The 72089-nt window shown below is 32.8% G+C and overlaps 3 protein-coding genes and 3 long non-coding RNA genes across 7 annotated transcripts; 3 read left to right on the top strand and 3 right to left on the bottom strand.

The window, feature by feature from the left end:
* Positions 1–9508: 9508 nt before the first annotated feature.
* Positions 9509–10801, top strand: LOC138348303 (uncharacterized). The gene is made up of 2 exons (XR_011220736.1): positions 9509–9570; positions 10540–10801. It is a non-coding gene; the product is annotated as an uncharacterized lncRNA (long non-coding RNA).
* A 21523-nt stretch (positions 10802–32324) lies between these two features.
* On the top strand, positions 32325–39687 carry FKBP16-2 (peptidyl-prolyl cis-trans isomerase FKBP16-2, chloroplastic). The gene is made up of 7 exons (NR_158679.1): positions 32325–32677; positions 34953–35045; positions 36012–36072; positions 36171–36239; positions 36353–36468; positions 39301–39373; positions 39441–39687. It is a non-coding gene; the product is annotated as a peptidyl-prolyl cis-trans isomerase FKBP16-2, chloroplastic (long non-coding RNA).
* A 1350-nt stretch (positions 39688–41037) lies between these two features.
* On the top strand, positions 41038–46861 carry LOC101268675 (uncharacterized). Its single transcript, XM_004237374.5, has 5 exons — positions 41038–41315; positions 42740–42780; positions 46040–46108; positions 46191–46250; positions 46356–46861. Exons 1-5 carry the CDS (start codon positions 41198–41200, stop codon positions 46431–46433), a joined length of 366 nt encoding a protein of 121 aa, XP_004237422.1. The 5' UTR covers positions 41038–41197; the 3' UTR covers positions 46434–46861.
* Positions 46862–50287: 3426 nt separating this feature from the next.
* LOC101243699 (metal ion binding protein) lies at positions 50288–51542 on the bottom strand. Its single transcript, NM_001321275.1, has 2 exons — positions 51227–51542; positions 50288–50852 (listed from the first exon to the last, which is right to left on the bottom strand). Exons 1-2 carry the CDS (start codon positions 51381–51383, stop codon positions 50551–50553), a joined length of 459 nt encoding a protein of 152 aa, NP_001308204.1. The 5' UTR covers positions 51384–51542; the 3' UTR covers positions 50288–50550.
* Positions 51543–54523: 2981 nt separating this feature from the next.
* On the bottom strand, positions 54524–55952 carry LOC138347917 (uncharacterized). Its single transcript, XR_011220478.1, has 2 exons — positions 55577–55952; positions 54524–55004 (listed from the first exon to the last, which is right to left on the bottom strand). It is a non-coding gene; the product is annotated as an uncharacterized lncRNA (long non-coding RNA).
* Positions 55953–61899: 5947 nt separating this feature from the next.
* Positions 61900–70552, bottom strand: LOC101243983 (aspartic proteinase-like protein 1). 2 transcript variants are annotated; one of them, XM_069297198.1, is made up of 10 exons: positions 69944–70552; positions 68726–68864; positions 66569–66844; positions 66216–66443; positions 65899–66037; positions 65756–65826; positions 65576–65675; positions 65283–65343; positions 65039–65110; positions 61900–62490 (listed from the first exon to the last, which is right to left on the bottom strand). In XM_069297198.1, the coding sequence occupies exons 2-10, from the start codon at positions 68827–68829 to the stop codon at positions 62234–62236; spliced, it is 1308 nt and encodes a 435-aa protein (XP_069153299.1). In that variant the 5' UTR covers positions 68830–68864; positions 69944–70552; the 3' UTR covers positions 61900–62233. The 2 variants fall into 2 exon arrangements, with proteins under 2 accessions (XP_069153299.1, XP_004237424.2); XM_004237376.5 differs by having other exon boundaries at positions 66569–66810.
* Positions 70553–72089: the final 1537 nt, after the last annotated feature.

Raw genomic sequence — 72089 nt, 5'->3', positions numbered from 1 at the left:
CTAAACTAGTCATAATGTTTTACTCAAAAATTGAATTGACGCAAAATTGATGGTGTTGAAAAGTAGATTGAAATACCTTTAATTTGATAGGTTATGCTCTACGCAACTCTTTATATTCTAAGAGGTATGACCGCTTGAAGTTGACCTAAGTAGAATCTTACGTCAAAACTTAATCAATTTAGAAACTTCAAGAACACTTATCAAGAACTGATCAAGAAATTAAACATATTCGTAAAAGAAATTCATGATTGGCGTGTGAGTGAACAAATTCATCACTATAGAAGCTTAAATACCTCAAAGAACTAGGTTCTTGGCGAAATCTTGAATTTCTTGAACGGACATTTGAAACTTTGAACTTTTTCTCCTCATGAATTTTCTCTCTAAAACACTAAATGCTTTTGAGGATGAATGAAACAGATTCTAATCAGTTTTTGACCCTTAATTGGGTGAAATTTGTGTTTAGAATAGGTTTGGGGGGGGGGGTAATTAGGAAAAGGCTAAAATATCCCTCATATTTTTGGATAAATTTTCTTAAATGGATAAGCTGACTTCAAAAGGGCATATCTCGTTCATACAAGCTAAAAAATTAACAAACTCGGTGACTTTGGAAATAAGACTCAAAGATCTTTCATTTGATATCTTATGGGTGTCATAACTCATTAGTAGTGAAAATTATGATCGTTTGAAGTTGACCCAAAACTTAAAAGAACTAAGGAATGACTTGAGATGAATTCTCTTTAATTCTTTGTGAAACTCAAGGTGCTACATCTAGTGATATTAATACTTGAGAAATTTTAAATTCCTTGGTAAAATCCTATTCACAACGAAGGATGGTTCGAGTCTTTGGTCAAAAATTTTCTGGGTTGTTACAACTTCAACTTTCAACCCCGGCTAACTTTTAGGGCTTGATCTCCACTTTTCAACTCATGCATATTACTTTTAACGCATGAGTTCCACTCTCAATCCGCTTATAACATTTAACACATGACTCCAATATTATTAACCTTTGTACTTTAGCACACATGATTCCATTTATAACCCATATCACATTTTAATCGTGGTAAATAGCAGTGATATATGGAGATTGAGTGAAGAAAGCAAATCAATTATTGTCAAGAAAATTCAATCAAAATGGGAGAATTTTTAGAGTTTTACTCCTATTTTTCTTACCATATTCGAGTTTTACTTTTTCTTTGAAGGAAAGTAAAACATTACCATAATTGTTTTTAATTTTTTAGAAAAAAAATATATTCCACGTCCATATTTGGTTATTCTTTTCATAAAAAATTGAAACTCTACAAATTGAAGATGTCTTCTCGATCATAAGAAAAAAACACAATAGCATCCACAATGTAGTCATTAAAAAAAGTTTGTTTATGAGGAAATTTTCCCTACATACTATAAAAAACAGACTAATTTGCAGATGTTTATTTCTGGGGATTTTGAAAAACTCCACCATAAAATCATTCTGTAGCATTTATTTTAACCCCCGTGATACAATTTATTTTGTGACAGTTTTATAATGGAGGCTTATGATAACCTCCACAAATTGCACCAATTTGTGAGGTTTTATGAACGCCACAATTTATTATAATTTGTAGCGGTTTTATTGTGGAGGTTTGTGAAAATCTCTCAAATTACATCAAATTGTGAAGCTTTGTAAATGTCGCAATTCACTACAATTTATTACACTTGTACAAAATAGAAAATAAATAAAAAACTTGAAATATATATAGAAAACACTTAAGAAAAAAAGGTAATCACGTAAAGTAGAAATACAACTGATTATATGCATTGCATGTTTAATCATCATGAGAATAGCAAATTAAGTTGTAAACTGAATTGCGATATCAAAGTACAAACAATTTAGATATTTAGTTTCATTCTTCTTTCAATAGAATGAAATAATAGATGAAAAAGTTAATCCTATAGTATGTAATTGAATGGTTTAAATAAAAAATTTATTGAGGCCTTATGTGATATATATATATATATTATATATATATATATATAGACACACACACACACACTCATACACACACACAAAAGTAAAATATAATTTTATATGATGACAATTATATGATAATAAGTACTAGGTCAGTAAAGTTTAATATATTTCTAGAGATGAATATTTCAAAGAAGTGGATGTTGGATGGTGCAGTCATACAAGATTAGGTAAGAACAAAAAATAACAACCTTCACCATAAATAGTAGCACGTTGACTTTAAAATGAGTAATCATTTGAGATGATTTCTGTATCATTTATTTTTAATAAGATTAAGATGTTAAAATCTGAATATAATTAAGTTATTCATTTAAATTTTAATATTTGACTTTAAATGCATGTTTTAAATATTAGGACGTTCTATTAAGACCCAATTACTATATAGTTAAGATTATTTTTACATATGAATGTATAAATTTATCTTTATCTAAAATGAATGATTATAAACTTATTATAATGTGAAATTCATCTAATATTATATTAACAAAATATTATTATCTTATAAGAATATATGGTGTTGTGATGAAAGAAAATATGAAAGAAAAATAATAAACTCAAATCACTATAATTAAATTACTATATTATATTTTTTTTTTACAGTTTTTTTATGCGAAATCACTTGTTAAAGTTTTAAACTTTAAGTTATCAGATATAATTACTAATTGTGTCAATTTGTCATGAATTAAGATTTATGTTATTTTGTAACTTGAAAATTTTAAATGTAGTCTATATTATAAATGACAAAATTCAAGTTTCTTAATGACGAGAGAGAGTTATTTGGATGGCAAGTACCACTCACTTCCAACCCAAAGGTTGCAATTCTAAGGTTCCGCATGAGCTGTAATTCTAAGGTTGCGCATGACACCTTGATTCTTTTTAATTCGAACAATGATCACTCGTATGGTTGTGGTGAGAATTTGGCGTCTCTCTAAAAAACGACCCTTCCAATAGCTTTATTATATATATTCTTGGATTTTAAGATATAGAAGTTTGACCAAAGTCAATAAAATAGCTAAATTTCTAATTGAAATATGGAATTAAAGTTGACGATAGTCAATATTTGGAGTGTGTTTGGTACGAAGGAAAATATTTTCTGGAAAATGGTTTTCAATTTTCCCATGTTTGGCTGAGACAAAAATTTTGAAAAATGTTTTTCAAATCAACTTATTTTCCTCAAAATTAAGGAAAATGACTTTCTTTCAAATATTAAGAAAAACATTTTTCCAAAACTCTCCTCCAATTTCAAATTACATTTTTTTTAGAAAAAACATCAATTTTAAAATTTTATTTTTTCACTCGATCCCTGACCCCCCACACCCACCAGCCAGCCCCCCCCCCCCCAACCCCACCCCTTCCAAAAAATTAATTTTGCTTTATTGAAATATTTTTAACTTCAAATTTTATTTTTAAACTTCTACTCCCCCCCCCCCATCAGCACCCGACCCCACCCACCCCAACCCCCCAAAAAACTAATTTTGTTTTTTAAAAATACTATCAACTTCAAATTTTTATTTTTTCACTCCTACCCCCCACCCGCTACCCCCACCACCATCACCACCATCACCCAAAAAAATAATAACTTTGTTTTTAGAAAATATATTCAATTTCATAAATTATTTTTCACTCTAGTAAAAATAAAAGATGCCTCTCAAAAATATTTTTCGTTCATAAATCAAACACTAAAAATCATTTCCGGAAATATTTTCTACTCACCAACCAAACAGGAGAAAATAAGTCCAAAATCTACTTGTTTTCTAGGAAAACATTTTCTAAAAAATCATTTTCCATGGAAAACATTTTCCTTCATACCAAACACACCCTTGGCGAAGACGATATTGTGGATCATTGTGTTGAGCATTTCATCATGTTCATAGTGTGTTTAAACTATTATTCATTTGTATATATAATTAATGACCAAGGGGTACCAGGCATCGAAAATGTCAAAATGATCAAACTAATTTTTTTTCTATTCTTGTGCAACTCTATTTGGTCATCGCAATAATCAATTTTTTTAGCAGAGCTTTAAAATATAAAAAGTAAAGATATGAAAAAGTCAGAGAAAGAAAAAGTTGAATATCTACTAATTACTATATACACATAAAAAAATATATATTTTACAATACATAATTAAACATTGTAAATTTTTTATGCTGAAAAGAATTTGAATAAATCCCTTTAACTCTACCTAGCTCCAATCACGATTAATGTGTGGCTAAGAGTTACTCTATCTCTCTCTCTCTCTTAGAAATTAAAATGCCGAAATTCTTCGTTCTTTTTCTCTATTATTAATTTAGCAAATTTGGCATTTGGCACCAAATTGAATTGAGTACTCGTTACTTTTTGAAACTTTTCTGTAAATCACATGAAAACTTCTTCTCACTAATTTCTTTTTTTCTTTTTGACTTGATACATTTGAAAAAGATATGTTTGACGAAAAAGTGACATTATTTTATAATTTGGCATTTTGATTTCTTTAACTTTAGAATAATAACCGTCAATAAAAAACAAGTAATCTGAATTAATCATAAGAATTGTGATGGTATAAATAGAAATTAGAATCTCTCCATACTTTCCTAAAACTAACCCCCTAGGAAGCATTTTTCTTCTTATATGAATTTTATGCGGAATAATCTCACATCAATCAAGATCTACATACCAATATCAAATGCTTGATAGGAAATAAAATAAAAAATGGTTGGAAGAAAAGTTTACTATTTAGGAATAATTTATTTATCAATGGCCCAAAGTGGTGTTTGTGTTGCTAAATTTAAATGATAGGTACAATATGGTACTTGTCTTCTTAGTTGTCAATTAAGAAATTAGTTTATGTTCCAGATATTTAATTTCACAAGATCTAGTATTATTGACAAAATAAAATGTACATTAAAGTATATATATTTATTTGTTGATACTTATGTTATACTTAATTACTAAATTATTTAGGAATCTAGAAAGTGTTTCAGCTACTTAGAATTAGATAAATAAGGATCTCCCTATATGTTTCAATCCTTTTGATTTCTGAAGAAGTGAAAAAACCTCGTCTTTTATTTAAGAGGCAATATATTCAGATATTAACTACAACTTTATTCATTAATACATCAAATATTTTCCATTCTGTGTTTGGTACGAAGAATTTTTTTTTGGGAAATTAATTGACTCTCTTACTTTTCTTTTTTTTTTTAGTATTTGGTAAGTAAGCAAAAAATGTTATCTGGCAAAGCGTTATGTGAAGGCGGGTAGGGATGAGATTGGGGGTTTTGAGTTGGCGGGGAAGATTGGGTGGGTGCGATGAAACAATAAACTTGCAAAGTCATTTATACAACTTGTTTTCCCTACTTTCATTAAAAAAAAATCTTTTTCAAAATGTTTGGACCAAACATAGAAAACATGAAAAATGTATTAAACACATCCTATATATGCCTAATAACTATTTCAATTTCTCTTACTAAGATTTAAAATTTATTTCCATCCAAGATATTTAACTCTTTGTCCAAACACAATTTTAATTAAGTATACTTCGTTAAACTATTTTTTATATTATTAACACAAAAAAACTCACTTTAAAAAATTGTGTCAATTCACATGCAAATAGTGTCAAAGTCACATATTACATTTTTAGTTTGTTATAATTGATTGAATTGTATTTCACATGTAAATAGTGTAATTTTTATTTTGTTATAAATTGATTGAATATTCACATGCAAATAGTGTAATTTTCATTTTGTTATGGATTGATTGAATTCACATGCAAATAGTGTAGTTTTTGTTTTACTATAAATTGATTGAATAAAATTCACGTGAAAATAGTGTCAACTCAGAATGTTACACTTTTACTTTGTTATAAATTGATTGAATTGCTCATTCAAATTGTATTATAGTTTTTCAATTTTCCAACATTCTTAAAAGTCTTTCTATTTTTCTAATTTTCTAAAGTTTTAAAAAGCCTTTTCTTTATAAGGTGAGTTTAAATTTATTTTATTTTTAATTTATTTAATTAATTTTATACTTTTATATGATATTGTTGATGTATCCAATCTTTTGATACTCATATTAATGTTAATATTTTTTTTATTTTTGTGTATAGATATGCATCCATCAAATGTGTACGTACATCCTGGTCCAGTAGAGCATGATATATTAATAATTCAAGTTCATCAACGTTCCGAAGGAATTTGGAATGGTAGCATAAAAGAAGAGAGTCTTGCTTATATATGTGTCGTGGTGATATTGAATTTTGGCAACATATAAAATATCATCCATTACATTCTCGCATCCGTTAATATTTTGAAAATTGTAGATTTAAAGGAATTTTTGATGTAGGATGTGTGCGGTATGACTCCGGATTAATTTCTGCTTATTGAAAGGTGGCATCCAGAAACACATACTTTTCACATGCGAACTGACGAGGCTACCATAACTTTACAAGATATTGAAATTTTATTCAAAATGGTAGTAGATGATAGTCCTATAATTTTAAATGGAGTTGATTCTTTAGGGATTATAGGTAGACAAAAAATGATATTTGAATTAACAGGATGGTTACCCAATACTAGTTATATTTCTGGTGTTAGTAGATTGTTAACATATAAATTGATTGATTATATTGAAGGTTTGGATGGTATTAATGATCACTGAACTGAGCATGAAGTGCAACAAAGATTTAGATTATATTTATTATTGTTATGTTGTGGATCAATATTTTCGGATAAATCTAATAATAAGATTAATTTGAACATTTTGATTGACATGAGAAATTTAGATTTAATGTCACTCAAGCATGGGGAGCAGCCACATTATCATATTTGTATAATTGTTTATGCCGTGCATCAATGAAAAGTCAAATGAAGTTTGTGGATTTCTCTCTTTATGTAGGTATACATATTTTTTAATTAAATATTTTTTTTATACTAGTAATATGCACTTTTAAATTTAAGTGCATTATAAGTAATGGTGAATTTATTTATTGTAGATTTGGGCATGGGAAAGAATTATTCCCCTACAACCATGGCCAAATCCTTTAAGGACCAATCAACTTGAGGCTTTAACTGCGCTTACACGTAAAGGGACGCGATGTAGAAATCATTAAAATGAGGCACGAACTGTAATCGGTGTGGTTAGGGATGTACTAGATAATCTAACTGATGAACAGGTATTTAATATTATTAATATTTTAAACTATTTATATTTTATTTCATTTCAAATAAAAATATGTTTGGTAGATCTTTAAATGAGACACTTATGTTTCACTACCCAAGAAAATTATGTGAATAAAATGACATATACATAGATTCTAGTTAGGTCCTTAAAAGTAAAATATCTTATGACACAATGGTACAAAAAAATTATTTTGTAAGATTGTTCATTTTCACGTACATATTTTTTTTATTTTTCTACCAATGTTGTTTTTATAATTATCTTACTTAATTATTTTTTTATAGTTTATTTGGAAACCTTATTCGGAAGATGTTATTAATGGATTGCATGAGTGGTGTCGGTCGGGACAACGTGTCTGGATGGCACAGGTGTCACTTATTTATGGAATTTATCGTGAGTGGCACATGGTTGATCGTGGTGTGAGATAGTTTGGTTATTTACAACATATTCCTGGACTGTGTACCTAATTTTCCGAATATCATTTTAAGCGTGATAAACGATCCAAAATAAAACAAGAAGATATAGATGCATTTAACTACACACAATATTTATGGGAACAATGTCAAAATCGTATATTTTGACCTCCATTTGTAAGTGATCAAACAGATTACTTTCGTTGGTACATGAGGCATACCCACATGGTCATTGGAAATCCACAACATGTTGTACAAAGAGGGTATCAACACATGGCAGGACGATATGAGGCATTAGTATGTATATTAAGTAAATTTTAAATTATTATGTCAATCTTTAATAATTTTTTTGTTATTAATATTTGTTTATTCATTATAGGCTAGGGGTCATGAAGAGCTCGGATGATTGAAAATGATGAAAATCAATCTAATGAAATGAGACAATATGCAGAGGAAGTCGCTCGTATTTCAATGGAGTCAATGAATGTGGCCTTCCAGGGAAAGCGAATGAGCTTTGATCCTGATTACAATCCTCCCACTCGATACGATGAACCACCACCAGTACAAGTATCTCGACGATCACGATAAACAACACCGAGAGAGGGTGCACGTCGAGGTAGAAGGACCGCTGGTGAAACAGTTGATTTTTCTGCATGGCCCTCTAACACTAATGTGGAAACTTCCGAACCTTATTATCCCACGTTTGATTTTTCTACAGGGCCCTCAAACACCAATGTTAATTTTTCTAGTCAGCAATCAGTTGGTTTTTGTAACGACCCGCTTGGTCGTTTTGAGAACTAGGACTAGTTTGACTCCTTTTGGAAAATTAAGGGGGTATTTTTAAACTATTCGAAGACTAAGAGTATTTAGTTAATAAAAATTTTAGTGAAAAAATTAAAATAAGTAATGTAGATAATAGGTTAGTGGGGTTTCACGGTTAATATACTCTTGTTCAGAAAAAGAAGAAACAAGAACTCAGCGTGCAAAGTTGGTGGCGGCGTCATAGCGAAAGTCGACTCCTAGAGGTAAGAAAATCTTAATAAATTTTTCATTCATGTGGGTACACATTAAATTTCTTCGTATATGAATATTGCTATTATATTATTAGGTGGGGAATGTTGAATTAATGGTTTCATGGGTACAGTGCCGACATAGATGAGTGAGAATTATGAAATTATTTTCTTTGATTTGGACCGTTGATCCTTGTGAAAATTGGCAGTACAATCGTCGTAAATTATGAAAATTGGGGGTCATATTAGGGGGGGATCGCATTAATGAAGAAAAAAAATAACTGTGTTTCTAAGGGTTGTCACTGGTTAAATTCAAGTGCTAATGAATAAAACATAAAGTACAATAATGTAGAAATATGTATATTTATAAGTGGGGTTATACCAAATGTAGTAGAGATTTTCTTAAGATCAGAAAACGATTTGAATTTTGGGATGGTTGCATGGCTGGGACGTTCTGTTCCTAAAGTCATTAGGATAATGAGGGAGGGACTATAGTTGGATTGCCAATCATTAGGCAATCATATGCCAATGATTGGCAATTTTGGTAATATTTAAGGAAATATTGGCAAGTTGCAGAATAGCTTAAGAAAAAGAATGGCCACGTTCCAATATTTTATCGATGGGTGGGAATTAGTTTTTTATTGTATTCATTTACAAAAAATTAAGGTACTAGTTTTAATAGATTGAGATGGGTAATTAATTATTAGGTGTATATTATATGATTCAACCTTGTTGGAGGGATTAAAGTTAAATTCTTGACTTGAAATTTAGCAAATATGATAAATTTGGCATACAAATTTTATCAAGGTTTGAAGCTAGATTAGAAATATGAGTGATTTTTTTAGGGTCTATGATAGACATATAATGATTTGATACAAACTCGCTTACTTATGAATATTGCATCATTGGTAGATCGTGAACATTCCAAAACTTAACGAAAAGGGAAGGAACTATCTTGAGGATTCGTGACACGAGCTCGACACTTGAGGTATGTTAAGACTTTTTAGACTTGTTGAAGGACGTTTTCCTAATTAAAGATTAAAAATGAAAATAGACCAAGGGGTAAGGGCGAAAGATGGGGGTCTCGTATCAATGGTGTGACGGGCATTGGTACGAGTACCGGTGTTATAAAACGGAAAATTACTATTATAGAATGTGGATTTAAATTTGAGAATGCCAAAGCATATGGGCATTAGCTGATATATTATTGACTTGAATTCCTTGTGTGATTGTGTTGTATTTATTTCACCCGTATAGTTGAGATAATTGAGGTGGTTATGTATTATATTCATATTGATTGATTGAGATGCATCATCATCCCCTCTATTGAAACAATATTGTGCACATGCATAGAGATGAGACTGAGTATAAGTTGGGCACGTGGAGATCGTCCGTCCTGGGGATGGTAAGATGTTAAGATTGAAATTTTGGCACGTGGAGATCGTCCGTGCGAAAATTGTTTGATATTATGATAGTGCGTTGAGATCGTCCGCACAGACACGTGGAGATCGTCCATGTCGGTATATGGACCTCGCGAGTCCCCCATGGGTCATGAGCTCTCGATGTATTTCCGAGGAGTATCATGTATATACAGTTGAGTGAGTACTGGGTATTCTGAGACATATCATTACATGGTATCATATTGCATTGCATTTCATCCCATCATTCATTCTTGATGATTATATGTTCGTTTGGTGTTTGGGAAAATAATTAAATGTTGATTTCCTTTATTGATGAAACTTAAATAGTAAGTGTATTATATATATATATATATATATATATATATATATATATATATATATATATACACACACACACACACACACACTTATATAATTCAAGAATTTATTTTCTTATATAACTCTCGTCACTACTTCTTCGTTGTCGGTCAATGAGACATACTGGGTACACGTGGTTTCGTACTCATACTACGCTTGTTGCACTCTTTGTGGTGCAGATTCGATTCCGAGTAGGAGCACATCTCGTGGAGCAAATTGAGTCCGGCTTGAAGTTCTTGGAGTTGTGGTGAGCTGCTTGGCTGTTCCGTGGCCCACACCTCCCTCTATCTTTACGTATTCTGTTATTCAGTATTCAGACAGGATATCCCTTAAGTTAGATTTGTCATTTTAGTTTCAGACTTGCATCGTATTCTAGAAGCTCTTGTACTTAAGACACCAATTCTTGGGGTGATATATGTTATCTTCCGCATTTCGTACTTATAAGGAACTCAATGTTGGAGATTCTTGCTAAGCGTTTGTCTTTTTTTTACTCATTTGTTAGTTTAGTTGGGTTAATATGTTGGGTTGGCTTACCTATTGGTTGGAAACATAGGTGCCATCACGACTTGCAAAAATTTGGGTCGTCACAAATTTGGTATCAGAGCCAAAGGTTCATCGGTCTCAAGAGTAGAAGAGCAATGTCTAGTAGAGTCTTGCGGATCGGTATGAAGACGTCCATACCTATCTTCGAGAGGCTATAGGACATTTAGGAAATAATCTGTTCTTTTATTCATCATCGTGCACAATTGACCTTGTAGAAATTCTAATCTTGATATTTCATTTTCTCTCAAATGGCGAGGAATCGTACGTCGGTAAGTGGTGGTCAGGATCCTATTCCTGCGCCTGCTTCTGGGAACACTGTCCGAGGTAGAGGTAGGAGACGAGCTCGAGGTCGGGGTAGGGGCCGTGTTGCAGCACCTGTGGATGTTCAAATACCAGTAGCTACCCAGGGTCGTGATAGGGTTGTACCTCCTCATGCAGAGGTTATTCATGGGGATGTGCAAGATCGTGTCGAGGGGGATGGGCCAGCTCAGGCTCCAACCAGTACTATTGTCCCCCTAGTGCTTCAAGATACCTTGGCTCGTATGTTAGGAATCCTAGAGGGGATGGCCCAGGCAGGAGCTTTGCCTGTCACTTCTGATGGCTCACAGACCCGTGTTGGAGGTCAAACTCCAGATCCGATAGTTGCTCCAGATTCTCAGACTCCCAAGACTCAGTCAGCTGCCGCTGTAGCTCCTCGTTTGGATAGTATGGAGTTTCCAGATTTGACATCACATTTGGTGAACAGGCCTTCTATGACTATTGATGAGCAAAAGATGTTTGGGAGGTTCAGACTAATGAATCCTCCTACTTATACGGGTGACTTAGCTGAGGATGCATATGAATTCATAGTTAGTTGTCATGAGAGGTTGCATAATCTTGGATTAGTGGAGTCTCATAGAGTTGACTACACAGCGTTTCAGATGACTGGCTCTGCTAAGCAGTGGTGGAGGGATTATATTAGTAGTATGCCAGCTGGATCCCGTCCACTATCCTGGACTGAGTTTACTCAGGTATTTCTATCCAAATTTGTTCCACGCAATGAGAGAAAGCGTAAGAGGGCCGAGTTTGAGGGTTTGCAGCAAAATGGTATGTCAGTTGCAGAGTATGAGGGTAAATTTCATGCCTTGGCTAGGCATGCTTCGATGATACTTCCCACAGAGGCTGAGAGAGTAAGGAGGTTTGTTAAGGGGCTGATTATTCCGATCCGTCTAGGAGTTTCTCAGGTTGCTGCTTCTGGTGTTCCATTCCAGAAAGTGGTAGATGCTGCTAAGGAGTTGGAGATGATTTGGCGTGAGGGATTTGAGCAGCGAGAGGGCAAGAGGACTCGTTATTCAGGTGATTATGGTGGTGCTCCGCCTAGGAGTCGGGGTTACTTGGGCAGAGGTTATCACCCTCAGTCCAGCAGACCCATTCATGTTGCTATACCAGCGTCTGAGGCTGGTTACGCTGGACATAACTCTTCGAGCTCGGTGCATACTTCTCAAGGTTCATCTTCTAGACCTGTAGTTCGTGGAGGGCATTCTGGTCATTCAGGTTCCTCTCATCAGCCTGCGTCTCGTAGGGGCTGTTTTGAGTGTGGTGATATGGGACACTTTGTGAGAGACTGCCCTAGGACCAGACGTGGTGGCTTACATCAGGGTTCTCAGGCTTCGACCTCCAGGGCTGCACAACCACCAGCTAGGGGTGGTGCACAGAATGGTAGAGGTGGTTCTCCTTCTGGTCGAGGTGGTGGTCGTGGAGGTTCACAATCTGAGGGAGGTCATTCTCACTGTTATGCTTTTCCAGGTAGGCCAGAGGCTGAAGCCTCAGATGCTGTTATCACAGGTATTATTCCGGTTTTTCATCGACCAGCTACTGTATTATTTGATCCAGGCTCTACTTATTCTTATGTGTCCACATATTTTGCTCCTAGTCTGGATATATTGTGTGAGTCTCTTGATTTGCCGATACGTGTTTCTACTCCTGTCGGGGATTCTGTAGTTGTAGATCAAGTGTATCGTTTATGTACTGTTACTTTGATGGGGTATGACACTCATGCAAATTTAAAGGTCTTAGAAATGATAGATTTTGATGTGATTCTTGGTATGGATTGGTTATCTTCTTACCACGCAATTTTAAATTGTCATGCCAAGACCATCACTTTAGCTATGCCTGGAATTCCTGTAGTAGAATGGAGAGGTACTCTTAGTCATCCTTCTAAGGGTGTGATATCATTCCTTAAGGCTCGTCAGTTGGTACAGAGAGGATGTTTGGCGTACTTGGCCCATATTCGAGATACTAGTATTGGGACTCCTATTCTTAAGTCTATTCCAGTAGTGAGTGAATTTTCAGAAGTATTTTTGACCGATTTGCCAGGTCTTCCACCAGATCGTGATATTGATTTTTGTATTGATGTGGAGCCAGGCACTTGGCCTATTTCCATTCCTCCTTATCGTATGGCACCGGCTGAATTGAAGGAGTTGAAGGAGAAGTTGCAGGATTTGTTGAGCAAAGGTTTTATTAGACCAAGTGTATCTCCTTGGGGTGCTCCAGTGTTATTTGTGAAGAAGAAAGATGGATCTATGCGTATGTGTATTGCCTATCGGCAGTTGAACAAGGTAACCATCAGAAATAAGTATCCGATACCTCGTATTGATGATTTATTTGATCAGTTGCAGGGTGCTTCAGTTTTCTCCAAAATTGACTTGAGATCTGGCTATCATCAGCTGAAGGTTAGGGCGGAGGATATCCCTAAGACGGCTTTTCGAACACGTTATGGTCATTACGAGTTTTTGGTGATGTCTTTCGGACTGACTAATGCCCCAGCAGCTTTTATGGACTTGATGAATGGAGTGTTTAGACCGTATTTAGATTCCTTTGTTATTGTCTTCATAGATGATATATTGATATACTCACGCACTAAGGAGGAACATGAGCATCATTTGAGGATTGTTCTTGGAATTCTAAAGGAGAAAAAGCTTTATGCAAAGTTTTCAAAGTGTGAGTTTTGGCTTAGTTCGGTAGCATTCTTGGGACACGTAGTGTCCAAGGAGGGTATCATGGTGGATCCTAAGAAGATTGAGGCGGTTAGAGATTGGGTCATACCTACTTCAGTTACTGAGATTCGAAGTTTCTTGGGCCTTGCAGGTTATTATCGACGGTTTGTTGAGGGTTTCTCATCCATTGCATCTCCATTAACTAGATTGACACAGAAGGAGGTGACTTTTTAGTGGTCTGACGAATGTGAGGTTAGTTTCCAAAAGCTCAAGACTTTATTGACTACTGCTCCGATTTTGACCCTACCCGTGGAGGGAGAGGGTTTTGTCGTATATTGTGATGCTTCTCGGGTTGGTCTTGGTTGTGTGTTGATGCAGAAGGGAAGGGTGATAGCTTATGCTTCGAGGTAGTTAAAGGTTCATGAGAAGAACTACCCTATTCATGATTTAGAATTGGCGGTTGTGGTGTTTGCATTAAAGATTTGGAGGCATTATCTTTATGGTGTGCATTGTGAAGTGTTCACGGATCATCGTAGTCTCCAATATATATTCAATCAGAGAGATATGAATTTGAGGCAGCAGAGATGGTTGGAGTTGCTCAAGGACTACGACATGACTATTCTTTATCATCCAGGCAAGGCAAATATTGTAGCAGATGCCTTGAGTCGAAAGGGGTAAGTATGGGTAGTCTAGCCATGTTACAGGTCGACGAGCGTCATTTAGCTAGGGATGTCCAATCCTTGGCCAATAGCTTTGTGAGACTTGATATTTCAAAATCTGGTAAGGTGTTGGCTTATATGGAGGCTAGGTCATCCTTGTTGGAGCATATTCGGGCTCAACAGTTTGATGATGGTGATTTATGTAAGATAAGGGACAAGGTGTTAAAAGGAGAATCCAAGGCTGCAATTCTTGATAGTGAAGGAGTTTTGAGGATTAAAGGTCGTATCTGTGTTTCTCGTACAAGTGATTTGACTAGATTGATCATGGAGGAGGCTCATAGTTCGAGGTACTCTATTCATCGGGGGGCTACTAAGATGTATCGTGACTTGAAGCAACATTATTGGTGGTGTCGTATGAAGAGGGACATAGTAGATTTTGTATCCCAGTGTCTGAATTGTCAACAAGTGAAATATGAACACCAAAATCCTGGAGGTGTGACACAGAGGATGCCTATACCTGAGTGGAAGTGGGAGCGTATTGCTATGGACTTTGTGGTAGGATTGTCATGTACTTTGGGTAAGTTTGATGCTATATGGGTCATTGTGGATCGACTGACTAAGTCTGCACACTTTGTACCAGTTCAGACGACCTATAATTCAGAGAAATTAGCCAAAATCTATATTCGAGAGATAGTTCGTTTGCATGGGGTTCCTATTTCTATTATTTCAGATCGTGGCACTCAATTTACATCTCATTTTTGGCGGTCAATGCAGAAAGAGTTGGGCACTCGGGTGGATCTTAGTACAGCCTTTCACCCTTAGACTGATGGTCAGTCTGAGAGGACTATTCAGGTTCTTGAGGACATGTTGCGGGCGTGTGTGATTGACTTTGGTGGTCACTGGGATCAGTTCTTGCCATTAGCAGAGTTTGCTTACAATAATAGTTATCATTCGAGCATTGAGATGGCACCATTTGAGGCTTTGTATGGTAGGAGATGTCGATCTCCAATTGGTTGGTTTGACGCATTTGAGGTTAGACCATGGGGTACAGATTTGTTAAGGGAATCCTTGGACAAGGTCAAGTTGATCCAAGATAGACTTCTCATGGCTCAGAGCAGGCAAAAGAGTTACGCAGATAGGAAGGTTCGTGATTTAGAGTTTATGGTTGGAGAGAGGGTTTTATTGAAGGTTTCACCCATGAAGGGTGTGATGAGGTTTGGAAGGAAGGGCAAGTTGAGCCCGCGGTATATTGGTCCTTTCGAGATTGTTGAGTGTATTGGTGAGGTGGCGTATCAATTGGCTTTGCCACCTGGTTTGTCAGGTGTTCATCATGTATTTCATATTTCAATGCTTAAGAAGTATCATCAGGGTGGTGATCATGTGATTCAATGGGATTCTGTGTTACTTGATCAAAATTTTACTTTTGAGGAAGAGTCGATCACCATTTTGGATAGGCAAGTTCGGAAGCTAAGGTCCAAGGAGATTGCTTCAGTAAAGGTTCAGTGGAAGCATTGTCCAGTGGAGGAGGCTACATGGGAGACAGAGTCAGACATGAGGAGTAAATATCCTCATCTTTTTGATCATTCAGGTTAGCTCTTTTATTTTCCCGTTCGAGGACGAACGTTTGTTTAAGTGGTAGGTGATGTAACGACCCGCTAGGTCGTTTTGAGAACTAGGACTAGTTTGACTCCTTTTGGAAAATTAAAGGGGTATTTTTAAACTATTCGAAGACTAAGAATATTTAGTTGATAAAAATTTTAGTGAAAAAATTAAAATAAGTAATGTAGATAATAGGTTAGTGGGGTTTCACGGTTAATATACTCTTGTTCAGAAAAAGAAGAAACAAGAACTCAGCGTTCAAAGTTGGTGGCGGCGTCATAGCGAAAGTCGACTCCTAGAGGTAAGAAAATCTTAATAAATTTTTCATTCATGTGGGTACACATGAAATTTCTTCGTATATGAATATTGCTATTATATTATTAGGTGGGGAATGTTGAATTAATGGTTTCATGGGTACAGTGCCGACATAGATGAGTGAGAATTATGAAATTATTTTCTTTGATTTGGACCGTTGATCCTTGTGAAAATTGGCAGTACAATCGTCGTAAATTATGAAAATTGGGGGTCATATTAGGGGGGGATCGCATTAATGAAGAAAAAAAATAATTGTGTTTCTAAGGGTTGTCACTGGTGTGACGGGCATTGGTACGAGTACCGGTGTTATAAAACGGAAAATTACTATTATAGAATGTGGATTTAAATTTGAGAATGCCAAAGCATATGGGCATTAGCTGATATATTATTGACTTGAATTCCTTGTGTGATTGTGTTGTATTTATTTCACCCGTATAGTTGAGATAATTGAGGTGGTTATGTATTATATTCATATTGATTGATTGAGATGCATCATCATCCCCTCTATTGAAACAATATTGTGCACATGCATAGAGATGAGACTGAGTATAAGTTGGGCACGTGGAGATCGTCCGTCCTGGGGATGGTGAGATGTTAAGATTGATATTTTGGCACGTGGAGATCGTCCGTGCGAAAATTGTTTGATATTATGATAGTGCGTTGAGATCGTCCGCACAGACACGTGGAGATCGTCCGTGTCGGTATATGGACCTCGCGAGTCCCCCATGGGTCATGAGCTCTCGATGTATTTCCGAGGAGTATCATGTATATACAGTTGAGTGAGTACTGGGTATTCTGAGACATATCATTACATGGTATCATATTGCATTGCATTTCATCCCATCATTCATTCTTGATGATTATATGTTCGTTTGGTGTTTGGGAAAATAATTAAATGTTGATTTCCTTTATTGATGAAACTTAAATAGTAAGTGTATTATATATATATATATATATATATATATATATATACACACTTGTATAATTCAAGAATTTATTTTCTTATATAACTCTCGTCACTACTTCTTCGTTGTCGGTCAATGAGACATACTGGGTACACGTGATTTCGTACTCATACTACGCTTGTTGCACTCTTTGTGGTGCAGATTCGATTCCGAGTAGGAGCACATTTCGTGGAGCAAATTGAGTCCAACTTGAAGTTCTTGGAGTTGTGGTGAGCTGCTTGGCTGTTCCGTGGCCCACACCTCCCTCTATCTTTACGTATTCTATTATTCAGTATTCAGACAGGATATCCCTTAAGTTAGATTTGTCATTTTAGTTTCAGACTTGCATCGTATTCTAGAAGCTCTTGTACTTAAGACACCAATTCTTGGGGTGATATATGTTATCTTCCGCATTTCGTACTTATAAGGAACTCAATGTTGGAGATTCTTGCTAAGCGTTGGTCTTTTTTTTACTCATTTGTTAGTTTAGTTGGGTTAATATGTTGGGTTGGCTTACCTATTGGTTGGGAACATAGGTGTCATCACGACTTGCAAAAATTTGGGTCGTGACAGTTTTGTAACTCCACATGTTCCAATATCTGGTTTTGCGCAATTTAGTGGATCTCAATATGGTATTCAACATGGTATGCGTGAATTTCCTATACATAATTCTCCATTTTGTGGAAGATTGAATTTTGCTAATGTAAGTATAATAATTTTTATAGAATTTTTTTTAACTTTTATAATTTTTTTAATTTTATTGCATGTTTATTTGATTATATTATATTAAATAGTATTATAGGTAACTGTGTCCGATGATTCACGATATAATGCTGGGGCTTCACAAAATTTAGTTCTTAATAGAAAAAATCCACCTCGGAGAACATCTGGGCTACTCAAAACAACTAGATGTGGAACAGGCAGTCACTATCAAAATGAGGAAGATTTTGAAAATGAAGATGTAGAAGATTCGGATTCAAAAGAATAATTTTTATGCACCTTTATTCTAAAAGGCTGAAGATTCAAATTTTAAAATATGTAAATTTTTGTTGTTTCGCGCAAGTTTGAACAAAGTAATGAGATTCTTACTCAATGAGATTTTTAAGCAGTGAATGTTTGCAGGATTTATATTTTTTTATGTCATAGGTCAAATCAATACTTTTTCTATTACGTCAAGTCATTACTTTTTAATAGAGTTCAAATTAATAATATAATAATAATAATATAAAGGTATTATACTTACAATATTTAAAATGAAGTGAGACAAATTAAATTCATGTCAACAAATAAGTAGAAAAGACATATCATAATATTAATAACAAGACAATAAAAATACATTAACCTTAAAAACATAGACAAAATATTTAAAATCGAGTAGAACATCGTGCCTTTGTGTGACCTGTCTCCTTACAAACACTACATTTTCTAGTCATGCCAGCCGGAGCTATATCCATATCATTCTTAAGTCAGCTTCTTATTTGCGTACCACTTGTCCGCAAATATTCAGTATTTGCAATTAAATCAAAAGGAGCTGGTGGCCAATACATTTCATCACCCACTGGGTTAAATGTCTCAGTGTATGTTCGTTTGTTATATTTTGCATTGTAGAATTTGCTTACATAAGAATTTGGCTCGATTCTGTGAAGTCCACAAAATTTGATGGCATGCGAACAAGGCATATGATAATTTCTCCATTTTCCACAAGAACATTTCTTACCTTTTGTAGTAACCTTGTGGACATTTCCACTTTTACCATCATGAGGGAAAGTAAGAATTTCAAAAACTCCATCACATGTGTTGTAAGTCATCATATATGTGTGCCCTTGAGCTCTTTGATAATAATCATTAAATTTTTTATCCATCGCAAGAGGCCATGACATATTACTTTGAAGTAATGCAATTGCAAGATTGTATCTTTCGACAAAACGGTCAACGAGAGCTTTGGACGTCATTCGAACCATGGAAGTCACAGGAAGCCCCCGAGCATTTTTCAATAAACCATTATATGACTCAGACACATTTGTCGTCATGAAACCCCATCTACGACCACCATCCTTATACATTGTCCATTTTTTTCAAAGGAAATCCACTTAACCATTCATATGCTGCAGGAGACAATGTTTTGATTTGTTGCATCCGTTGCATAAATTTTTTCTCCTGGTGCTCAGTACCAGTCAATCACATTAGTTTTTCGAGTTCACTATTTACAAACTTTTTATCAAAATTTGCTTTTAAGTGTCGAACACAAAGTTTATGATATGTGTTGGGTGGACTCAACCAATCATAAGATTGAACGCACTGCAAGATTTCTTGATGACGGTCAGAAATAAGATCAATTCCTTGTCGTTGACAAACTACATGTTTCCATAATAACTTGAGAAACCATGACCAAGACTCAAAACTCTCACGTGCAACTAAAGCATAAGCAAGTGAAATAATATTTCCATTCGCATCAATTCCAACCGCAATTAACAATTTGATATCATACAAACCATAAAGATGTGTGTCGTCGATAGAAATGATACAACTTTTGAAACCATCAATGCTCTGTTTAAAAGCCCAAAAAAGAAATTTAAAAATTTGCTCACCTTGCATTGTTGTAGAATGATGCTCCCACTCAATAATAGTGTCTGGATTGAATAATTGTAGTGCAGCCATGTATTGAGATAATGCCTTAAATGAACTTTCAAAATCACCATAAATCAATCGAAATACTTTTCTTCGACCTTTTTGTGCTTTTCTATAACTAGGAGTATAGTGATGCTTTCCTTTGACAATTTCACGGATCATCTTAATATTTATGTCTGAATTTTGCATAAATTACGGTATTAATGAAGTGGCAATCATGTTATCATTCAAATTGAAATGACCCTCCTTATAGGTATCTGTAAGACAAGTATGCGGTGCAATCATTTTTCCTATTTTCCACATACCGCTTGAAAATCTCTCTAAACCGAATTATGAAATCACACCCTAACTCATGACGCTTGCAAATAACTTTCCAACTTTTACTCTTGGATTGATCACAAAGAAATTCTTTTTTAATAGCAAGACTATATGTTCATACTACAGATTTCATTTGCATCTTATTCATAAAAATGTACACGTACCCAAGAAGCAATTTTGATTTATGGCTTGAATGATAAATTATTGATATTTTTTATAATGTTTAGAACTAATAGGTATGAATCATATACTTTTTTTAAAATAATCAAATATTTTTGTTAAAAATTTGGAGCCAAACACATAACTTCACCCAAATATTTGAGTTCTTTTAGTGCCAAAATGAAACTTTGAAAGAGATTACACATCAGTAAACAATAACCAAAGAAAAAGTATCTACAAGATAAAAGCTCATAAGAAAAAAATAGTGAAAAACTTCTTTAAAAAGGTGCACCAGAGAAAAAGAGAAAGCATATATATATATATATATATATATATATATATATATATATATATATATGTAAAAGTTTTTGTAAAAAGATAAAATATTTATATTTTTCTTTTTTAATTAGAGGAAAATTATTTATTTAAACATTTTTTAGTCTCAATTTTAATTAAATAGAAACAGGTTAAAAAAGGCTCGCTCATTCGACTAGGTTAAATAGTTATGAATTTAATTTGAAAAAAATATATTTTTATTTTTATTTTTATGTTTTTTAAAAAAACTGTCACATTACATATGAAAATGCATTCTGCGGAATGAGTAACTACAGCAAGCAAGTTGTGAAGAAGAACTGAATTTGATATATCTTCGTATGAAGTAATACGTATTTATTTTGCCCCTCACTAATTATTTCAACACATATAATATTACTTTACCCTAAAGTAGTAAGAAAATAAAATAAATTTTTAATTAAAAAATATTTTAACTTTGCCGACTAAAGTACTCACAAATTAAAATTTTATTTTAATTATTTTAGTAAGTTGCTGACTACTGTAATCGAATACTTGGTCAATTATTTTGTTTGATTTTATTCACATAAATTATGACTACGGTAGTATAAATTATGGTCGGATAAATTTTTTAAAGAATTATGAAAACATAAATAAAAATTATACAGATTTTCGATTACACATTTGTAATCGACAATTGTAGTAGGAAATCAACTTATTTCTGATAGTGTTCTTCTTCTTGATTTTTATTTTTCATTACAAATTAAATTTCTAATACTTTATTCGGGAATTCTACATATTAACCATCTCTTACCATAATCAATGAATCTTTAAATAAATTTAGTTATTACTTCCAAATCAAAATAATAAAATAAAAAATAAAAAAGTTAATTTATTCGCGGAACCCATTCCAAACAACCACAAAAATTTTAATATCCAACACCTTCACAAGCTCTTCTCTCAAACGTTAGTTCTAATTTCACATTCTAGAATTCAAACACAAATTAGGATATTTTCATAATGGAGCATAAAAAATTCAATTGGGTCAATTTTTTCAGTTATATTTAATTCAATGTTTAAATTTGATTTGCTACTTTCATCAATATTAAGAAAAGAAAGAAATTGAGTTGAAAAATTATGACATGTCCATATATTACTTTCCAATGAACCTTTAAATAAATTTTGTTATTACTCCCAAATCAAAATAATAAAATAAAATAATTTATTCACCGGATCGAAACCCATTCCAAACAAACACAAAAATTTTAATATCAACACCTTCGTAAGCTCTTCTCTCAAATGTTAATTCTAATCTCACATTCTAGAATTTAAACACAAATTAAAATATTTTCAAAGTGGAGCTTAAAAAATTCAACTAGTCATAATTTTTTTCAGTTATATTTATTTCAATGTTTAAATTTGATTTGTTACTTTCATCAACATTAAGAAAAAAAAGAAATTGAGTTGACAAATTATGACATGTCCATATATTACTTTTGGTATATCCCTTCATAAGTCCAAAAAATGAATAAAAGGTGTACCAATGAACCTTGACAGAAATTGTAGGAAATATGATAAAAATATTGGTCATAGAGACTTTCAATCGTCGAATATTTTTTTTACCGTTTTTTCTCCTGAAGGAATGTCAATGGATTAAGAGTTTGATAATGGCGATGTTCTTAATGATAATGGAGGGTTGCTACTGGGTATATAATAATAAAAAAAAGTAGAAAAAATAATTCATTTATTATATTTTATTAGGTGACATTGACATGGCACTGCCATGTCATGTGCGTGTGTTACACCGCAATACACCTGAGTAACTATGTCATTTTAGAAAGAAATTTTATTTTCTTAAAAAATAGTTCAAGGGATTAATAGCAGGGGTGGATCTACATTGATGAAAGGGATGTCACGTGACACGCCTTCGTCGGAAATTTTTATTATATATATATATATACACGCGCGCGCGCGTTGCTTGCAAGAAAATTTTTGCAGCACCAGTGGTTAAGGCACTTCATCTTGTGGAAGATGTCGCCCCGCACGTCTTTTATTTTATTTTTCCCTTAAATTCAAATTTTAAATTGTGCCTCTGTTTTAAATTTTAGCTTTAAATTCTACAATTTTTTCTTTTACTTAAATTTTAGTTTTAGAATTTTTTTTCTAATTAAATTTTAGCTTTAAATTTAAAAATTTAGGCCCTTATAAAAAATCTACGGTCACACTCTAATTCATTCAAAATCTACCTACTACATTTTATTTTAGAAAACTGACAATTTATAATCTTTTATCAGTTAGAATTATAGTAAAAAAAAAAACATTGACTCCATATTTTTGTGTGCGCGCGCGTGTGAGAGAGAGAGAATTGTGAGTTTCTTCAAAAAATATTAGTTCATATTCATTCATTAGCGTCATTTGACATTTCAAATCTCCACATCATGTTAGTATGTTTATTTTGTTATTATATTTTTTATGTGCTCACTACTAAAAAAAGGTCAAAAAGAGACCTAAAAATGGAGACCTCAGAAATAGGTCAATAATAAGAGACCTCACGAGGTCGCTATTTAAATTAATATCTTTTAATTTTTTTTTAATGTAGGAGAGACCTCGTGAGGTCAATTTAATAAATATTTTTTTTTACCTGACTTATTTAAAATTTTTAAATTTTTAATTTAATTCTCATAAAATTAGAGACCTCATGAGGTCTCTAATTTTTTAACTATTAAATTAAATTAAATTATTATTTTGAATTTAACAAGTAGAGACCTCATGAGGTCTACACTTGTTAAATTAAAAATAATAATTTAATTTAATTGAATAGTTAAAAAATTAGAGACCTCATGAGGTCTCTTAAACAAAACAAAAAACCTAGCCAAAATTAAAATAGCTCTCTTTCTTCCCCCTCTCTTAATTTTTCGTCGACCGCCTCTCTCTCTTTCTCGTCGACCTCGTCGACCTTCTCTCTTTCTCGTCGACCCTCTCTCTGTATCGTCTCTCTTTCTCGTCGACCCTCTCTCTCTCTCATTGTTCCTCTCTGCCGTCCTCTTCTCCGTCTCCTCTATACGCCGCTAGCTCTCCGCCATTTGCAGTCGTGCTTCAGCAGGTGGAGGTCGCGCCGCCTCCATCTCCGCCATTTGCAGTCGCCTCAGCAGCAGCGTTCCCTTTTGACTCCAGGTAACTTTTTTGAACAAATTAATTCTTTGAAAATAAGTTAGTTCTAGTGTTAGCATTTTTCTTGAGGGTAGAAAGACAAGTGGGATTGGGATTTTCTTGGTTGTTGAAGGGACGAAGAAACAGAATGGTTCAATCTTTCTGTGTTACAAGTTTAGTTTCGGATGGTTCATCAATTGCTGAAAGTCAGAAAAATACTTGTCTTCATTAATACTTACCAAATAAAATGAGGAATCGAGCATGAATTGATGATATTCGAATATGAGTTAAGCAAATTTTTGACAGATTTGAACCTTAGATTCATGTTTTGTGTTGAATCTTAAAATGAGTTAAGCAAGGGTTTAGACTTATGGAATGCAATGGTAGATGACTAGTATTATGTTGTACTTCTCCTTCTCGCTCTGCAAAGCATGCTTCTAAAGTTTTTCAGTTAGGAGACTTTAAGTACTTTGGCGGTTGAAGGATCAAGTTTTTCTTAATTAAGTATTTGTCGTTATGACAAGCAAACTTCCTTTTAAATGATAATTTTTCCTCCAAGTTCAAATTTAATAACTTTCTTTTAAGCATCTTAAGTTTAATATGGCAATCCTTAAATGAAATGCTCTTTTCCTCCCATATTTAACCTATCAATTAGACACATCTCCATGTGACTTGTATAATGATCTAGTCAAAATTTTCTCTTAAGTTGGAGCTAAACAAACCAAATTCTATTTTAGGGAGGAGGTCGTACTAAACTGTGGTGCATTTGGGCAAAGTACATTCTAGTTCCACTTAGTCGGGGAAATCTTTTCCCTACTGAAAGCTGTTGGTATTCTTGAAGGACTGGGTATATATGTTTCATTACATCTACTGATATAAAAGAAGTAATATACCACATTTCCCTTGGAAGCGTTGGAAGCATGTTTATTCCTAATTCATGTTTCCTGGATTTATAAAGTTTTAGTGTCTACCATGTCATTATGAATGTGGTATTAGAACATGAATATCGAAAATTTGTGAGGGGTCGTCATCTTATTTGGGGAGGTTGTATTGATGGTTGAAAGCTTTGTTTATTTGTTATGCTTGGAATTATAGAACTTGATCTTAACCTGCATCATGCACCACTTTTTTGTTTCATCTGTTGCAATGTCCAAACTTCTTGGTGCAATTGTCTTTTTCCTTTTTCTTTTTTGTAATTGCAAGGAATATTTGGTTCTTCCTGATGATCTCTTTGTTTAGGTTTGACTTTGATGCATCTTGAGAGAGTCATGCCTTGACTTTCTATCACTATAATCGCTGGTGCATTCATATTTCTGATATAGCGCTGGCACCATAAGTTTTTGATGGTGGAAGAAGATTTTCTGATTTTAGATTTTTCATTTAAGAGGCATTTTTACCTGTATGTTGACTTGTGAAAAGTTTGAATAAGAAAGACAGCAATTCAACCAAAAAAAAAATAATACTTATCAAATAAAATACTTGTCTTCATTAATACTTATCAAATAAAATAATTTATGCTTTGATTGTAGAAAAAATGTGCTTGGCGTTCGGAACATGAGGCCAAAAATTGATGCATTAATTGCTTCAGGAGGGATTCCCCCTTGTTCTGGTGATGTCACTTTCCCACCTCGACCTCCTCAATCTCAACCTACTCAATATCCAATGTATGGTCAACAAAGAAATATGACCCATGAGAGTAGTAGTGATGAAGAAAGTGATGATTATGTGGCAAACACACTACCACATTAGTGAAGTTTAGACTTGTGATAGTTAACTTATGGATCATTTTGTGATGGGAATTATTTGTTTTGTGAATACATGATAACGTTGGAATGTATTATATAACTTATGGATATCATGGTTTTTGTTTAATATATAATTATGTTGAAGTGAGTTGCAATTGAGTTGATAAGAGAATATTTAGTAAATGTATTGCTTCAATTGAGTTTTTGAAGCTCTTTGAGTTTGATTTGGGTACTGAATTAAAATGACAGGTGATGAGAAGACGCAGAAATAATAATTTTCTGCCAGTTTTTTTCCAATTGCATTAATTTTCCAGATATTTCATGATAGAGACATCATGAGGTCTCTTTTTTGCATTAATTTTTCCAGATATTTCATAATAGAGACCTCATGAGGTCTCTATTTAACATTTTCGATTTTATAAATGCAGAAAAGAGACCTCATGAGGTCTCTCTTTTGTATTAATTTTTTCAGCTATTTCATAATAGAGACCTCATCAGGTCTCTAATTAACATTTTATATTTTATATGAGGTCTCTTTTCTGCATTATATTTTTCGTAAATTTCATTATGGAGACCTCACGAGGTCGCTAAAAGTAAATGCAGAAAAGAGACCTTATGAGGTCTCTCCTTTAAAATAATATAAAATTAAATTAAATAATATCTTAGCGACCTAATGAGATCTCTTTATTAAAATATAAAATTAAATCATATAATAAAATTGTGATCTCATGAGGTCTCTATATAAAAAAATATAAATTAAATTAAATAATACAATAGTGACCTCATGAGGTCTCTTTTTTTTTAAAAATCAGATAATTTGTTGGTGACCTCGTGAGGTCTCCGTTTGGCGACCTCATAAGGTGTCTGCAAAAAAGTGACCTGCGTTTTACTGACCTACCGTTGAGGTCTCTTTTTCGGTCTCTTTTTCCTGAAAAGAGACCTCGTGAGGTCTCTTTTTGGCCTTTTTTTAGTAGTGGCTTGAAGTTTTATTTTTATTTGTTCATAATAATAATTTTATTTTATTCTATTTCTTTGTTACAATGAAATAATATATGATTCATTAAATTAATTACAATTGTCCGCAATAAAAAAATAACGATGAAGCCCCAATGCAAAAGCTTCATTGATTTTCCTCTTGAGTCATTCTTGTCCTTTAAATAGTGACACCGCTTAGAAAAAAGTTTACGTACACCACTGAGTAATAGGCCCCCGTGAAGTATGAGATTGTAGTTGAAAATCTGACCATAGTTTGGAGACCTTTTCACCATTTTCTCATGTTTGTATATTGACCTTTATTTGGCCATTTTTATTAATTGGATACTGTCAAATGGGCAAACTACTTCACCTTATTTTTGTGCAAGAGGTTAGCCCAACCTGATGATAGTCAAGTTCCATTCAACTTAGCCCCTTTCGCAGTCTATTCTATCTAACGTTTTAGGACATGTTTCTTTTCCTGCCTTAGATTATTTTTCAGACTTTTAATAAGGAAATCAACACATAAACATACGGGTAAATCCAAACTTTATATTTATGATCTAAACAATACAAAGGACTTACTCGTTGGAACAACAATTCTATCGAACTTCGGTTTAGACTTCAACTTTAGGCATAATCACAAGTCGATTGTTGCCTTAGACACTTCTTGAAATCCTTACGTTTTATTCTAAGTTGGTGAAATTCCAGACTTAATCTTCACCCTTTCACCTTAGGATAACAATTTTATCCTCTCATCTAAGACAAAAACATCCAACACACAAGGCTGTCCATTTATAAAACATGTAGCATACAACAGATAAGAAGCATTCAAAATTCGAATTCCAAAAGCATACAAAAGATGCAACGCATCAGGACACGAGCACTTACATATTGGTAACCACCGCATGTGTTTGACATGTGACTTTGCTGATTGGATTTCGGTCCTTTGCTGTATTTTCCCTCAATATTTTTGGATCCAATAAAATTTCTAAACATTATATAGTCATTATCTCATCAAAGTCCACCCGAATCCATCCGCACATTTTCCATGCATGCGCACTACCGACGTCATGTCGCTGCCTTGCTTTGCCATGTTAACTTTTAATCCACTTGTGCCATCCTTGTTTTCTTGCTATATTTCAATCATAATTGACTATGGTTCAATTTAGTTCATCTCAATTTTCTCGCATTTGACCAGACTATGTGATTTTCACATGCCAACGTTGTTCACAATCGATGTCGTCCAGAGTCCAAATCATGTCATGTGTTGTTGCCTAGCCAACGCCCATGTCATGTCTTGATTGTCCTACCAACATATTTTGAACCCATTTGATCATGTTAAAACTTTTGCTTAACAACACATGATTGATTCCACCCGCATTTTGACCTTTAACAAAGTCATTCATGCCAAACCTTTACCATGCCCGTGCCTATATCGAGTTACTTGGTCAGGATCTTTACAGATACAATTTGTGTTTGTTGTTCATATGCTATTTAATGATTTATTGTTTGATATTGTGTTATTTATTATGTTTTTTACCAAATTAAGATGATTCGTCTAGGAGCGTAGTGTTACACAAGACTTTCTTTTTAAAAAAAAATAATAACAATACACACAAAGGATTGTTACCGAACACATGGTGAAATTAATATTTTTTTAAAAGGACAGCTTCTCATCCGCCGGAGTGTTCATGGATTCGTGTTTCATGTTGCTTATGTCTATTATCGGGGATTTCTATGTGTTTGCTATTTGTAACATTACATTGTATCAAGTTCTATACGATCGACAATCATAATCAATTTGTGATCTTGGTTGTTCAGCAAAGTGATTAGTAGTTTTGGATTGATCAACATGTGCTTCGTTGACTAAGTTTCTCCGTTATTGGAATAGATGCATGAGTAAATTTTTTATCCCTCTTTTTAAGGGTTTTAATAACATGTGATTTCGAAGATTAAGGATCATCCTTCTTCAACTTTTCAATGTTTACCTTTGTCATATCTTAATGATAATGAAGTTTTTTAAATCTATTTTCAGTCTAATTAATGTCTTCATTAAAAAAAAAAGCACAACGAATGTTAGATTCATTCAATTGTGTCAAATCAACACTAAATGATATTGCATCTTCCATATTTATCAAAGATCGGAAGAAACAAAGAAAGAAAATTGAAAAACAATGAATGAACACACAATCGGAGAAGAGAGAAAGATACATATTTCACATCGAAATTGTTTTGAAAAGAAAAAAATAATTTCGAATTTCAAACTACATAAAGGAATTAACTAAAAAGATCACGGAAATAAAGAATGAGAGAGATTTGTGGAGTGAATCACGAAGGGATAAATAGGGGTTTGGGGAGTGGGAGTTATGTAATGGGAGCGCTCAAAATAAGGAATTTTGATTAAATTTAGAAATGGTAGGAAATAATTAGAATTATGAAAAGAAGGTGTGGATATAGGTAATTTTTCCTAAATATTTTTTATTTTTAAATTTTTCATGAAATTTTTTTATCTTAATAAAATATTACGAAATGGTGTGATGGTTCCTTATACTTGTATGATTTTGTATTCTAAACCCTCTTAGCTAACACTTTGTTAATTAAATCTTTAAAATCATTAAAACACAATATTTTAAACCTTTTTCTGATCCTGTGTGTTACTCAACCATGTGTAATTCCATGTCATTTTCAATAACACACAAGAAATTAAATTATTAAGAAAATAAAAAATAATATTTAACTTTTAAAAATATTTGAATAGCCATTTTCTTCAACCTCCATATATGCTCCCAATTTGAGCACCAAATTCACCTCAAATAGATAAAAAAATATCTTTATTTGACTTGAAATTTCAGATAGAAGTTCATAAACACAGATCCTTCTAGTCACAATCACAAATTTGAATTAATTTTATGAATTCATAAGACCATTTGTTGTTCTTCAAGTTTTCTCAAACTTATCATGGAGTTTTCAATTTTTTCTTACCCACCATCATTCTTTACATTAATTCATATTTTACCTTCTCTTTAAATCCAGCACAAAAAATGGTTTTAACTTTTAAAATAAAGAATATTAAAAATTTAAATAAAGGGGGCAGAAAAAAAAAATTAGGTGTCAGATTTTATTTGTTGCAAAGAGGAGAGTGGATTGAAAAACCAAAAAAAGAAGAAGAAGTATATGACGGATTATTTCAAAGAAAAAAAGAAAATGAATGTGGCGGAATTTTGTTCTTGAAGAAGAGAAGAAAGTTTAGGGTTATGGAAGGGAAGAGCGGTGGAGAAGAATAGAAATTGAGGTGGGGTGGAGTGGGAGAGCGTTTATGAAGAAATATATTTTTTTTAATTAAAAAAATATTTTAAAATAGAAAATAGTTTAATGACGTGTTTGGAAATGAGTGCATTTACATATTTTTCCAACTCAGCAATATTTATTCCGCATATGTTTGATCAATGGTCAGAAGTGTTTGGAAGCGAGTGCATTTACGTATTTTTCCAACTCAACAATATTTATGTCATATAGGCTTGATCAATGGTCAGAGGGGTTACAAATATTATGTTTTAATAAGTTTAAGGGTCCAGTTGACAAAGTATAAAGTAAGAAGGTACATAACACAAATTCGTACAAATTAAATATAAGGGTCCATCAAACCATTTCACCTAAAATACTTAAGAAATTATTTTTAAAAAATGTTTAATAAACCCCACCCCCTCAACTTTGCAATTTAGAGCTCGTTATATAAGTGTCTACATATATTCTCACTCGTACACAAATGACCTAGATATATTTCTTTAGACGAAAATGGTATATTTGAGTCATTATATAAACAAAAAAGAAAAATCATATGGTTAAGCAAACATATATTAGTTCATTAGTCATTATAACTATAGTTTTAGTTAATTACCACTTGCTACCAACATTTAGTTATAATTACATGGGCTAGTGTTTCAAGTTTGTATAATTTGCACATCTTTTTAATTTGTATAACAAAATTTGTATAACTTTTATATAATGTAATTTTGTATAAAATAATTTGTATAACTATTTAAAGTTTAGATGTTTGTGTTTGTAGAAAAATTTGTTATTTTGAGTTGATAAAGAAATAGCTTAATTATTCAAAGATACTCACGAATCATACAAACTCAATCCTGAATTATACAAACTCAGGAATTTTACAAACTCATGAATTATACAAACGAGACAACTTAAACTGTAGCTACATCTCATAAATATGCAAAATATAGCTATTAAACATAATTAAGTCCATTATAATGACTATTAGCAAAATTTTCCCTATTAATAAAGATAAAATATATGTGAGCCATGTTATTGACAATGTTAAATCCACTCTAAATCGTAAAATTGAGTAATAAAAAGGAAAAATTACTGAAATACACATCTTATTTTCCCCTTATTTTCAATAGGAAAACTTTCACATATAGCAAACATAAAATTTATATTTGTATGCTATAACAAAGTTTGCATAATTGCACTCCATAACAAACATATATGTGTATAATTCTCTATACATATACAATTGAAGCGAATTGTATAAAACAAAGTGTATAAAACGAGAAAGAGAAAGAGACATGGGCAGAGAATTGCATAAAACGAATTGTATAATTATAAGTGTATAGTACGATTATATACAATTTGAATTTGTATAAAATTAGAAAGAGAGAAAGACAAAAGAGACTTGGACAGGGAATATACAATTGAATCGAATTGTATAAAATGAGAAAGAGAGAAATTATATACAATTTGAATTTGTATAAAACGAGAAAGAGAGAAAGGCAAAAGAACTGGGTAGGGAACTATTTTTATTGTATAATTATAAGTGTATAGGATGAAAATATATGTATTTGCATGTGTATATACAATTTTCTCTCACTTTATACAAACGGAAACACAATTTATACATTTCGTTTCTGTTTGTATAAGTGAGAGAGGCGAGGGTGGCGAGCGAGATAAGAAAGAGTGACGAGCGAGATCTGGGAGAGGGGAACAAAAATATATGTATTTATACAATTTCCTCTTACTTTATATAAATAGAAACATATTTTATACATTTGTGTTTGCATAAAAGTGAGAGGAAGCGAGCGAGAGAGGAGAGTGACGCGCGAGAGTTTGAGGGAGAGAGATGACTGACAAACAGTTTACTACATAGCACAATTAAATCAAAGGGTAGTTATAGCAATTAATTTGATTTATTAGTTTGTCATTATATACAATTTTTCCTTTTTAATATCCCCTTCTATTTTTAAAAACATTTAAAATCTTTTATTTCTTTAATGTATCCGAGCCTATATTTAATGTATCCGATTTATTTTATAATGTCTCTGAGCTAGTTTTTAATGTATCCGAGGTGCATATTATGTATTTGATTTATGTTTAACATATCCGAGATACTCTTTAATGTATACAAACTACATGTAATATATTTGATTTGTGTTCTTTTAAGAAATTAATATAGTTACAAATTAAAAGGAGATAAAATTGTAATTTCATGTTAAAATCATGTAATTTATAAAATTTATCCTTATAAAAAAGCCATATCTGTGCCAAAATGCCCCCCAAATATGTATGATCACCTTTAGTTCTTCTCAAAAAAAAAAAAAAAAAAAAACCCACCATTGCCCATATATCCAAATACAGCCCACAAGTTCCACATTAATCAGATAGCAATCAAAAGCAAGAAATGGCAGTTTCTTCACTATCCTTTACATTACCTAAGCTTCAAACCTTCACTCCAAAACCCACCATTGCAGCCACTTTTAAGGCTTCTTCTTCACATGAATCAACTCCTTTTATCAACAAGAAGCAAATTTTCCAAATGGGTGTTGGAATTTTGGCTGCTTCAATAGTGGCTTCAGCACCTTTAGATGCTGATGCTACCAGAATTGAATACTATGCCACTACTGCTGAACCCACTTGTGAGTTCAATTTTGTCCGTTCTGGACTTGGGTATTGTGACATTGCTGTTGGGTCTGGTGAAGAGGCTCCATATAATAAGCTCGTTAATGTAAGTGTGTACGTCTATTGAAGCTTAAACACTAGCATTTTCGTGTGTTTGCCGTTTGGCGTTGATGCGTATTGTTGGAATTGCTGTATAATTTCTCCTAAAGTTCGTTTGTTGTTCAATTTAAAATTGACATTTTGCTTTCAAGAGTTCAGTGGTGCAGAGAATGTTGCGGTCTGTTGTTTTCTCGTGATGAATCAATTCCTATTTATCTATATATAACACTTTTGGTCAGTCAAATATTTCGGAACTCCACCTGTTAGATTTGTGTTTTCTTGATAACCGTGGTGTTTGGACCTACTAGGGTAGAAGATTTGTATGGGTGAAGTGTTGTTTTGCCATGCGTAGGTTTAGGCTTGTTAGTGCCTTATCGTAGTAGTCGTACCCTTGTAATTCTGGTCTTTATGTAGCGTACAAAATATGACACTATTTTGTTGTTATTGTTGTTGTTTTTTGTTTTTTTTTTTTATAGATTTTACACTGCTTTTCTTATTAATGACTATGTTTCTTCATCGTTTTCTACTTCTTTTACTTGGATTTGATGCACTTTGAGCTGAGGGTCTTTCGAAAACAGTCTTTCTACCTCCTCAGGCTAGTGGTAAGATTTGCATAGACCCTACCCTCCTCAGACCTCACTTAGTAGGATTTCATTGGGTAATGTTGTTGTTCCATCAATCTAACCGACTGTTAAACTTTTGACAAACTTAAAGGACCGAAATTGTTAGGTGCATACTTAAGGAGCTATTTTAACCAATCCTCAAACACAAGGTGTTATTTTATGATGCCACCTATGTATTGAAAAAACTAGATTCTTCAGCAACTATGTAAGAAGTAAATGCGGAATGAAGTAAATCATTTTTTTCATGAAAAAACTCCTCTCCCAGGAGCAAAAGAGTAAGGCCTACCTCATAGAATTTCCCTCTCAAATTACCACCAAATTTGAGTTACAATTTTAGGTTACAACTAATCAAGGAGCTAACCACTGTACACCTATCCCTTTCTACAGTTCTCCCTAACCGTAGCTCACTTCTTCAACAAATCATGACCCTTTATATAGGAATAGATGACTGCTTCTTGTTTTTCCAACAAGGATTAGTTCATGAATCCAATATTCTAATCCAAGTTTGATTAGGTTCTTCCTTCGCACATCAACGACTGTTTTGCTCCTATTTCCAAAGCTTTTCCCATGTACCAAATATGATAATGCTGCCATATTCTTTTCTTGTTCCTTGCTTGATTGGATTATCCGGAATCCTTCTACGCACTTGGGATCTGCTTTGCCATCGATCAACTATCTTCTTCAAGTCTACTGTGAAGGACCTGGTTCATTCCCTCCTAGCAGTATACTCTTGATATCATCTATTGTAGTAGACATATAAAGGAACTGGTTCTTCAATAGTTCTTTGTCATAATCACGACCAGTCCTTTTCTGAGTCATGTATGATATATGATTTTTGTATGTGTTCGTTGTGTTTTGCTATTCATTTGTTAATCATCAAAATTTCATAATATTAGCATAGCTTGTAGCTCTCTAGCTCACATAACTCTCCCTAGCTAATGTAGCTCAACTTAAGGGATCATTTTTGTCATTTTCTCGTACTCGTATCTTGATTATCCTAACAAGTTTCTTCGATGAGGTTCTAACGTTGTAGTATTATTGTTGGAATAACAAAAGAAAACAATTATATGTACAAATATATTTCTCTTCTCTGGCATGATACCGTGAAAATGAAATTCAAAACTATGTGATTGATATGTCATTTTGAAAGTCAAAAAGAAAAAAAAAGACTGGATTAATGAAAATAAAAATAGAAGAGTTAAGTTCCACGCTTTGACGATGTTAAAAATATTTAAACTATCAGGTTACCTATAAGGTAATTGCATATAAATTTTTGTAAGAAGATTAACCAGTAACTTGGTAAAATTGATAGTTGACCTGTGATCACAGGTTAAATTAGACTGATGGTGTAAAAATTCTATATACGGGTGGATAAAAGGAAAAAGAGTTGTTTTTGTCTTCTATTGTTCATCGAATAGAGCAGAGTAATGAGAAATATAAATTGAAGTTATTAGAGGATTGCATCTTTAGTATTTTGTGCTGAAAGACGTGATTGAGCGAAGAAAGAAGAAATGGTCATTGTTTGCCTTTTATTTTCCCCATGAGGACATACCACTGCCTCTTTAGTCACACAGGAAAATAAATTTTTGTCTTGTGTATCTAATATCTCTAATTTCTCTTGAACTTGAGAATGGTTTGTTGAGTATCCTATTCATGCAGATTCACTATACTGCAAGGTTTGGGGATGGTATAGTTTTTGACAGCAGCTATAAACGTGGTCGAGCCCTTACCATGCGCCTCGGCATGGGCAAGGTATGTTACCATTAGGGTCCGATGTGAGTTATCGTAACTGGTGGTATATAATCTGATCTGTATTACCTTCGGCACTGCTTGTCTGTCCCAGATTATAAATTAGGACCAGTTATCTATCAGACAGACAGTTGAAAAGGTTACTTCAATACACTATGTGCATCAAAACATCATAAACAATGTATGAAGTTGGATGAATATCTATGTACTGACAAAACTAAATATGTTAGCAGTTTGAAGAGAACAATGTAAAAGACACTGTCATTCGATTTAGCAACTGTTAAGGCATCATCATGCATGTTGTATCATCAATTTTCATTTCCACTGTTTTCTTGACTTCCTTTAATATTTGAAGTCGAAAGTAGTTATCTTACTTTACAAAAGCGAGTCTCTGTCAAGCACTACCATCGTCCAACTTCACTTCACTTTTCGGCTCTATTAGGCTAGTCTTACCCTCTATTAACATCTTCCCTATTCCTCTGTGCTATCAATTCATAATTTTTGCTACCAAGATCTTTTATCCATGCTTACCAAAAAAAAGAAAAAAGAATTGTTTATCCTCACAAAAGAGAAGGAAAAGGAATGAAGAATAAGAGAAGCTCACAGAAGGAAACAACCATGTTTTGGGATTTGAAATGGAGTAGAATGGAATAAGTCTATTTCCATGTAGCGTCAACAACCTCATTTGATTATTGACTATAGGAAGACAGAAATAATGTAATGATAACCAGTTCTTTCAGTAAGCCATCACTTTTTTCTGTTATAGAATCTCTTTTATATATATGCTGATAACCAACTTACACCTCAAATTGCAATCAAGATGGCATCCAAGAGCTTATCTGAGGCTCATAATAAAAGGTATACATGAATAAAAAACATAAACGAGAAACTAAATGAAGAATATAGTTTTTAAATTTTTTTGCAGTATCTTATCTACAATTTGTGAACTCCAGAGCATGTTGTTGACAGGTGATCAAGGGATTAGATCAGGGAATCTTGGGAGGTGAAGGGGTACCACCAATGCTAGTTGGTAAGATTTTACAGCTGATTAGAGCCTCCTGTGGATCTTTTGCGTGTTCCTTTTTTAGTATTCCCAGTATAGTTCACTTTAGAAGTTTTAATACATAGGTGGAAAACGTAAGCTTCAGATTCCTCCACATTTGGCATATGGACCAGAACCAGCAGGCTGCTTTTCAGGTGTGTTTGTGTTACTCAGCTAACCTTTTCCATCTCTGTAAATAAAAAGAAGATATTCAGTCGATAGCAGTTATTTACACATTAATAAAGATAATGTTTTTTTATCTGTGTAGGAGACTGCAATATTCCTGGAAATGCAACACTTGTATATGACATCAAATTCGTTGAATTATACTCGGGAAACAGGAAAATGTGATATGATGAGAAATATGAAGCTCAAACACAACTAGTGAGTTCCTAAGACACCTTGTGATTAAGTTTTTCTTCCTTACTTGTTTTGTTATATCATGGTGTCACACTTGCTTTTGTACTCCCTCCCTCCTTTCCAATCTGGATGTCCCTAGTAAGTGTTACTATATGGGACTTGCCTATATGAGATTCAGGATGATAGTTGAAAACTTAAAATGTATATATAATGGAGTGTCAAAGAAATATCACACCTAGTTAAAAGTTGTAAAAGAATTTGAGCATGTGGTTGTTTAGTCTGTATCTGGAAAAAAAAAATCACCCTTTGGGGTGGCCCAGCAGTTTGGGCTTGGGACTTCCATGTTGGACGTCTAAAGTTTGAAACCCCTTGGCAGCAAAAGCAATGGGTTTGCCTTCTGGGTCGAGCTCATCGCACTGTGCTTGGCTGGTGCGAGTTACCTCTCTTGTGTGGTTTGCGAGCTATTGCTGCTGGTTTCCCTTGTCATAAAAAAAAAGACTAACAAAAATAAAAGGTATATATTTATATATGAACTACGCCTAATTCCTAAACTAGTTGGGTTAACTTTATGAGACCTCAAATTAGTTTGACTATATTTACGCTAACCTTCATCGTTCTGTATATCTCCTTTATCTAGGCTTGTAACCTGTTTTACTTTGCACATATGTGGGATTTGTATGCTTACATTTTTAGTTAGAATTATCATATTAGGGATTTCCATTCCAAAAGACGGTCAAGTAGCTTGGTTACAAGGGAAAAGTCTGGGACAGAGTAAGTAGCACTGAACGTTATTTTCGGGGGGAACTTCACGAGACATAAAAAAAATTGTATCTACTAACATGTCATTGCTAAATGATTCCCGTGCATGATTTTTCCAGTGGCTTATCATATTATGTTTATTATTGATGAATTAAGCAAAAGTTAACTGCACATATGGAAAAGAGAAGATTAGAAGGAAGAATGAGTTACTGTTTCTGATTACTAGAAGACTGATAGCTCTCTTAATTACTGTTCCTAGAGAGAGTTTCCAACACTAGATATTCAACATAGTTATTCACCTGGAGAGTAATGCCTGCAACTTTCGGAACAAAGCTCCTACAACATTGTACAAAGGAGTGTGTTTCATTTTCTAAGCAGGAAATGCCATACAACCAGATAACAGGAAAGTCAAAGAAAGACTGATGAGTGAATTCATGGTTTACCCAGTCCCTTGTTTCATTCTAATAAATGAACTCAGGATGACTCGATACAAATATTCTATCTTCTGAACTCTAGCTGGCTTTGGTGATGTTTTCTCAAGAAAGACACTAAAGTAAAATCCCGCTCCCTCTGGGTCTGCGACACTTAAAGAAATAGAATTAGTACAATTTTCTAGATAGGTCGTCTGTAATAAGCTCAATATAAAGGTAAACCAACCTGCTATTGTTCCTGTTTACCACATCCTTTTTTCATCAGTAAAGGGTAGATTTTTTGAATAAAAGTAGTACCAAGCTAGTACTGAGCTAACTAAACCATTTCTAAGGAATGCCTCAAAAGCTGAAAGCATTCCAAAAAGTTCAGCTTACAGTAATATCAGTAGCAAAATCAGCAGTACAGGATTTGTTTTTAACGCTGGATAAATCTTTTTTTCCACAGTGAAGAATTCTTCTCCTTCCCCTCGAAGCATTTGCAGTTTTTCTCAATCCAATCACTTGTTAAGAGAATGGACATTGGGCCAAACTCAACCTCAAAAATTAGCTCATGAGGTGAGGATTCAATTGTCTATCCCCAAACATTGTTGGGACTACTTACAAACCCTGCATGCCCAGGCTTACTGAATGGAGTATGGACAAACATAAAATGGAGGCCCAACATCAATAAATTAAGATTTGGGATTGTATAGCTCCGATACATATTGAGAAAATGGACTTTGGTCTTAATCAACCCTAAAAGCTAGCTCATGAAGCAACTTTTGCCCAATTGCCCACCCCACAAACAATGTGGGACTACTACGAATACTCCACATCATGCAAAATGGAATGGTCTTCCAGTCTTCTTCGTGTCTTTCTTCATTTTCTGGCTTTGCCAATCGTATAGGACTTACTTTACATTTGTAGGCGTAACCCACTGGACTCCAGAAAGGTTGAGAAACACGCTCCAGAGTTAGTATTCAAAGATCATGCCACCACCTATGGAAATGTCAAAAGAAGATATTGGTTGGACGTACAATCTGCCTTGACTCTATTGCACTCTGGTCTTGCTAGCACCTCTAATTGAAATGCTGACCCATCCACAATATGTCAATATCCACTGTAGTTAATGATAAAAAAAATAACCATCGTTGTTAGTGAACATGAGATGCCACTTTCAAGTATTCACCAGTTTAGTTTTATGGTGAATTTCTTCGAGTATTGGACTCTGCTATGCCAATTTTTTTTGTATGTTGTGGATGTATAGGAAATCATGGTGACTGTTGCCTACAATGATAATAGTGATAAAAATCTAGAGTGATTTTAGATAGAGAGATTGGTTTTCGTAACTTTTGGCACCATAATTGGTTAGATCATGGCAGCATGTGAGGAAACTATATTCTGGTAAAGCAAACGTATTCATATCTTACCCTCTGTTAGGAACATTAATTTTCATTTGAATGTCATAGTAAGCACTCATCCTTCTGTGTGCTTCCTCTCATTTGGCATGATATGTATGTTTAGAGCTACTCGAAATCTGTGGGCTTACAGGGTAAGAAGTTTCAATATACTGTAGGTTGCATAACTAATACTGGAAGATCTTGTGCAGAAAATATTGACTTCTCATTTCTTCAATGATATTGGGGCTTGTTTAATATACTGACATATTGTTGATGTGTGACATTAGGATCCACCCAGAATTAGTTTGAATGAAGATATAGAGCAAAAGGTGACAGAATATTTTTCTAGAGGGAATAAAAGTAAGTCAAGAAACAGATTTTTTTTTTCCATACAAGATGCAACTTACCTAATGGTGAGTGCTTGCAGGTGCCAACTTTCTGGGATCATTTCTGAGCTGGTAATCTAAGTTCCTAACATTGTGTATAATTGACTGTTATACTTGATTTAAGCATGTGCAAACTAGAGGTTTATGTTCAAAATACTTGAAAATCTTGTATAATTATTTTATGTATATTTTGTGACGGATACTTGAAAATCGTGTATAGTTATATTATCTATATTTTGTGACGAATACCGTTGAAATTAAATGTAAGTTCATCGTTCACCTATATAACATGAAGTCGAAAAGAGTCTGGACAATTCCATTTGTCCTCTTTTCCTTTTTGTTTCAATAATAATGGTGTCTGAGCTAGTTTTGTTTCATCTCGACTTTTTTAAAGTAATTTTAAAATGAACAAACAAACAAAAATTTGTATATAACAATATCTTATCATTAGATAAAACTACAAGTAATTACGTGTTTAAAGCGCAACAAAAAAAGTTAATAGATCTTCTTTACATGTTTAAAGCGCAACAAAATAAGTTAATACATCTTCTTGTTAAAAAGTTGTTTGTGTTTAGTTTTCTAATTATTAAGTTTGAACAATACATATTTCAAGAATGTTTAACCTCTTTTTGAATCAAAGGTGAAACTAACTTTTTAAACAAAAATATCTATCTTATTAAAATTTCAAAATAAATACATATTTAAAAAAAAAACAAATAATTATGTTTTACTAATAAGTTTATTAAGATATACCTCATAAGAAGGGTAAGTATATATATTTTAGGGTCATGTGTTTAATTTTAAATATAAAAAATATATTTAAAATTAAATCATATAAAAAAGTCTCGAGTATACTAATTCGGCATATTATATAGTCATTTCCATGTAAGAAGTTTGAAAGATACGTATTTTTAAAATAATATTTATTCGATCTTTTAATAAAAAATTTCAACAAAAATGTTTGTCCACTTAAATCGATAAAGAATAAATATGTAGGAACATTTAAATTGTAATTTTAATCATTTTCTATATTCAATTGATCATATATTTAATTATTAGTATACCTCATGTTTGTTTTTTCATTAAATTAAAACTTAATATTTTATATTGAAAAGGGAACATTATGCAAACAAATACTTGTGTAAAAATTTCATGATATATTAGTGATTGTCAAATTGATCTATAAATACTTTTGATTTTTATGTATATTTTTATTTAAACACAACTATTTTATTTATATAACAAGTTTCAATATTTGATTTCTTTTCATATATAACGAGCTGATTACAATTAGCTCTAAATAGGTCCTTAATACATAGTGAATCATAATACATAGTATCATGAAGTAATTCATGAAAAGTCGTATGAAATTCTGGTTACTTTTTTCATTTAATTAGTGTGTATTTGAACATATATTGTAGTGAAATTTAAATAAAGTAATTTTTTTTAAAAAAAATGAACGATATTTGAAAATTAGAATGATGTTTACCTATAAATATAAATCAAAACTATTTTTTATTTTTTGTGAATAATTTAACATGAAAAGAATTTTTTTAGAAGTATTTTTAAAATTCTGAAATTCAATTTCAAATTAAATTTTGAAACTTTATAACCAAATGCATTTTTCCAAAAGCCCCCAATAAAATTAAAAAATTTCACCAAACGTGTCCTTAATATAATTCATATTGAAGATGAAAGAAAAATAAAACACATACATAATACAGATAAACCCTAAACCCTGAAAACGCCTCAACTGAAGTGAAAATTGCTCTTTGTTCTTCAGCCAGTTGTTACAAATATGGCATACTGTCGACAGAGAGATTTTATGTTCTGTGAAATGTGTGGAACAATGCTTGCTTTTGATTCACCCAAGTATGCTCGATGTCCCTTATGCAAATTCAAGAAACGTGTCAAAGGTTTAATCTTTTTTTCTTAATCTTTACTTTTCTCTGTAATTGAAGCAGTTATGAAGCGTTTTACTGCAAATTCTTGCTCTAACATGTTAATTGACTAAGTGTAGCATGTGCCTTATTTTTAACTTTCTTGCCCATGTTTTATTTGCTTAGTTAATCCATGTTTGAAGGCATGACACTGCCAAGCTCTAGCTAGACATTGATTTTAGAGTATGGGTGTGTTTGATATGACGAAAAATGTGTTCTTGAGTTTTTTAGGAAAATAAGTTGGTTTCTTAGTTATTATCTTGTGTTATGTAGGTGAACAGAACATGTTATTCTGAAAGCATTTGTGTATTATCTAGGCAAATATTGTGAGACGCGGGTGTGGTGGGGATGGGGGCTATATGGGTGAGGGTGGATATGAGGTGTGTTGGGTGGAGAGGATACAATCAAAGTATCAATGTGGAATGCTATTTATGGAACTTATTTCCCTTACTTCCATTAGATTAGTGTTTTCAAATTTTGTAAACCAACCCGAACACGCTGTAGATCTTTTATGTCCTTCACTATGAGGAAAAAAAGCACTGTATATCAAACCTAAGACATTGTTAATAGCATCTTTTAATAGGCAGTGGCAGGTGCTGCCATAGTTTGTTGAAGAAGACTAAAGAGGCAAAGAAGTAGTGTTAATCCTCGGTCTACAGATGTTTCTTCTATCAAGGGTGTTAAATAGCATAAATACACCCAGTCACACACATTTTTAATCATGTTCTTTACTTCTGTAAAAACTGAAATTTTCTGCTAGGAATCTAATTGAACTCCCTTCTTACCATGTAAATTCACCAATGGACTGTGGTGTGTGGATCAGGTTATGCCACACCTTGCCTAATTCCATTGAATAGCTTGTTACAGTCCACAAGAAATAGGTGTCAAGTAAACCCGTCCTACATGGATGGAGGTCTCATTCCGACTGTTGTAGTGTAGGTCAGAACCTAAGAGCTCCATTATTTTACTCTTAGACCTCATCCTCTCAGGCATCTCTTTGGTACTAGTAAAAAGCATGTTATTTGTCCGTAGTTTGAGGGTGTCTTTAGAGAGGCCAGTACAATGAAGTTGATACCTTTAGGGTAAAAATGGTTTGTCCAAGGTTCTTTTTGTTTTCTATTGCAGCTGGTACAGGTGCTACAAGTTGTTACCTGCTAATATAGTGACTAATTCTAAAATTGAAGGTTAGTTTTGCCATGATCGATTGAAAGACACATAATGCTTTCATAATGATTATGAATCATCTGTCTATTTCTTCAAAAATGAAGAATTTTTGTGAGATTGCCTCATTGTATGTTTGTCAGCCAAAACACTGACTCATCTTATGTCTTCTATTTCTTTTAACTGGAATTAAATATTCTTTGTTGACAACAATTGTTTCTCTTGTTTGATTTTTCTAGAGATCGCTGGAAACGAGATACAGTATACCGTTTCTGCTGAGGTATGCTTTAATTAGTGAATGTATTGAGCTTTAATTAATGCATGTATTAAGATGGAAATGAGAAAGCTGAATGTAATACAAAAGTTGCTAAAGAAGCTGTTTGAAATGTTTTTAATCCAATGATATTCTGGTGTTTAGAGTTCAGGAAATGTTTGTTCTGTCTTTTTCTTTTCTTCAGAAATAAGTTCTACGCAACTTAAAAGGCATATAGTGGAAAGTCCATATAATACTAAACATAGCCATGTAGTAGTTCAAGTTTTCCATTTGATGTTAAGGAGTGATGAAGTATGATGTGGAATTGATTGTCTGATCATGTCCACCAACAGCAGTTTAAGTTAAAGTTTTGACAAGAACGGTGCTTGTCTGTTTGAGGATATGGAGAACTGCCTTCACGTATTACTTGTAATAATTTACTCATCAGAATCTCTTTTTTAGTTGTATTTAACCTCTACTCACCAGGTGCTAAGTGATTCAGATTACTTTTTGGATCAATGTTAGCAAAGTACATAATCACGTGCCTGTGCCCTGTCTATAATAGTTACCCAACGTTTTAAGCTGAACTCCTAAGAAAATCATCCAAAAGTGGAAGTTGACAGCCTAACAGGTAGCCCATGGAATTAGTTGAGGTGCGCGAAAGCTGGCACGGATACCACGATCATCCAGAAAAAAACTAGAAAATCATCCAAAAGTTAAAAGAAAATGTGTAAAAAAATGATCAACTTATTCACCTTAGCTTGACTTTCTGTTGTCTAAGAAGGCATTTTCTCTTCTTGCCCCCTCCTATTTCATAGTCTTTGCAACAATGTTCTCGTGTCCCTTGTTCTTCCCGTCTACTTGTGTCACTTCAATTTGTATAAATAATTTGGGTACACGTAACTTGCCTTCTATCTCATCATGTTTTCTCTAAGAGTTGTTTCCCATATTCTTTCCTTCAATTATTGTTGCTTAATGTTGTAATATTGTATAGTTTTTTTGTAGTACTAAACATGTTCTCTTAAACAGAGATGTATTTTTGTTAGTTTTTTTGGTGTTATCTGGTTATTGAACATTATGTTGATGGAATGCTTATACATAAAAGAAGGATTGCACAACCTGTAATTATGCCTGATGCACTGGCTTAGTAAATAAATTTACAAAAGCATTAATCACTTATAAAAAAAAGTCCCCTATAGATTGTCAAAAGCTGGTTCAAAGTTACGTGGAATGCCAATTAGGATCCAAGTTGCTTCTACCTTTCCATTTCCATATATATTCTAGTTGTAGTTCTGAACTTTAGTGTTTCATTTTCTGGGTTTCTGTGGGTACATTGGTGATTGTACTACTGAGAGTTGATTTGTCATTTAAGTCCTTAAAAAAAGAGAGTTGATTTGAGTTTTGACTATTGAGTGCTTGTTACTGCGGTCAGTCAATTCTTTTGATAGGACGGTCATTTCCTCACTGTTGGTTTAAAATGTCCAGTTTCAGCTCATGCAAACTCATTTTGCATCCTAGTAATAGTAATGGTTTTGGACTCTTGCTAAATAAATTCATGCTACTCCAGTTTGAGGAATGAACATTTAACATGTGTTCTGCATTAGCAGTTAGTAGTGAATGACAAGCGACATAGCATTACTACTCTTCTAGTTTCTTGGCATTTCTACATTTTTACTCATTTAAAGGCATTGAATTCCCTGGAAACTGATGGGGAGCCCTTAAATTGTAAAAGGGTTGTTAGAGGAAGGAGGTTTCAGAGTTCACCTGCTGAATAATTGCTAGCACATGAGGAGTGCATTTGAATATTTTCCCAATGGCCGCATGAGAGGAGAGAAGTTGAGGTGAGACTAGATGGATTGCAGTGTCATTAGATATTTAGGCTCATTTTCCTAAGAGAATAGAATCATAGATGAAGATGTTTGTCGTAGGATTAAAACTGGATGGTTGAAATGGAGAAGTGCTACCGGGTGTTAAAGTGATAGTGGTGCAATGATACCTACCGAAGTAAAGGTAAGTCTATACAACAGCTATAAAACTAGAAATGTTATATGAAAGTGAATGTTGGGCTGCTTAAGTCCAACATATCCACACGATGAGTGTTGTTGAGATGTGGATGCTAGATGGATGTGCGGTGATACCAGACTAGTTAAGATTAGAAATGACCTCATTCTTTGAAGGCAAGTAGCAAATATTATGGATAAAATGCGAGAAGCTCGCTTGAGATGGGTTGGACATGTTCTGAGTCGACCTATAGATGCACCAGTTCTTAGGTGTGGAACGGTAAGTGAAAGATGTTACAAGGGAACGGGGTAGACCTAAAATTAAATGGAAGGAAGTGGTCTCGAAAGACCTGCAATTGCTTAGTAACAATATAGGCTTAGCTAAAGATACGGCACAATGGAAGAAAAAGGTCCATATAGGTGATAGCTAATAGTTGTGGATAGGTTTTTAGACTCATATGGAACTTTTATTTTTATCCTTATCATTATTATATATTTTAACGTGTTTGTTCACTTTTACTTTATTAATTATGATACAAGCTTAAACGACTAATGAGAATTCATATAGCAGACTTCAACTTGTTTGGGTAGTTGTATTTGAGGTGCCATATGTGGGAGTATAATTGATGTTGAGGAATTACATAGCTGACTCCAACTAGTTTGGGATTTAGGCATGAGCATTGTTATTTTGGAAATTCTTAACTTTTAAGAAGTCAGAAGTGCAGATTCTGTTAGTTCACCCCATCTCTTATTTTAAGAATTCACTCTGTTATAAAAGAACGACATTGAAGGTATTTGTAGCCTATTTCAGTTGGGGGTGTGGGAAGGGGTGACCGGGCTAGTCTTAGACGAATGGTTACGTGGCAAAAGAAAAAATGAATGAGAAGAACAACATGATTATCGTGCTTGCATCCATAATTGTTATGGAGGTGTTTTACATATGCCATCACCGCCATCACTCAAATAAGCTCATTTAAATAAATTAGAAAATTGTGCTTTTTGTCAACGAAATTGTGTCCATACACCAAATAGCCTTCCTCTATCATTGCATGGATTGACAACAAATTTTGATCTGATATAGAAGAAAGACAAATGGTGAAAATGGAGAATGGGAAATATTAGGACGGTAAAGAATGCAAAATACATAGAGCATCCCTATATTTGACTTTAGTGTATTTTTGACTATTGCCCTGGGTATTATTCTAGATGGCAGGAAGCTTGTCTATTTTATTTATCAATGTTGTGCTAACATGTCCTTTCTAAGCATATATTAGTTGTTTTTGTAGGCTATTAAAAGGGAATTGGGAATATCTTCGTTTGATGATCTTGAAGAAGAGAAAGAACTAAAGCAAATGGTTAGTACAGTTTGCAGTATTCAATAACATGCCTTGTGTTCACATGCTCTTTTGTTAAAATGGCTGTTCTTATGGTTTACAGGATTATAATGCAAAATGTAAAGGTTGTCAGCATTTAGGCATGTCATACATAGCCAGACAGGTAAATCTTTCTTTGCATTTGTTCATATTCTTCCCGGATCTTTGCATTTTGCTGCTTAGCCTTTCATGTTATCCTATTTTAACACTTTTTGGCTTCTCTGAACAGATTAGATCTGCTGATGAAGGGCAAACTATCTTCTATACATGCCTTGTTTGTGGAAATAAACAAACTGAGAACTCATGAAAACACAGCTCGGCAGGTTTTCATGGTGAACGGAAGCTGTTTTTAGTGTATGCCCATCCTTCGAATTTTGCTAGAGTTCACACCATATTATTGCCTGTATCTTTATGCATGGAAACACTTGTAAAAATCCTACATTGTCTATGAGTTCTGGAAATAGGATCTTAGTTTTCCCAGCTCGAACCAAAGTGAAAGTACATGCATATAATTCTTTCATGAAATGCACTTGGCAAAGCTTCAAAAATGCCTCAACCCTACATGTCTTGCATTTATTGTACACCCTGAAACCTCATTAGTTGCTGCATCTTGTAGCTTGGTGTTGGGGCCTTGTCGCGCCCAATTTTTTTGCACTATTTCATTGGTAATATGTATGGATAGCATGAAAATGTTACCCCTACTATAAGGTTCTATTTAACGAGTGTTTGTGTTAATCTAGTGTTTATTTATAGATTGTGTATAACTACCTGCCTGACTTATCCGGATTTGTAGTTGCACACTTTTATATTTTACGTAGGTCATGTTACCTCCTAGAACTATTCTAAAGTTCCTGTAGTGTATTGTGTTAAATGGTGCAATGCATGTGGTCGACACTTGTATTTACAACTTAAAAAAAATTTTCTACCTAGTTCCTTTCTTTGTTCTTTCCTTCATCCACCATCACACCACTGAAAAACTACCATTGCAGCTTCTATTCTCTCTTTCTCCCTTCATGTATGCAAAACACATTCCGTTCATCCTTTTCTTCTCCGTTAAAACGCGGAGAGGGTGATACATACTTCTTTTGGAGTGTTGGTGCTTTTAGAGGAGAGTAGTCTGATCTTTTTTAGTTGCCATTATAGAAGCTAAATATGTGACATTCAAATGACTCCCCTTTATATGTTGTCTCTAGAGAAGATAACCACTCAATAATTTTATATATGTTAATGTTTAAAGAGTTCTCCAACTCTAACAATATGGTAATCAACTTTTAGTGAGGTAAGACTTTGTTCAGATTATTAGATAGTATTTACTTATAATTCATATGATAAAGTCAGTATATTTTACCCCCAGAATCAGCTTGAGTGAGAAAAAGGTGACAGATTCTATCTCTAGAGGGAATAAATGTAAAGTCAATTATTCATATGGGTTTCATCATACAATATGCAACTTTCCATACATGGTGCCAACTTTCTGGGGTCATTCTTGAGCTGATAATCTAAAAATTGATTGTACTATAGTTGACCCCACTATGCAACATGTAGTCAAAAACAAGTCTGGGCCATTCCATTGTAATAACAGTTGTGTCCCAGCTCAGTTGTCACTAGATACCTGCTATAGGTACCGCGTCACTTCACGGGGCATATCTAGCCCTTGAGGTATGGGGTTACAGGAATCCAGTGACTTTTGTACATTCCCTCTCAAAATATTTTAAATGGTCTATTATGAACCTGGTTATTATTTTATGTTACTTGAAATTATTGTGGGAACGACTCGAAAACTTCAAAACATGGGTTCGCCTCTGGTAACCTTGTCGGCCACCCTAGTCTTTCATGATACCAATTCACCATTTTTTATTGATTGTTACGACATACCTCGAGTGTATTCCACTTGGCCTCTTTTTTACTTCACTATGATATTGAGCAAGAAAATTACAAGCTAGATGAAATTATGGGAATTCTTTCATCTCATATATATCTCAATAATGTATATGATGTAACATTGTGCAAGCATATTCTTTAGGATTCTAAGTGTGAAGATATATGTATACGTGCCCACTGAATTTGCTAGTTGGGTGATGCTTCTGAATCTTGAGGTTGATTTGCTTATGTAATTGTTTGGTGAATCATCTTTTTGTGACCTGCTCTAGTAGTATCAATTATTGGGTAGCCTGGTTGGTTAGTGATAAAATTAAGTTGAAATTTGTTTACCCTAAGCATGGTACATTCATATGAGGTCAAGCTTCTCCCTTTAACCCTTGTTTTTAGTTTGTTTACCATCGACGTCCCCGGGAGGTTTCTCTTAGCTCTGGGGATGCCTTGAAGCTGATAAAGAACTAACAAGTAAAGCAAAAGGAAACATAATACTTAAGAAAATATAGGGTGGCTGATGTATTGTTAGAATTCATAAATGTCTTTATAATATTTTTACCATTCTTGAAATGTGACAAGAAAAAGTGGATTCTCTTTTGCTTTTACCTTATAGGTAATTCATTTTCCCCTTCAACAACTTAGGGTAAAAAGCTATATATACTTAGATGCTTCCTTTTCAGTTTCAAAGTTTTGGCAGTGCTTTACTATATTTGTGAACATACTTTTGCCTATGATAAAGTATGATTGTAGGCTTATGCTTATGCATCCATCGTGAGTAAAGGAGGAGGATCGTAGTAAGTTGACGACTAGCATAAAAGTTAATAACTATGATAAATATCGCAAAGTAATGGAATAGGTTGTTGATGAATTATATAGTTTGTTAACAAATTTAATATGTCTGATAGAATCTTGAGTCTGACTTAACCCAAAAGCTAGCTCAGGGGCTGACGATTGGACAAGTCATATAAAGAAAATCACTATATCACCTAATAACAAGTTAAGATTATCTTAATTAGTGCTACTAACAAAATGCTTCTTGAAAGCATCTTATATAAACAGTATCTTGATAATAAAAACGAGAAAACTAAGATATTTCTTCCATTTGTCTCCTTCATTCTTTTTGGATGATGCATGCATGTGATTTAGTCAAAGACATTGTTTTTAATTATTGAACTCAAATTTGAAAAATAAGTTGTGAAAACATCCTAGTCCAAAGTTTAGAAGGTAATCGAATATTTATTTCGGTACAGTGAACTGAATGTACTCATAATTTTTGAATTTTAGTCGTCTTAGAAATGCATTTTTTTTTCTAATAAGAAGTACATTCCCTTAAATAGTGGGTCCTACACCATGTGAATCGAAATTATTGGAGCAAATAGATTTTGATCTAGATATGATTATGTAAAGTATTTGTTTGAATACTTTTATCATTGTTCTTTAAGCATATGAAAGAAACCATCGTAGCTTAGTGGTCTTGATTTTTGGGACATATTTCCCAAGGGATATTGAAGGTGTGATCATTTTAGAAACATTGTGTCTCCAATTTATTTGAGTTTATTACCAGGTATCGTAATTTTATTTCTTAATTAAGTCCACGTCAATAAATGTTATGTTCGATCATGACTCTGATCCGATCTACCTAGCCTCTCGTGGGCCTTGCCATAGGCAAGATGTTAACATTACGCCCAACAATTTCCTTTTCAAGTTCCAACACTTACCTCAAGTGCTTACTTACTATCATGTCAAAAGTTATAGCTAATTGCAAAGGTGCAACTATATTTCTTAATTAAGTCCACCAAGCAAGCGTCATGTTCAACTATGACTCAACCAGCCATCCAACCTCTCGTAGGTGTTGGCCCCATTTGTCATTCAAAGAGTATGTTACTTCTTTTTTATATATTTTCTAATTATCATAGGTGTTGGCCCCAATTATACTTGTGTAACAAATGTAGACGGTGAACCTTAACAACTAGCTTTGCTGTGATCTCAATGTTACAGCTGTGTACACAACCACCAGAGGAAAATATTCATCATCCTACCTGGTCTATATTAATTCATTAAAAAGAATAAAAGCCATTATAACATGGTAAAAGTACTAAAAATAATTTACACCATTGATGTATTTTAATTTTTGACCTTGTAGCAGCTCGTCTTTTATTCAAGTTATTAATTTGATTTTTTAATAGATAATCAGATAAAATTATCTTTTAGACTATGTAATCGATCGATTAGGCATAATTTTATTATATAAATTTATCTATGAATAATATTTTTTTTTAAAAAAAGAAGAACACTCAAGTATATTATTATTCAATAACTACAAGTACTAGTAGTTTTACTACACAAAATTCCTGAGACTGCTTAATGACTCTAAAAAAAACCCATGCAAAACTTACAATACAACAATTAACTTTTCACCCCCATATAATAACCAACATATTCAGCGTGATTTTATTAGTGAAATCCGAAGCTATTTCTGATAGACCCATCTCGGCTCAAGAACTTGTGTTTTCTCGTGCCATCTTTCAGTAGCTTTCTCGTACCTTAATAAGTTACATGATGGAACAAGCATTAGGATTGTCATCACTAAACATGTTGACATAGGAAGGATCCTCATATCTCGCAACAGTACCCGTGGTTGGGTACTGATCGACCCTCCTGACGTAGCCAGGAGGCGCCTTTTTATCATAAGCTTGAGCAGCATATGGCTGGGATACCAAATTGTATGGGATATAAGGCCATATCTCTGCCTTCTTTCCAGTTGACTTTGCCTTCTTTAACACTTTGTTTGGTTCCACATAGCCTGTTACTGTCACCTTCTGTTGTTTCCTGTTTATCTCCACTGATTTCACTCCTAAATAGTTAACAAAAATAAATAAATATTTGACCTTAAATAAGTCATACTATACTTTTTTTCCCTCCCAATTTACGTAGCTTTTTGAATATTCAAAAGCTATATGAAAGATACTACGAATTGCAATTCTTCTCATATATCAATATGATGAAAGAATAAATTAATTAAAATATTGATCAAAGTTTATACCGTTTGAATTTCGAAAAGTAAAAAGTACATCTAACATGAACTAGGATAGAAGGGGGACAATTTGTGGCTATACAATTAAGAGTAATAAACTAAGAAATTTGAAGTTAGATTATTTCTAGACAAATATTTGAAGATAAATTTTAAAATATATTGACGTAACGCTAGCTAATTATAAGAAAACTTACCACTCATGGAAGATAATGTATTTTTGACTTTCATTTCACAGCCCTCACAATCCATTCTAACTTTAAGTTCCACTGTATTAAACTGCTTCTTCTTCTTCTTTGGCTTTTCAATACTCATCATTTCTGAGATATACTCTAATGTTCCTCCAACACCCATTATTCTTTAATTTAGAGGAATTAATTAAGAAAATGGTGTAATTATGAGTTAATTTATAGTAGCTAGCTAACTGAAATGTGGGGAGTTTGTAAGAAACTTCCCTTTGGATTCTTGTTTAACACACAAATTAGCTTAATTAATTAAGAACAAAAGTAAAAGGGCTACTAAACTTTTCTTTTGTTTTTGCACTTGCCTGCCTACCTCTTTTATAGACGTTTTTTTGGCACCTTTTTTCTAAACAGGTTCAAAAAGACTAGGGTGGCCCCCTTGCCCCGGTTAGACAACACATAGATTTCCGTTTGATACCAAAAAAATATTTTCTAAAGTATTAGCTTAAGAGTAAATCTAAATAAATTTTGTATATTAAGGCAAATTTGGAATTTAACCCAAAAAAAAAATTAAAATATTGAAAATACTCATAAATTCAATGCTAATTTATTACTGTCAAAACACTTTTTAACTTGACTAAGTGATGATCTTGCAACATGAGTAAAATACACTTCTAAATTCTCGTCAAATTTAGAGGTGTTTACCATACTTCTCTCGATTTTTTATTAAGAAATTTATATTTTTAGAAAAGTTTGAGACTACTTATTATGTCATGTTACATGTTGAAAGTATATTTAAACTTAATCATATGTATGATATTTTTTTAAAGCTATCAATAGTTCTGAAACGAAACCAATAAGTTTTATATATATATATATATATATATATATATATATATATATATATTAGAGTTAGTGTGGAAGGGGGAAGAAAGTGTGGGCCACGTTAAACCACCAATAATAGAGAGAGTAGCTGTTACGTGTTTCACAAGGACAGGTGTCAATATCATAGATTTTTCTTTTGAAATACAACCGTCAATGTTAGAGATGAGAGGGAGCTGCCTTCATTTTATTTGATTTGTAGAAAATTTTATAATAAAATTCGATTAAATTTAGATTCGTGTTTAAAAATTTTATTTTGAGATAAAACTCTTTATAATAAAGATGAATTTATGGTTAGGAGGATCCAAAATAAATATTTCTAAGTAAGAATAATAAAATATTTATCACTCCATCACCATCTATGACGTGTCTTTGATTTTATTTTTTTTTTTGGTTTGAAATAAAAGAGTAGTTTGGAGTTGATTTTGACGTGTTTGTGTGAGTTGTTTTTTTGGCTTTATTTTAGGCGCCTTCTTCATGTTAAAACATTTTACTTTTCCAAAATACTCACACGAAAGTTCTGTACTAGGACTATAGATTGGGAGGATCATATGATTAATTATGCTTAACAGTTTTAATTTGCTAATTAGTTGTCGACTTTGAGTAGTAGTTATCTTTTAACAAAGACATTTTAGTTAATTTAAGTATATAAAGATATTTTATAAACATAGTGGTTACTTAAATCCAAAGTAGTCCTTTATCATATTTAATAACTCATCTTTATCAACCTTCGTGTAGAAGGAACAGTTTATTAAAAAAAATAGTTTCATGACATTTCACTCGTGGAAAGAGCTCCCCATCTAAAACTAATTTTAATTAGTATTAAATATTTTTACATTCACTTTCATTTGTTCATTTCAAACTTTATATATTTTTTAAAAGTAACAATTGATATGAGTATTTATGTTTAACGTGTTCTATTTCGTCATCAATCAAATGAAGGAACCCATTGAATTTTTTTAAAGAAAATAACCAATCATAATATGCTCATCAAAAATAGATAAAATTATTTCTCAAGGAAATTGGTCAAATATAAATCATTTTTCTGTAAAATGAAAAAATTATTTTTTGAAACTTGACCGTAATTTCATCTCCAATTATTTGTAGGAGCTGATAGGAAATTGATTGACAAAATGTTCACTATTTTCAAAGTAACAACGTGCTTTTTAATTACATTTACCTTCCCTTGTCTTGTCATAGTTGGCAACACTAGACCAAAAATATCTTTAGTAATAATTAATGCACGATGATAATTTAATTATTATTAAATATATTTTTCTAATGGCAATTAATACTTACTATAAATATTTCTTAAATCTTTAAAGATAATAGATGAAATGACAATTAATAAATATTAATTTAATATTTTTATTAATGCACATATTTATTACTGTTAATAGCTATTTTAATAATTGTGGAAAGAGATCAATATTAGTTTCAAGATTTCATCTTTGCTTGAATAGCACCATAACTGTTTTGCTTAGATAAAATTTACTTTTTGTTTCGTCTCTTCAATCTGTTTATCTCACTAATATATCCAATATAAATTTATAAATAGGGTCTAGAGCTGATAAGATATATAAATCATGTTACTATTTTTGTAGAATAGAGACATCATTTCTCATAAACAATCGAAAAAAAAAAGAAAATTTACAAAATCATTACAAGAAAAAAGTACTACGACAACAACATTCCAATACACAAAGCAAATGAAGTGACAAATACTATACACATTGAATAATAAAAAACTATGCAGTTATAAATAATATTACTAAGATTAGTGTTGTCCCCAATACACATGCAAGTATATGTAGTTGCACAAGAAATATAGGTTTTTTTAGAAACGAGTTATCGTTTTCAAAAGACTTATAATCAATTTATATTTAACACTTAATTCTACAGCTTTGTAAAAGCTAACTAACTGATTTAAGAGTTGATGATTGATTATTAACTACAACTATTTTAGCAATGAATAAAAGTAACCAAGATTGAACGACTTAAAGATGGTGTTTCAAGCAAGAAAAAAAATTCCAAGGCTGCAACATATGTTGAATCTCATGCATCATAGTATTGACTTCGAACTAATTTTGGTTGACAAGTTATTGGTTTATAGGGTTAATTATATGAGACGGGCTACACATCTCTCGTCTCCCAATTAGATACCTAAATACATCGTTGAGCGGGGACAACTAAGCTAATTGGCGAGCATTTATATTTAATCTTATTTCGTAACCAAGCAAGTTGGTCGTTCGAGTGTCAGTCCTGAACACAAATCACCTCAATCTAATGGGTCAATCGAGCACTCTATATCCTCTGGTCTATCTAATTTGTCCTCTCGATTTTAGATTAGACACTAAGTTTATCTTATGGTGATCAAGCATAAAATAATAAAACAAAAATATAGAAGTAACTTGTGTTGACAACCAAGAATTAACTCAAAAATCAATAATATTCAACATTTGATTTGTAGCTACAGCCCCAGAACTAGTGCGATTAGCCACTCATACTATTCAAAAACCACAAAAGACAATTGTTTATGTGATTTTCAAAAAATAAAAGAGCTAGAAGATTAAAACATATTACAAACTTGAATTCTTGCTCTTGCACGCCAATCAAAAAGTCGAACCCTTATAATAAGGCCCTAAGGGTCTATTTATAGTAATTAGGAAAATAAACTTCAACTTTCTTCAAAAACTTCAACAAGGCTGAGTCGCCGCGCCAGAATTGCTTCTGGAGGCTGGCGCGCCGCGCTGCCAGTGTGCCTGAAATCAACCTCAAACAAGCTTGGCCTAGCGCGTCATGCTCTTGCTGCATCAGGGTTGTTGAGGTGCCGTGCCAGTGTCGCGCCTGGCTACATCTTGTCGCCTTCAACTCCTTTTCCTTCCAATACTTGATCATTTCCCTTTGTAACCTGAAAATCACTAATCATATATACTAGTGTGCAATCATCGCAATCTTGAACCAAAACATGCTAGTTAGATTAGATAATGTCCTAAACTGACGTTAAAGATGGATATTAATTGGGCATATAAATATGTCCAAGATCAATTAGCAGTTACTAAATAATATTACTAAGATTAGGCCCCTCCCTCTCACACATAAAATGTGAGAATATTCATCTTCCTATTAACCTTCTATCTTAATTCTTGACATATGTAGAGGCAAACTCAAAATTTGAAGATGGGGGCACCACAAAGAGTGGCTCAAGGATGAGCGTAGGAGTGACTTCATGGTAAGGTTAGCAAAGCACCCTGCTTAGGCCTCAAAACTTTTTAATAATGAATTTTATTAAAAGGTATTCTTTCTCTAGGATCTGATTTAAGTGATTGTAAATTAAACACATCTATAAAACGCAAAGAAATTGTCTCTAAAACTTGCATTTGTTTGAGAAGAATTATGTTCGTCAAAAATTTATCTATTTCAAATCACAAGAATCAACAACAAATTTTACAAAAAAAAAATTACTTATAAATAAAAAATTACCAATTTATGCGAGACAATGGGAGCAGGACTTCAATTATGCAATGAAGAGTGCTTGTAAGTTGTATATTTTCTAACAGTGTTATATTTTATTTAGAATTGTGTTAAAAATTTTATTTGCCTTTACTTTCAATTAAGAAAAGAATGAGGCCAAATGAGATGGCAAAAAAAAGGGTGGTTACCAAAGGGGATGGGGCATTGAGGTGGGAAAAACTAATTTTAATATAAAACATTTTTAAAAAAGGATAATTGTAAAAAAAAAATTAAATTGGTTTTAAATTTTTTTAAAAAAAGGGGAAAAGGGTATGATATACCTCTTAACTTTGTCATTTGGAGCTGATATACTCTTGTTATGAAAGTGACTCATATATACCCTTACTTATATACAAATGACTCACATATACCCTTATCCTCTAACACAAAAGAAAAAAAATAAATTCTAATCTAATTTTTAAAAATATAATCTCATAGTAGTAAATTTAATCCTCCTCAAAACATTTTTTTTTGTTTCAATGAGTAATTTAGAATTGAAAAAATTACATGAATTAATACATTTTAAAAAATAATTACTTATTTGAGCGATACTTTTTGTTTATTACAATTTATATAAACATTGTGATAAATCTGTAATATGTATTAAAATTGAATTATGTATCCAATATATTTGAATTATAATTATTTTTTAAATATATTATGTTTGTTTGGTAAAAATTGTCACATTGTATTATAAATGTAATAAAATGTATTATCCATCATTAAAACTTGTATTATATTTGAATAATAAATTTATCTTTATAACATGTATTAAACTTGTACTATAAATGAATTAAAAGTGGTCAAGTGAAAAGAAAATGTTATTGCTATAAATGGTAAATATTTTTTATTATAGTATATTTATGTAAGTTTCCCTTTAGAATTATTATTTTGATAATCAAATTTATTTATGTTTCACTAATATTCTTGAAAAACTTATTGTAGATGACGAAACTTTTTTCTTCTAATACAAAAATCAAATTACAATGTAGACAAAAAAAATAGTTTAAAGGGATAGAAAATTATTTATCAAATAAAATAACAATAAGAAACTCAAATAATTATAACAAAAAAAGTCAAAAAATAATTTATTTATGAAAAAAAAATATACCTTGAACTTTTATAGAAGAAGTATATATGCCCCTAAATAATTTTTATAAAAAAATAAAAGTAAAAAATACAAATTTAGAACTAATTTTTAACTTCTTTTAAATAAAAGGTATATGTGAGCTCATTTTGTAACAGTAAGGATATATGTGATAAGGGTATATATGAACCACTTTCATAATGAAGGGTATATCAGCTCCAAATGGCAAAGTTGAAGGGTATATCAAACCCTTTTTCCTTAAAAAAAACTGGTTTTAAGGTTTAAAAAAGGGGAAACTTACATGAATATATTATATTTAAAAAATATTTATCATTTATAACAATAATTTTTTCCCCCCATTTGATCACTTTAATACATTTATAATACACTTTAATACATATTACAAAGAACAATGTATTATTCACATATAATACAAATTCTATTGATGGATAATCATTTGTCACATATTTTAAGACACTTGAAATACAGTTTGTCAATTTCCTACCAAACAAACATAACATATTTTAAAAAAACAATTATAATACATGTACATTGCATACATAATTTACTTTAATACATAGTATTACTATATATGGTGATAAATAAAAAATATGACTAAAATCTATAATTATTAATTAAAAGGCACTCGTCCAAGTAATTTCTCAAAAAAAAAAACCAGCCTTTTGGGCGATTGAAAAACGAGCATCAATGGTTCAATATGGCGCCTTCGGTGCACCTAGACGTCCTTTTGTTATAATAGTGCACTATTATACATATTACGATTTTATTAACTATCTATACGTATATATACGATTTTTAAAAAAAGTTATCAGGTGCATGTGGGTCCACGCCTTTGGACTTATGTACCTTTCTTTCTAGGGTTATTTATGTATTCAGTAAGCTAAAGTGGTTAAAGTGGTGTCATGTCTTGTGTAATCATCTTGTGCCCCCTTTTTTTTCTTCGTCCTACCTCTACCTCTCCTAACTCCTGTGTACACCTCTATACTAGTGCATCCATGGCCTCCTTCATTACATGATTGAACCATCTCATTCTGGCTTCCCTTATATTATATGTCACAGAGGTTACTGACACCTTGTTCATCGTTTGAATGAGTGCATTCCTGACAGGATAAAACTATCACATACAACAATATGCGCTCTAAGAAGTAATGCCCTATAGAATTTACGTTTGGGTCTTGACGATACCTTCTTAATGCAATATATTCTGGATGTGAACATTTATTTCACTCATCTTGCTTCAATACAATGTGTAGCATCATCAGCAACCTTCCAATCTTCTTAAACTTTGGACTCAATATACTTGAAACTTTCTTTCTTTGGCATCATGAGTTGTATTGAATTTGCAATTCAGATACTTTGTTTTGATCCTATTTGATATGAGATCTTTATACTCTAAAGTAAGTGACCTCCATAATTTCAAATTATATATTGGTAACTTTTTCACACGTCTTACCAATAACATACATCACAGTACCTTATTTTGAATTAAATCTGTTGTGTCAATTTATAGCAAATAAAAATTTTAAGTTACAAACACTTCAATTATAATTATACTCACAATCATATATTCATATTTAAATTTTTTATATATACTTAAAATCTAAACAAAAGTTATTAAACTCACATGATTCATTGATTAATACACACTTACACCGTAAATCTGGCCCTAAAAGTAGAAAATTGAACTCATGACCCTACAATTTGAATAATAGCATATTTACCACTAAACTCTTGGAGATATAATTTTTAATAATAGACCTAACAACATATACTATGAGAAAAAAAATTAAAGCATCCACCGTCTTTTATTATTTTATATATTAGGCAGATGGGAACTCTAAAGTAGACACAATTTAGCATCATCCTATAAACTTGGCAGATACTAGGAACACAAAAGGAAAGGAAGGACAAAGTAGCTAAAAGACCAAAAAGTAATGAGGTTAGGTTATAATATTATGGAATAATATATATGTCTTATAATTTTATTTTATTTTATATTTATGTTTTTTAAATTATGGCGTGTATAATTATGTATTTAAATTTGTATAAAGTTAAATAAGTAGATATACGTGTCCTACGTGACTTAATACATGTTCTATGGGATGTCACGTAGAACGTATATATTTTTTTTAAAAAAAAATTATACAAATTTATGCGTCTATTTGTGCATACATAGATATAAGATCAAATTAAATGACATATTTATATAAATATTTTAAAAGCTTTTTTGAAAATGAAAGGTGGAGCCCTAAAGTCAATCATGCACTCCAGTAGGCCCCCAATAATTCCATTTTTTACAAAAACATCCCTTTTTTCTTCATTGTCTTCTTTTACATATGCCCATCCATAGTCCAAAAACTAACAAACCCACCCATTGATTAGAAATAATATCAAATAAAGTGTTGCTAGATTTGGTAATTATATTTACCTTTCTAAAAAGTTCATGCACACGTAGCTATTAAAATACGTGTGAAGCAAGAATTTTATAATAAATATATATATATATATATATATATATATATATATATATGGACAGTACGACTTGGAAATAATTTATGAAGCCATTTAGCACTTGTAATATTTAACTAATGAAAAAGTTAAGAAAAAAGAAAGAAAAAAAACAAGTTATCTACCATTGTTTGCTAAGATAGAAGCCTATGATTTTATTTTTTAAAAAAACCTACTAATCAAATATGAAACCCCTCAATGGAAAATAAATATTATGTCCATATAATTAGTTCAAAGGGAATAAAAAATGGGCAACTTTCACATATAGCAAATAAAAAATTTATATTTGTATGCTATAGTAAAGTTTGCATAATTGTGCTCCATAGCAAACATAGAAACTGTATAATTCGCTATACATATACAGTTGAAGCAAATTGTATAAAACGAAGTGTATAAAACAAGAAAGAGAAAAGATACTTGGGTAGAGAACTGTATAAAAACGAAGTGCATAAAATGAATTGTATTATTTATAAGTGTATAGAACGATTATATACAATTTGAATTTGTATAAAATGAGAAAGAGAAAGACAAAAGAGACTTGACAAGGAATATACAATTGAATCGAATTGTATAAAACGAGAAAGAGAGAGATTAGATACAATTTGAAAATTGTATAAAACGAGAAAGAGAGAAAGGCAAAAGAAACTGGGCAGGGAAGTATTTTTATTGTATAATTATAAGTGTATAGGACGAAATATATATACTTGCATGTGTATATTCAATTTTCTCACGCTTTATACAAACAGAGACGCAATTTATACATTTCGCTTCTGTTTATATAAGTGAGAAAGGCGAGGGTGGCGAGCGAGATTTGGGAGAGTGGCAAGCGAGATCTGAAAGAGGGGCGAGAGGAAAACACAAATATATATATATTTATACAATTTTATCTGCTTTATACAATTAGAAACAACTTTTATACACTTGTGTTTGTATAAAAAGTGAGGAAGCGAGTGAGAAATTGGAGGAGAGTGGCGAGCGAGATAACTGGGAGAGAGGCGCCTGGCAATTTTTTGCAAACGTTTGCTATGAAGCACAATTAAATCAAACCCTAGCTACTCTATTTATTTTAGGTTATTAATTTGCTAATATACAATTTTCCCATAAAAAATCCAAATATGTTACAATCATGTAAGCAATTCTTACTTAACTACATTTAAATTTTAAGAAAAAAAAAAATATTAATTAAAGAAGGAAAATGCCAAGTACTTTCTTGTGTTGATAATCTATTACTATGACTTTATGAGTGATGAAGATAAAATAGTTTAATTTCATAAAAAAAATTGCTAAAGAGGAAAAGTTCCAAGTACTTTCGTGTGTTGATAATCTAATACTATGACTCTATGAGTGATGATGCCAATATAGTTAAATTAATTCCTAAACAATTGAGGTATTAGATGTCTATATATCTATGGACCCAATTATTAAAACAAACATTATGTAATTAAATACTGAAGTACAGAAACTGAAGTAGGGCCCTTGTTGTTTGTTGCTATGAGAAAAAATAGAAAGCAATTATTTGCAAGGGTGAGACTTTTTCGGCATCTATATGAATATCAAAAATCAAAATCGAGCAAAAAAAATTATATTTGAGCTAATTATAATTAAGTCATTCTTTTAACGTTCTTTTTCGATACATTTGCTTTATATCTCCGACATCAAACGTCAAATGAGAAAAAAAAAAAAGGGGACTCTGTACACACAATATATTACACAATACTTACTGAAATGGTTTGTTGATTAACACTATGATTGCATTAATTAACAATGTATATTATATCTATAAGTTAGCTCCCATTAAAAGGATTATTACATTAAACAATTGTCTACCTAATCGCAGAATAATCCTAAGAAGAACCAAAGCTGTCTTTTTGGGCTTATTCTAATAAAAACAATGTTTATAATGTCTGGAAATAACAACAGTACTAAGGACACTATTTATTATAGAACGAATAAATAAATACTTGCAATCAATTAAGGTTGTTTGGTTATGGAATCTACATCACTAAGACACTGACAATTTTTTTTTCTATTTTTGATACAAGTAGTACAAAATAAGTGTTAAATATACGGGGCATTTCATCAGTAACAGATAAAACTCTAAAATAAAATAAAAAATGCTCAGCCCCTATAGTTAAAAATATCTATTACTATGAAATCCTAAGTAGCCCTTGTTTCTTTAACTGATATTCCCCTGATTCAAGATTTTAGTTTGAAAATTTTACAGAAATTTATAGTGCTAAAAGCTAATAACATTATATCTCTACTCTTTTTCAAATTACAAAAATCCTTAAAATTGATAAAATTCAGATATATCGAAACCATCTTGATACATTATGTCCCAATTTCATATATGTCCCTCAATGTTTCAATACGTCACATAACGATTTCAGATATATAACTCTAACATACCAATACACCACATAGGTTTCAATGCATAGCATGAAGTTGTATATCGAAGAATAGGAGAGGGTAGGAATTTATGTATCTTTTTCCAATTAGTAGAAAATATAAGAAAAGAAGTTGTGTATTCATATAATTTCTCATTTTAATTAAATTTTGTGATTTGAAACTAAAGATGGTATGGAATGTACCACAAATACACAACTTATAGATATCATTTAAAAACAAAAACAAAACAAGATGTTCCAAAATATTTGTCCAGCGGAAAAAGTGAAAATTGGAAATTGTTCCATTTTTGGGGCTAAATGGACAAACTTAATAGAATCATATGAATGGAATTCAACAGTATGCATTACATATGTATTTATAACAGTGTCTAATAAGGGAACACCAAACTGAACATCCCAAGTCAGAAGATGCATAAAACAAGCTCTTCATCTAGCCACCCCATCCTATCTAATGGCTAATATCTCAAAATAACAATAAACCCGAAAAAGGCGGGGTATGGGGAATAAGAAAACAAAAACGGCTCCAAAAGACGGAAACATGATTTACACGGGAAACTACTCATCTATAATACTATGAACCTATAGGGGATGCCATTATCAAGCTTAAAAGGTAAATGTATGTAAGGACCATCGGAAGTTACTTGATACAAGCAGCAACTGAAAAAGCAACTTTGTTAAGCATAACTTGGATGGCATCCCCCGACTAGCTGGTGCTGCTGAATTTGAGGGCGTCCTCCCGGCAACAGCAGGGGCAACTCCTGAGCTATTAGGGGTATTCTGCTGTTCTGCTGGCAGTGAGTTTGGCGAGCTACCATCTGCTGGAGCCAATGGCAGTCTATTATTATCAGTAAGGTCTTCACCTGACAAGCAGAGACTCTTATCAGAAAGACATCCAAACACTCTTATTAGAACAAAGTATCATTTGTTGAGAAGGAACATCTGTCACTTAAAATGGAAGTCCCTGACAAAAGGAATGTAAAAGAGAATTCTACAGTTGGCTAAAGCTTCCCTTGCCTCTGCTACCCGAAATATCCCCCCCCCCCCTCACTTTCCGGACAAGTAAACAATGGAAATAAGCTAAGGTACAAAGCAAATTAGTTGCAAGCCATTGTCATCCGAATCCAGATGACAGATATAGTGTAGTTAATAGTTCCTTATAGTTAACAAAGTTTTTTTCAACACTAGAGGATGGCAATCAGTAAGAATCTTGCAAACACATTCGTTAATTACCATGTGGCCAAACACAACAAGCGACAACGCCTAATAGACTACAAATAGACCGAAGGGTAGAGATAAGTGGTTTGAATGAGCTCAAGAAGCAACTGAAGGAGAAAGCGACGTAGAGGCTAACATGACAGACAAAACTTCCACTCATATGTTCGACTAATAAAGTCAATAGTATCCGGCAGACCATAGTAAATGTACAACATAATCTGTTGGACTTAGAATATTTCGATGACTGACAAATGGTTTGGGTCGAAGGAGTTGAACTGGACCAAATAAATAACTTAGAACAGGTGCTAAACTAAATGAACCAGGAAAAGCAGTTTCATGTTCCATTCAAGAAATATTTTGATGGTTAACAAATGATTTGGATCAAAGGAGTTCTGGACCAAATAAATAACATAGAATAGGTGCTAAACTGAATGAAGCAGGCACAACAGTTTCATATTCCATTCAAGAGTTTGACTGTAGGTAAAACTCTATGAATGGAGTCTCAGATAGGAATAAAGGATAAGAAGAATATGGGAGTCTGAGAAAAGATCTTACATAATCTTTCGTAAAATAGAACTCCTAAATGTTTGCACAAGTCTGGCTGTGTAAACTGTAAATCAAGGCGTTTGTCTCAAACTCAAACACTTCAAGTAATACTTTTTTTTCAAAAGCATCTGTTATTTAACTAACTTGCTTAATTGAAAAGACTCACACACATATACTGAGAGACATAGTACAATCAAAGCATAAAATGAAGAACATTCATAAATTCGTGTCTAACCATTTAAGGTGTGTGCTGATACAAAGGAACAAAATGAAGGAACACCTTCCACGTATATGTGTCACAGTGTCTTCAATTATAGTTTTTTGTATTAGGATTGTTATTGAGTTGTACCTATTCTCACCTTTCTTTGCAGCATTGTTTAGGTATTTTTTATCGGGAAAAATTAGCTTCAATTTAGGGTTAACTTCATGATTGTTGTAAGAGGGATTAGAGTTGTTTCCTAGGTTGTAATTGTTTTGCAATCTAGCTATACATTATAATGATTGTAGGGGCAAAGGATTAAAAGTAGTCCCTTAAGTTGCAAGTGTTTGTAATCTGAATTCTATAGAGGCTCATGGTTTTAGTGAAGTTTGGGTTAAACCCTGCACAGGTGTAGGTGTTGGCTTTTTCACCCTTGTTTGCTGGCTGTTTCCAACTTCCATGTAAAAAACGTGTGTTGTCATCTGCTTACTTCATTCCACAAACTACTCATAAGAAACAGATAAAGTAACCTGGTCCATCACTAGCGTTTTGGACGTCGAAAGGCGATAAAAGGCGACAAGGGTCTGCCTCGCCACGAGGCGAGGCGAACGGCGAGGCGCTCGCCTTTTTGAAGTGCGGCACCCTTTAATACCAAAAAATTAAGATATTTAATTGCATATGTAAATAATCAAACAATAACATATTAGCAATTTTTTCAATTCAAAAAGTAAAAATAGATAGTACATACTAAAAGTCTACAACTTGAATGAGAAAGAAAAGAACAAAAGTCAAAACAAAGGTAGAAGTGACTCAAGTCTGAAAAAAGTAAAGAAGAAATATGTATTATGTTAACTTTCTCAAAAAAAAGAAATATGTATTGGTTAGACTTTGGAGTCACCAGAAAAGCCTGGCTAGTTGCCGGAGGAGTCTAGTCAAAAATCCTAAAATTACCTTTTAACTTTTAAAATCCTAGATTTGTCGCCTTTTTTTTTTTAAAGAAAATACAAAAGGCGGCACCTTTCTCGCCCCTTGCCTCTAGCCTTTTGTCGTCATAGCGTCCCTTTTGAAGATCCCCTCGCCACAAAGCTAAAAGGCGATGAAGGGTCGCCTCGCCTTGCCTCTTGCCATTGGCGACGAGGCGATCGCCTTTCACAACACAGTGACCATCACATTGGTAACCCAATTCAAGCCCCCTTTTGTGCAATTAGATCATGCAAAATATATCATAATCTTTTAGTGAAAATGCGAAACAAGCTTGTGTAGCACATTAACTCTTGTTGGGTGTAGAAAGGCAATTCAACTTCTAAATACACAAGAAAAGGTTGTAAGAAATAAAATTAAGAAAATGAACTCCTTTCAAATTAATCACTCATGGTTACAAAGAATAAAGAGAGAATAGCTAAATCCAGATCAGACGAAGAAATTATTAATCAGAAGTTGGTACTCACAGTCAGAGCGTGACCAGCCCAGTTTCATGTTCTCTCTATCAAACACCATGCGATATCCCGACATGAAGTTCTCTGTAAAGGAAAATGATTATTAGCACTTCCAAAAAATTGAGAGAGGAAATTGCAACACACTTCTGCATTCAGAAACTTTTTCCGCTTTCGTCCCCTACTTTAGCAGGTGGAGGTTATTTGCAGTTGTAAGTATAGAGAGACGAAACCATAAGGAAAAGAGGATCAGGCTTACGTCCAATCGTTCCAATATCTATGCCTGAAGGCTCCACAGCTAAACAAAACCCAACAGCACCCTACATCGATATTGAATATATTCAAACATGACCAACATATAAATACCTGACAGGCTATTTAATACAGTACTGGTGAATGAGTCGAAATGATCAGAAGCGAAGGACCACAAGCTGGCATGATAAAATAACCAAGAGCAGGAAACATAGGATGCCTCACAGATTATGTAATTGAAAGAACCAGAATGTTGATCTCTGAGATGCAAAAGCAGGTGGTGTACGTTCGAGCACTTACTTGACTGCCATAAATCATAAATACGGGATCCTGGACTATAAAGCTGCTATTCATCGTGAACTTCAGAGTAAATGAAGGGATCTTCGGTAAACCTTCAGAACTGACTAGGTTCAAATACTCATTCAGTACATATGCACAGAAACAAGAAAGTAAATCTTTCTTTATCTTATATGTCATTACCTGGATTTGTAGCAATATTGCCAAGGATATCCTTCAAAGCTAGCTTTCGTAGCATTCACTTTTCTGTCAAACTGTAACAGGAAAAGGACAATTAAAATACTGCACTTTATAGTACAATAAGCAGCAAGTAGGTGTAAGCTTACCTCTTTAACAACTCTATCATAAATTTGATCTGGGAGAAATGTAAATGAGGTCCCACTATCCACAATGGCTTTGAAGCTCGTCTGCTCAATACAGGAGCTCCCAAAACAACATGATTCCACGCCAACAACATAAGTAACACTGGACCATGAATTACTCATAATGTGAGTCAACACACAGTATAACAACCCATGCATGCAAGACAACAGCAGAGGTAAACAGACAAATACAGCACACAAACTAATCAATTCTCTAAAATTCGCAAGGGTTCTTTTTTATAAGGTAAGATGAAGTCTCTAAAATTCATAAGTTGACATACAATTGTCCTTCTGAAGGCAGAAAAGAAGTTGTCTGCTGGCCAGCAGGCCCTTGGTCTCCAAAGAAAATCCTTCCTGAATCATCTTCCTTAAAACAAAGAGAAAAGGAGTTTCGAACCAATCCAGCTTTGGCAAGACGACTGGGAACTGAGATCTCTCCAGGTCCCAAACCCATAAGGCCATCAGGTGCAACTCCATTAAGGTAACCACCAGTTTGCTTACTGCCACATCTGACATGAAAAAGAATTAAGACCTGTTTAATATAGTCTTGGCATACAGAACCACGTGAAAATGGTCCCATGCACGAAATTCTTATTTGAACTTGAGATACAAGCAGCAACTCAATGAGACACACCCAAAAGTGACTGGAGCCCTGGCAGAGCCGTTGGCTGCCATACGGCTGCCTGATGCAAGGTGCAAGATATCTTCCACGAGCACTCCAGATGTGGATGTATCTTCTGATACATAATTCACAGTATACGGACAGGGTTGCTTAGGGTTTTTGCAATTTGAGCCCAATTCACACAACTGATGGCTGCACGACAGGAACTTACTTGTGCTTGAGCCAGATGGATTGTACTCATTTAGATCTTTATCCTGCATAATAGATGCCCCAAATACCAGGGAGCACCTGCCAATCAATCATCTGATATAAGTGCTAAACCTGTAGGCTGTATTAGCAAAGACTCCGCATCTACATCGAGTACATATATTTATATAAAGGAAATGAGAATAGTAATTTTATTAGGACAGCCAGCAACTCCAATAAAACTATTCTCACCTCCCATTACGTGACAAGACAGTTCACAAATGATATTGAATAAAATGTAGAAATTTCTGAAGTTTCCAACATAATTTATGAACCGTGTTGTTTTCAGTTGTCCAAATACAATGTAGAAAGATGAGATGACATAAACATCCATGAAGACATAATAGTCACAGGTTTGTTTACCTGACGCTTATTCTGTTGGAACCTTCTTCCTTTTTGTATTCAGTTTTTAGATTAACTTGTTTCTCTGGTGGCTTAATGTATTATAGAGGTGTCCAATTAGGCCAATATTAACGTACCTGGCCAATTGTGACTAAAGTATTGATGGTCAATCTAGACAGGTGGGGTCCAGACCAATTGTTTCGCTTAAACTGATCCAACCTATCTTTGACCAAAACAGCCATTGTGGGTTGGTCATGGCCCGTTTAGTTCAGTCACCTCACTTCAACCCCTCCAAGTGCCCAAACCTCCCCGTTAACAAGCTTAGTATAATCAGCTCCCCGGTGATCTCTGTCTACTATAGGCATAAATTATAACTAACATTAAGGATCATGATCTCTGTCTACTATAGGCATAAATTATAACTAACATAAGGATCATACCCGATGGCATTGGTGATACTAAACGTATCTGAAATGGCCTTAGACCTCTCTGTTATTCTATACTCAAAAGTAAAACTTCAGTTTTTTTAGGGAAGTTATTTTTAGATGGCTCAAAGTGGTATCACACTACTTGTTTAGTGGCATCAAACAGTCAGAGTAATCATGATCAGTTATCAACTAAAACTAAAAGAAGAAGATATTAAAAGACAAATGGTAGGAACAGAAACCAAATAAAGAATAGGACAAGATTTGAACAAGTTTATAGACGGGGACGGAATACTTGGACCGTTTGGGTTGACTTATTTTAGGTGTTTTAAAGCTAAAATAGCTTTTAATCACTTTTGAAGTGTGGATAAGATTAAAAAGTGCTTATAATCACTTACAATTCTAACTTATGGCTTTTGGCTTATAAGCCAAAAGCAATAAGCCAATCCAAACAGGCTCTTAACCAGTAAAGGCCCAATTTTAGTTTCCCCAACTCCAATATAATGTTAGAAAATCAGAATAAACAAGAAACATTCTGAATGCAGTATGAGACCTTGTCTACCTGATAAATGGAAGTGTTACAAGTTCTAGTGATTAAGGCTTCTTCTTTCCTTCTCATGTAATTGACATCAAAACTTGAAAAAAGAAATTAACTGCTCGTTAGCAGTATGAAATTAATATAATTCCTAACGCATTAGAAAACATCAGAAGTCAACAAAGCACCTCGTGGACGTGATCTCTCTCAACTGAAGGTTAAGAATTGACCTTTTGTATGTTCCAATGAAAATATTGCAACCTTCCAAATAATTCACCTCTTTTAAAATTTAAATGAGAATAGAAAGGTATGGTGTTTGGGTTCAAAGTCAGGTCACAACTCACTACTAACTACCATACCTATCCTTCTATAGCAGGCTAAATGTCAACAATAAAGAAAACATTTTTTTGAGAAGAAACTATAGAGGTAAAGATAAAGATACTGTGCCGTATTTATTTGATAAATAACTTTGCAGCTTGATTTGGATGTCGAACTGCTCAACTAAAACCAGCAAAGGCAAATGTCATCTACGAGCCTAACCCATTTGCAGTCACTCCCAGCAAGAAGCTAGCAACAAACATTTAGAATAGTGATATAACATTCTTGACTAATAATGCATACCAGGCTGCTATAATAACTGGCTGAAAGAGGAGCACATTGTACACATTCACATGGAACCCACAGCAAGTCACTTCCAGCATCCAGTGCAACGAGAAAAGAAACATTTGGTGTTCCTATATCAATCCACATGTAATGTAACCTGAGCAAAAGTGCATAATATGGATTAGGATCATTCTATAACCCAGAATGCCAACTCTTCAACATAAAACACGGAAAAAATAATAATTTAAGCCTCAATTTAGAAGCTGCATCAAATGTTACAGATCAAAAAAATGTAATCCACATACAACATTAACCTTCCTTTGATAAACCCCTAACTTAAAATTTACTTCAAAGTTCAAGCAGAACTGCTAGTTTCAGAAAGATTTTCAGTAACATCCTACATTTCACCCCCACCCCACCCTCCACCCCAAGGAGAACAATAATACATTAATCAAATCCCATAATCCTTCTGTTCACTGGTACATGCATCAGTTCTCCATATCACTCCACTCTGATTCCACTATGTTCCATTTTTAGCAAATGCTAATCTAGTGTATTCAATGGATAATCTACAAGGCAAACTTAATTATGGAGTAGCTTGTAGTTACAATAATTATGGGATAATTTATAACATACCATTGTCTTGGGACTTAGCCACCATCCACATTTGATGTTCTTTAAAAAACCATTGACTTCTCATAAATGTTTTCAGAACTCAATTTTTTGTTTCTATTTAACAACAAACTATAAATTGCTCAGACAGGCAAAAGCCAAAAATCAATGAAGTCCTAATTGCACTTACATCCACTTGAAACTAAAAAATATCCCAAAGCTTCCAAACAAGAAAAAATGTCACATCATCATCCCAAAAATAGAACTTTGACAAAACACCAAATTTAGACCATACAATTAGAAGATAAATTTGTCCCTATTATTTAATGACCCATTCACTTTTTCATTAATGCTTCCAAAACCCATATTTTAAAATTCCCAATTAGCAACATATTATAATAAACATGTTGGATATATAAACAAGAAATCCTTAACTATACCCGCAGTGATTAAAAGTCACTCCTAACAACAATCACTGCTCTTTTTTCAGAAAGTTGGATTCATTAACCCCTCAAACAGTCTGTCGAAAACATTCTCTCTACCCCTAAGATAGTGGTAAATCAAACTTTGCTCAAAAGGATATGTATTTAGAAGGATAAAGAAAGGAGAAAGAGGGTAACGAACCATCCGAAGTCATTTCCCAACGGCATCGTTTTGCTACCCTGAGAAGGAAAAAGTAGCTGAAACTGAGGACCAAGCTTCATTTTCTGCCGCTGCAAATCACTGTTCATCAACTTCCCATAATACTCGAAGCTCCTATGTTGCGGCCACACAACACCCACTTCCCCATTCCTTGAAACCCTAACTTTCCTCACTTCATCAGAGAATCTATGAACTAATTTTGAGGAATACATATCCGACACCCCACATTCAACCAGTATACCTAAACCCAACACCATCGCTACAAAACCCACTTTCCAAATCTCCATTTGAATTACAATAACTCCTCAAAACACACACCCACTTACCCAAGATCTAGTTTAACAAAGTCTTCCTCATCATAATATACTGCAAATAAATGTGTATACAGATGGGTCTCTCTCTATTTACAGAGTGAAATAATAGAGTAAGATGGGATAAAATTAATGGCTATGGGGTAGGTGGGTGATTGTATATATATATAGTCTATATGTATAGGTTATAGAGAAAGAAGAATTTTTGGGCAAGTGAAAGAGAGGAAAGTAGAAAGGGTGAGGAGTAAGAAAGAAGACGAAGATGGAGATCACGCGTGTCACTAAGCATTGTGGTGGGAATCTATATAACGCACATACACACTTTTTTTTTTTTTTACATTTCGCTTTAAAATTCGTATTGAAATTTTGATATAATTTAAATTTTATCATGAGTTTATTTTGAAACTATAGTTGAATTTGAATTTTGATTAAGGGTGAAATAATTTATTATTATTTTATATAATTAAGCCACTCAAAGAGTTGAAAGATAGAATGTACTCACAATCATTATTTTGGATGTAATTATTATCTTGTGAACGTACTAATAAGATTCTCAATCTAAATGCTAACAAATCTAAAGTACAAAAAAAAAAACAATGCAAAAAATACAGCAATTAATAAGGTGCAGAATGATCCTATATAAATTAACCAAGAATAAGTAATAAACAATTGATGATGATAAATATCACAATTCAAAATTGCAAAAGTTACTTTCTCCATTTCAAAAAATATCTTCTTAACCTTTTGTTTTCTTGCTTTTCTAAAAAATATTTAATTGGAAGAGTTCTTAAACTATTTTATTTTGTTTTAAATTTTTAATTTTTTATGCTAAAATGGGCAGTGATAGACTGGTTATGAATGAGGTTATAAAAAATAAATAATTTTTTGTGGTGGATAAAATTTGAAAAATAAGATTGATTAAAAAAATATATTATCAATTTATAAAATATGAAAAATTGGTTATAGTAATTACATAAAAAAAATAGAGATAATTAACAAAAATAGTAAACAGATAAAATTTCAAATAATTCGAAAATATGACCTTAAGTAGAAAGACGCATAAAATGCATATTTTTTATTTTTAGTTGGAATGGAGGGAGTAGCTGTTAGTAGTAATAATATGTGTAGCCAACAGTCTCTCATGTTTTATCTATTTAACTATTCAAATAGGACATTCAAAATCCAATGATAAAGTGCACAACAACTAAAACGTGATTTTGTAAAAAAGAGAAGTATACATTGAAAATATTTTCTATTTAACGTAAGTTATTAGTTTTATTTAAACTATTGATAGTTTTAAAAATATTATTTTCATTTAATAAATTAAATTTAAATGTATCTTAAAATTACAACATAACATAGCAAATGATTTCAAATTTTTGCAAGATGTATTGTTAATTAAGTAAATGAATGATTTCAAAATTATCTATAATAATAAAACTACTTCCCCATTCATTTTTACTAGTTACTGTTTTGATTTGACATATTTATTAAGAAAATAATTATCGATATAATCTCTGATAATTAACGTTTAATATCAGGTCTTAAAAAGATTTAAAATATAAATATTTAATATTAAAAATAATTTTTAAAAAAATAAATGATAAATAAAAATAAACAAAAAAAATAATATATTTTCAATACCTCTCTCTTGCCAAACATCGGTGAATATAGTTACAAATAAGAAATAATAGTGACAAGTGAGACGTCGAACACCAAAAATAATTGGCATTGTTTTGTACATCTAAACTACTTTCACTTATTTCCAAAAAAAAATGGCAGACTTTAAATGATATTTTTTTATTTTATATTACTTA

The sequence above is a fragment of the Solanum lycopersicum genome, chromosome 4, assembly GCF_036512215.1.
Source record: "Solanum lycopersicum chromosome 4, SLM_r2.1".
Classification (NCBI taxonomy): domain Eukaryota; kingdom Viridiplantae; phylum Streptophyta; class Magnoliopsida; order Solanales; family Solanaceae; genus Solanum; species Solanum lycopersicum.
This window is presented reverse-complemented; position numbering and strand designations above follow the sequence as displayed.

Bases quoted from the DNA above. Each gene is read 5' to 3' on its own strand.
- LOC101243699 (NM_001321275.1), bottom strand. From the start codon at position 51,383: ATGGGTGTTGGAGGAACATTAGAGTATATCTCAGAAATGATGAGTATT. The intron at 50,853-51,226 runs GTAAGTTTTCTT...TTAACTATTTAG, and splicing joins TACATTATCTTCCATGAGTG to GAGTGAAATCAGTGGAGATA.
- LOC101268675 (XM_004237374.5), top strand. From the start codon at position 41,198: ATGGCATACTGTCGACAGAGAGATTTTATGTTCTGTGAAATGTGTGGA. The intron at 41,316-42,739 runs GTTTAATCTTTT...TGATTTTTCTAG, and splicing joins ATTCAAGAAACGTGTCAAAG to AGATCGCTGGAAACGAGATA. The intron at 46,251-46,355 runs GTAAATCTTTCT...TTCTCTGAACAG, and splicing joins TGTCATACATAGCCAGACAG to ATTAGATCTGCTGATGAAGG.
- LOC101243983 (XM_004237376.5), bottom strand. From the start codon at position 70,248: ATGGAGATTTGGAAAGTGGGTTTTGTAGCGATGGTGTTGGGTTTAGGT. The intron at 66,444-66,568 runs GTGTGTCTCATT...TTTTCATGTCAG, and splicing joins AGGGCTCCAGTCACTTTTGG to ATGTGGCAGTAAGCAAACTG. The intron at 66,038-66,215 runs GTATGTCAACTT...TTCATGGTCCAG, and splicing joins CTGCCTTCAGAAGGACAATT to TGTTACTTATGTTGTTGGCG.